General features: G+C 43.3%; 1 long non-coding RNA gene across 1 annotated transcript; it reads left to right on the forward strand.

The window, feature by feature from the left end:
• Positions 1–1,913: 1,913 nt before the first annotated feature.
• LOC137480996 (uncharacterized) lies at positions 1,914–9,269 on the forward strand. The gene is made up of 3 exons (XR_011003242.1): positions 1,914–2,031; positions 3,300–3,431; positions 8,862–9,269. It is a non-coding gene; the product is annotated as an uncharacterized lncRNA (long non-coding RNA).
• Positions 9,270–72,089: the final 62,820 nt, after the last annotated feature.

Consider the following 72,089-nt stretch of genomic DNA (forward strand, 5'->3'; position numbering starts at 1 on the left):
CCCAAAAATCCATTATGCCACTTCTTCATGGTCAGATCTTAAAGCTCTTTCCCAACCTAAGCAATTAGATGATTCCCAGAAAAACATGCTCAGTGCTTCTGTGTCCCCAGGAGTCCCTGCGGCAGAGCTCAGACCTGACCCAGCACACCCCAGACTGCGCTGGTGTCTGCTCCCAGGGGTCACCTGGGGGCTGCAGGGACCTCTGTGAGGAGGGAATGGGGCTGTCCCATGTCCCACCCATTTTTAAGTTAGACATAAGCTCAAAAACACGTCTCTCTTCTGAGGACATATGTGGCAAGCACATTTCTCTCTCTTTCAGGATTTTTCATAGAGGTGAACAGAGAGAAAGAAAGAGAAAACAATTTCTATTTCTGCTCCTTGTTTTCCCCTGTGTTTGGAGAATTGTTTACCTGGGTGATTGCTTGATTGGATTCTGGTGAGGATTGTTTGAGCCTGATGGCCAATCCAAGCCACCTGTGTCTGGACTCTGGCGAACAGGGTCACAAGTTATAAGTTAGATATGGTAGTTAGAAAAGTATGTTTGTAGTTTTAGTATCTTCCTTTACATCATCTATTAATGTATTATAGCATAGTTATAATAAAGAAATCATTCAGCCTTCTGAACTCATCATTTCTTCCCATTGGGTTCACCTGCATTTTACAATAGACATATCCCTGTCCAAGCTCCCCTCGGCCAACCCAAACCCTGAGGGGATGAATGCTCGCCAGCTCCTGCTCCCTTCCCGCAGCACTGCCGGTCCCGCGGGCTGTCCTCACACAGGGCACCACTGCAGGGATTGAGAACACTGACCCTGCTGTGCCAGCAAAGCAAAGCCAGTTTATTACACAGTTTACCAGTATTTATAGGTCACTACGTTTGTACAAAATTTTCCACTCTGACCCTGTGGCATTGGGGTCCCTGGGTGAGCAAGGATAGGTTGGATTCAATCGACACAGGGACTCTCAGCCAATGTCATTCAGTTCTAAAAGCAGATGTATCATTGGCCAGAGAGCTGGATGGGGCCAAGACCTCAACGGATCACATGTGTAATTGCAGCTCCTATAAAAAGAGCTGGAGGAATAAACTCGAGGCTGTTTGTCACAAGAACCCTGGAGTGTGAGTCTCTGTCTCCAACCCACAGCCACATTCACATTACATGACCCCTTTGTCCCAGTCCCCTTTAGAGACACAGTCTTCCGATTATTCTTCTTAGTAATGCTCTTTGTTATGTCTTCCACCAGGGAAGTCCTTGTTGCGTCTTCCTTCATCAAAGTGGTTGGCATTAGAGGGTCAGAGTGACCAGACATGATGTCTTCACTTCTGTTCTTGCCTTGAGTTTATCTCTCCCTCAGCTTTTGCTGTACCAGGGCCGCAAGGTCTGCAATGCTGCCCAGCTCAGCTTCTGTAGATATCTGATCTCTGACAGGACACTGCCAGTGCCACCACAGCCCTGCCACAGCACAGTGACACTGCCCAGCAGCAAGGGAGAGAATGAGACACAACCCTGGAAACACCTAAAAAACAGGGGAGAGCCCAGGTATCCATCAGAGAAGATACATTTTGTACAACCACACAATGGTTTGGGTGGGAAGAGATCTTAAAGCCCATTCAGAGCCACCCCTGCCATGGGCAGGGACACCTTCCACTGTCCCAGGCTGCTCCCAGCCCCAGTGTCCAACCTGGCCTTGGGCACTGCCAGGGATCCAGGGGCAGCCCCAGCTGCTCTGGGCACCCTGTGCCAGGGCCTGCCCACCCTGCCAGGGAACAATTCCTAATTCCCAATATTCCATCCAGCCCTGCCCTCTGGCACTGGGAGCCATTCCCCGTGTCCTGTCTCTCCAGCCCTTGGCAATTGTCTCTCTCCATCTTTGCTGCAGCTCCTTCAGGCCCTGCAAGGCCACACTGAGCTCACCCCAAATCTTCTCCTGCCCAGGTGAGCAATCCCAGCTCTGCCAGCTTTACAGGCTCCAGGAGAGCCACATTATCCTTTTGATAGGAAACAGATTTTATGAGGCAAAGCTGGCACTGAGGTAGTGGCAACACCTCACCTGATCAATGATCGCTGTGTCTTGTCACCCATCACCACCAGAACCAGGGTCTTTATGCCAGCACTGAAAGCTCCACTGCAGTGCACAGTGGGAACAGCTGTATTTTGGCTGCTTTATGGCATTTAGATTTTTTAGCCTTTGTTAAATCTTGTTGCACAGATGTGCCAGTAAGCGATTGGGAGCTTCAAATAACAATCAATAATCCATCCTCCTGATAGCCTGGCTCTACAACTTTGGCCATCTGAAGCTGTCACGTGAGATGTTTTGTGCAAAGATGGAGAGTGATACTGAAAGAAAGTTAAAGACCTGGTGTCATTCTCCAGGCTTGTGCCAGTGGGTGCAGTGGGGGATTTAATCAGCCCACCAAATAAAAATGAAAGTTTCATGTGATCGTGACTGATCCAGACAGATTTCATTCTCAAGAGGCAACAGAGCAGTTTAAAAGTTTGAACTATACAGCTTTTATAGGTACAGTTAATTTGTGACTTTTTACTATGAAAACATTTTAAACACCTGTCACTTTTAACTTATGAAGTTATTATCAGGCTCAGCTAACAACAGAATACTGCATATTACTGCAGTAATTAGTAACCCATTTTCTCAAAAGGCTGAATTTTTTTAGAACATGACAATAAGCCCTTTCATCTTCATAAACTTTCAGGATCCAATATTGACAATTTCATTTCCAAAAGTTGCAGGTGATAACCTGCTGCCCCCTCACCTGTGCCTGACACAGCTGCCACTGCCATGAGGATGCTCAGCCAGGTGCTGAGGTGTTGTTTGTTCAACCACTCCAGTTTCTAACTGGAGTCAATAGCTATTAAATTTTCATGCTTGAGCTCAAGTTAATTATCTATTTCATGATGAAAAGCTGATAAAGAACTCTTAGAACTCTGATTCCACTTAGCAGCAAACCAAGAAACACTTTGCACTGCCAACAATCCCTCCATTGGGCTCAGTTTCCTGTTCACATCCTATGATGACTTTATTTTAACCCCCCTGGTCTCATCAGCTTCAGTAAAACACAGTTTGCCTGTGTTAGAGATATTTGAGCAGGACATTTGCCTAACTCTGCTTTAGGCATCCTGGCTTACATTTGCAGCCATAAATTATAGCCCATATATGAATTACTGTATAACACACCACTGTTGTCTGATTAGACTGACCTGCGTAAATTAGATTTATAAAGTCAGTTTCTGGCTATTATAAAATATTTTAGAGTTATTATCATAACAGTCTTGATTTTTCAGAAAATGCTTAAACCCAGAAACTTTTCTACAAACCCCCACTGGAACTGCCAAACCAGAAGGAACGACACTGACTTTCAGTGAGGGTTGGATGCACCATAGAGCAGACACCTGAAAATCATGGAGAAAGCCCAGGTAACCTTTGGGGACACACATAGAAGTAATGTGATATTCAGTGACATTACAATAGAAGTGATGTGATACCCCATGTCAGTAAAGGGGAAGGAAGCTCTTTTCCTGAGGCTGAAAAGAGAGCTGAAGTCAGCAGCAGGTTGACTTCCTACTCACCAGAAGGTTTCTCTTCCCACTGCTCACTGAGGAGAACAAGCCTTGGAAGAGATCCCAAGCACTTTCTCAGAAACATTTAATTGAATAACTCCTTCTGACACAAGGGGCCCACATAATTGACAAATAAGAGAGATGGGAGCAAGACTGAGAATTGATATTTGTGCCTGCTGTCTATACCTAGCAGCATTACTTTAAAACTCTGGTACAAGCATTAAAATCAAGCAAATGTACATGAAAGTCAACCCATCTTAATTCAGAAACACTTTGAGGCAACCTCTGAGGATCTTCTGATAATAAACCATGTTCTTCCTCTTGGCAAGGGGGGAGACCACGCTTGTAGGAAAACTTTTGTGCATCAGGGAACACCAGGAGGTCACTACAAAGGGAACATCAGGCATTGCACAAATATTTCAGGATCAATGAATTTTCTGAAGCAATCAGGATATATTTAATAAAAAAATTCATCCAGCCCCTTCAGGCAGGCCTTTTGCTTCAAGAGAGAAGGAAATTATCAGTTGTAAAAGAATAATAAATCTAAATAATCCAGTCCTAAACAGGGGGAGCCCATGGGCAGGGACACCTTCCACTGTCCCAGGCTGCTCCAAGCCCCAGTGTCCAGCCTGGCCTTGGGCACTGCCAGGGATCCAGGGGCAGCCCCAGCTGCTCTGGGCACCCTGTGCCAGGGCCTGCCCACCCTGCCAGGGAACAATTCCTAATTCCCAGTATCCAATCTAAATGTACTCCCTGTCAGTTTGAAGCCATTCCCCCTTGTGCTGTTGCTCCAGGCTTATAGAAGGTTTCTCTCCATGTTTCCTTGAGGCTCCTTCAGGCACTGCAGTGACGTTCAGGACAGGTTATCACACACTGGCTCAGTTGAGTCCCCTTGCTCAGGCCTCCCTCAGTTTTTAATTCTCCTGTGGTGTTGTTCTTCAGCTGAGCATCAGGTGACTGCAGGAAGTATCTGCATCTGCTTATTCTTGCTCACAAAAGGGGGTGAAAAATTTAGCACGCTACTCTGAGAAACTGAAATGCTGAAAAAATGCTACATAAATCCAATTTTTCTACCTACTTTTATTTCCCCCCAAAAAAAGTCAATATAATGATTTTTCTTGAAGCAAACATAGCCCAGCCAGTTAGAGGATAAAGACTTTACCCTTTTTAAGTTAACACCATTCAACTACTATCTCCCTAATAACTCCTGGCTATAGCAGTGACTCCTAGATATATTCACTTAATCCTACTTTATCCAGCAGCCTTGGCAGGGAAATGCAGGCCTGTCCTAAAGACACTCGGTGGTAAACAAGATCAATAACTCCTCATTTCTCACAGGAGCCAGTGGCAGGGCACACCACAGTCAGACTTTATTTACATGTGAAGCACTGACTGAAACCATGAGAACTCTGGATGTGCTAATGATCCTGCCAGTGCTGCACAGCCCCAGTGGAACCTAAACACACATCCTGTTAGTCCATCATCTGATTATTGGATCCACCAAGAGTAAAACAAGTATTAGAGAGACTTGGAAATGAAAAATTTCACAGAATAGCAAGAGGCAGCTATTGTTCAGGTCTAAAAACGTAGCCTAAGTGTACCGTAAATTCATTATTTTCTCCTATAAATCTAGAGTTAAAGATTTTAGTAAAGCTTTTCTGTGCTCTAAAGATTAAATTTCACATTTTCAACTTTATTATATGACTGCATATTTGAGATTGCAGTGTCCAGATTGATCTGAGGGCACAAGAAAGTTGTTTCACAATAGGAAGAGGTTCACAAGGGCTCCTCCTCACATATTAATTGCAAAATCCCTTTAAACAAAGGAATCCACAATATTTAATCTGCCCCAAGCAACAGCAAGTGACACAAAAGTTGTTCCTAGAAAAAAGGAAAGATTCTACAGTAAAATTAAGTAAGGATGTAATTATTACAGTATCTTTTGTTTAATTTACTTCGAGATGAAGCCCATAGAGGGAAGAAACTGATGTTTAAAACCTATTCTCCTTAAAGAAAATCCCTTACAGGAACTTGAGAACAGCTTAAAACTGTGCTGACAGTTTTTAGAAGCTGGATTGAATAGATGCAGAGACTTCAAACATCCAGAAGTTGCTGCTACTGATGTAGATTTTAAAATTATTTTATTATTGACTCATTGTTCAATTAAAACATCTTTGCTCTGCATTTTCTGCCTGAAAATAAAAGCCACTAGGGAGCCACAGCATGTTTGGAAGCTAACAATTAGCAACAACAAACTTTTCAAGTGTCTATAACCAAGTCTTGTTTTCAATTAAGAAATCCTTAATGAGGCAGGTTCAGGGTTTTTTGGTTTTGTTTGGTTGGTTTGTTTGTTGTTTCAGTTTGATTATAAGGACTCTCTTCCTCCCACCACTGCTGTCCTGCTCACCACCAGCACATTAGGCTGGACCACACTTCTGCAGAGAAAGTTCAGCTACTCTGAGAACTAATTACAATTTTCAGGCTGAAAAGAAGTTTATGTTACTTTCAGTAAACAGCTTTTCATTCTTTAGGGATCACATATCATTACAGTGCTACATCTAAAGGTTAAAATCCAAGCACGCTGCTGGAAAGTTTAAGTGGTGTCCTGAAAAGCCACTGTCATTATTTATAATGGCTGCCCCAGCTGCAAAGGATGGTGGACGGCACAAATTAAATGTTTGCTGAGAGAAAAACCTTCTGAGATGAAAACAAAGCAAACAACAAACTACAGATGGTTAGCCAAGAATTGAGTGTGCCCAGGACTGAGGCCGGAAGGCTCGTACCCCTCGCTCTACAGATTGCCCACAAGTTGGAGATTTCTGTTTCTGAGGAATGCCCAGGTACAACCCCTTCGTGCCATGTAAGCAAGACACATTCTGCCAGCTCTGCCTCTTGATTTCCTTTGGGGTGCACATTTAATTGCCTCATTAGTGACCATTTGTAGCTGCGTCCTTTGCAATCGCTCTCGTATCCAGCACGCTTCAGAGCCTGCTGCAGGAACAGCAGCAGGCCTGGGCAAGCATAGGGACCTGCTGGGGAGCAGCAGCAAAGGGCTGATCTCCTCCAGGGAAGGCAGCACAGGGATTCCTTTGTGGGCTGGGCGATGATATGGGGTGCAACTAAACAGAAATGGTCAAGGACTGCAGTTACTGTGCTACACAGAGATAGAATCCACCAATCATCTCATCTTTACTTGCAAAATGAAGTAAAACAGACCCATCTTCAACCATAGTTTCACACCAATGGAGACAAAAGAAATCCCAAAGCCCAAAAAAGACCCAAATTTTTCTCTATTGTCGGCTAGTTCTTTATTTCTCCTGGAAATGAAAGAGAAAATGATGGAGTATATTCAGACACTGAAGAGCAATCCTATCCCAGCTGGGTTGAACTTCAGCTTCTATTAGTTCCATAGAGAGAGCAATCAATGTAAATACCTCTCCACCTCTAACAAATGCATTCAAGACATATTTATGTGATAACTGTTCCCCTATCTGAGGGATGTATTCCTAAAAGAGGTATTTAAAACAAACCAAACACCCCCACACCAAACACCACCAAACAGAAGCATGGGGCATATGGGAAAAAACAATTCTAATTAATTCCCTTAACCTTCTGCTCCAATCTCTCTTTTCCTTATTATCTGCTTAACATTTAAGCATCCTTAAAGCACCATAAGACTTCTCTGTTTTAGCAACAGGCTCTTTAGACATTGGGAAATGTTCCGGGGAAACCTCGAGTGTGTTTTGACACACACTGAGCCAGATAAAATGATTCTGCCACTTGTTTACAGCACAAGTGACAATATTATTTCAGAGTCCTAGCAGAAGTGATAGACAACTGGTAGCCTCGGGGGAGCTCACAGACTTGCAGGCAACACAGCATTTTGGCACCACCCTCCAAGCTGTGGACACGACTGTCACCTCCCTGATGGCTCCCAGCCACTGCAGGCTCCATTCAGGCCTCCCATCACTGCTCCAAAGTTATCCATGCTCTACTACTTTGAGCTACTCACCCTTTTTGGTGTATTTTAAACTCTTAAATCAGCCATATTAATTTTTATGCTCTGTTTACTGTTATCCCAGCATGGCAGGAGGTTTGGGCTCATTCATGCAACAGGCAGGGGGTTTGGGATGGTTTACATCAAAAAAACACAGTTACTGGAGCAACTCTCTGCAGGTTACTGCTGCCTCTCCAGAGAAACTTAACTCTTGCATTTCAGACTCACTTTGGGGTTTGTGTGTGGTTTGAAAAGGGAAAATAAACCAAATCACTTTTGAACTTCTGAAGTTCCATTTGCACAGGCCAGCATCTCAGAATTTGAACAATGAAATAAATAATTAAAACATTTATATTTCAAAGCACAAAGGGAAAGCAAAGATCTAGAACCCCATTGGAAGGCCTCCAAGTCAAATATGAGAAAGAGCTATTCATAAAATAAGTATTATTCCTATAGTCTTGCAAAGTATTATAAATTGTTTCTTTCTGGAAATAGCAGTGGGGCATTGGGCAGAGGTAGAACAGCAATGCAATGACTCATGTCATTTTCTGCAGTGTTCATGACATTTCTGAGAATTCAGCTGCAGCTAAGGCCCTCAGTTCCACAAACACAAATTCCACAAATGTCAATCTAACCTGAATCTCCTCGCAGCAGGTGTGTCCCACCTGGAACACACATGAGATGCTGTGCAAAACAAGGACTTCTGAGCTCAGCTGGAAAAACTTGAATTCCTAGAGTTTCTTTACTTTAAAAAGGAAAACCACCTTTTATAATTCCTAGAAACAAGATCCATTTTTGTCTCGCACTAATCATTGTGAAAGGTGGCAATTTAAAATGCAAACATTAGAGCACATTTCCATTCCTCCCCTGAAACGTGACAGAAGATAGCATTTGTTTTTCAGAGAGCTCACAGATGCACTTGACTGTATTTTTCATAATTTTTAATTTCTTTTCTTAAACAAAGAAGAAACACTCTCCCTCAACTTCCTGACACGCAGACCCAGTGACACATTGATAACCAGAGCCATGCCAGTTCTTACTCCTATGAGTGGGACACTTTTTCCCATCTGAAAACCACAGGTGGTTCTTTAGATCCCACAGGCAGGAGTGGATTTTCAAAGGGCTTTATTGGAGCACCTAAACCATGTTGGACAGATTTTGAAAATACTCAGCAATCAACAGCTCTTGTTTACAATACCTGACAGTTAATGAGCCTGGAGACATGATGAAAATATTTTGAAAATCTACCAGGTCCTTACATTTGGACCATTTTCTGTCCTTTGCACCAGGTGCCCTTGCAGCTCCTCAGCAGCTGGGCTGTCTCTTTGTGCTGGTTTCTCCTTGGAAGCTTTTGCCATGAAACTTCTGTCAGCCTGGAGTCATCCACGAGCCAAGGAGGAGGAATCCAGGCTCACATATTGCAGTTCTGTCACATCTTGGTGTTCTTTCACTCGTCAGTACCTCCCTGACACCTCACAGATATTCCCTGGCTTCTCCCCAGGATGATCTCATGGACCTACCATGGAGCTAAAAGCTGATGTATTTCACAGATCATGTTTGGTGCCACTACCCTTGGGCAGGAAACATGGACAGAGGAATTAATTCCTGTTGTGGGTTTGGTTTACAAGGAAGTTTTAGTGAGGCTGAGATATGAGTTGAGTCAAGGCAAAGAAGTACAAGAAGCAGGCCAAGACCAGGTTAAAAGCTGTGGGATAGTTACAGTTCAACCTTGCTGCAATAGTTCTTTATGAGAGACTAAGCCCCAAATTACAACTATATTTGTATTTTCCTTTCCTTCCTGTGCTGCCCACATGTGCTCACTCGTGTACCCAGCACGACGTGAGTTCTGCCAAAGCCTTACAGGGACATGGCCATGGAAGGAAATAGAACTGAAGTTCATAAATTGAAAAGTAACGTAAATCTAAATGAAACCAATTCAGAAATCCAATGAGTAAAAGGAATTTCTGAGCTGGAAGGACCTATCTTTGTTAATACAGAGCATCTGACCTGTGGCAGGAGGTGGGGTGTCAGATAAGGTGGGGAACAGGAAAGCTTATGCTCTGTGGGTTGGAACAAAGATTTCAAACTATTACTACTAATGAGCTACTCACACTCTTGAGACACATTCATCATTTAACCATGACTTAGAAGGTAGATTGTATTTAAATCACCTTTATCTTCACAGTAACTAAGAAAAAATATAGTTGGGGTTTTCTTTAATCACTATTAGGTGCCGCAAACAAAAGCAACACAATCACAACCAAATATATAAAATATTCTGGTTTAAACACACAAATTAAGAAAATATTTGGAGCTGTCAACAAAGAATTTAATCTGAAAATGCTTCAGATATTTTCATCTTCTGCCTACTCCAAAACTATTGCATTCCAAGGAATTCTTTGCTTCAACACTTCTTAATGGTTAAAAAGCACAGTTTAGGAAATAAAAGTTCGTAAAAGAACTTTTAAAATTTTCAGAATGCAATTTTCAAACAGTGGCTAAAATTACATAGAACAGTGATTTTTAAAATATTCTTTTCCCTCACTTGTCTGTCATTCTGTAAGGAACAGGGACAAAAGGGGAAAACCAAAAAATCAAAAGCATTAACCACCACATGCAGCATTCAGCTGATTAAGAACATAAGAAGCCCTCACCATTTTCTGAAACCTTTCCATTTTTTCATCTCTTTCATCCTTCAAAGCCAAATCCAGACTTCTCTGAGGTTAAAGCAATCCTGCCAAAACATCTTGAGCCAACTTTACTGAGGTATGTTTGGGAGCAGGAAGTGCACTGCGGCATTTCCAGTATTCTGAGTGCCTGGAACACATGTCCAGGCTGGAAACCCCATTTCAATGTGTGCAACAGGCAAGGAAGGCTTCAAATCCCACAGGATTCCTTTCCTGATGAGCCTTTTCAATGTATAACACATTCTCCCTGCTATATTTACAGGAATAACACCAGAGACACAACAAGCAACTTAAATGAATTGCTGCTGTTACTGTTAAAAGCAAAGATCATTCCATGTTACCCAACTCCCACCACAGGAAAATCTTCCCTGTTCTGTGAATCAAGTAACGTTGTTTGATATCTTTTCTATCCTTTAGTCATTAAGGATGCACAGATCAAAGCTGGCTTCTAATTATTTTTTAAAACTCACAGCACTCAAGGGAAGAATTGTTAAAGATCCCAAATGTCCCAAGCCAGCATTCCTGCTGCCACGCTGGGACCTCTCAGAGGAGGATTCACACATTTTAACATTCCCTTGTTGTACAAGAGCTCTTCTTCAGGACATTGTGAGCCAAACTTGGTGTGCTATGGTTTGCCCCTGACCTAGGACACTGTGCCACATGGATCCATCACATCCATGTCCAGGATGGAGCTGCAGCCTGGGCACGGCCCCTTCCCTCTCTCCTGGTGGTACTGCAGCTTCCAGAAACATCACACATGCCAAGTTAAACTGTGTTCCACAGCTCCTTTATCAGTCAAAGGCATTGTTTGGGAGCAGATACATGAAATTACAGTGGATAGAACTAGTGAAAACAGATTGTCCTGGGGTTACACCAGTGTTTAGAGGAAAGAGAGAAAATTTCCAGTACAGGATGAAAGGTGTTTGAGCACCTAATACCAACACAACCCGCAGTTCAAATTCTCACCTAAGTGTGTTCCTGCCTATATTCAGAGATCCCTGTCCCATTTCCAATGCCCCAAGTAGGAAATTCATTCCAATAACAGGTCTGGAAAAGTTTAGCACCAGAACTCAGGAGCAGTGCTCAGAGATGGGCAGGGACGTTCAGGTGGAGCTGTGTCCATCCTCTCCTGGGGATCACAGGAGCTGCCCAGGGACACACAGGAGAGCAGCCCTGGTAAGTCCGGGAGATACACACCTTTAGCCCCAGGATGGCTGGGTTTGGAAGAGACAGAGATCATCCTATTCCACCCCTGCCATGGCAGGGACACCTTCCACTGTCCCAGGCTGCTCCCAGCCCCAGTGTCCAACCTGGCCTTGGGCACTGCCAGGGATCCAGGGGCAGCCCCAGCTGCTCTGGGCACCCTGTGCCAGGGCCTGCCCACCCTGCCAGGGAACAATTCCTAATTCCCAATATCCCATCCAGCCCTGCCCTCTGGCACTGGGAGCCATTCCTCCTTGCCCTGTCATTAATGTGGCACCAGCAACAAGTCAACAAGTTGGGTTTTCAGACCTTAGTGGAGAAAATGCGATTTTTTTCAGTTAAAATACTGGAAATTACCTGTACTGATGTGCAGAGAATCAGTGCTTTTGGAATCATTATATTTCACATTTGTAGAAAATCGTGGATCTCTTCAGGTATTTCAATTTATTCTGGGGGATGACTGTAGTATCTGATTTGCCAAATTGTGCTGAAGTGTGTGTAAAATCTGACCTTCTTCAGATTGTATCTGATCTCCATAAAGATTGCACAAGAGACTGCTTCCCCTTGTTAAGGGACTTTAACTCCCTGCTTCGTTATTTATTTCCCTATAGTGGAAAAATCCAGTTAAAAAATACCCAAACAAACAGAAAAAACATTTTACTACTTACACTGTAGAAAAATAATCTAATAATAGAAAATACTCAGAATTTATTAATCTTCATTTTACCTATTTACATGATATTTCATCAAAATGTTTGGTAAAAACTAATGCCAAATATTATAATAGGTGTAAAATGTATTGTGCTCATTTTTCCAGAAATTTTCAAGGTAAAATTAACTTCATTTGAAGAAAAATCTGGAATATCAATAATAGGGACTCAAGATCATGTCTAACAAAAAACCCTGAACACCATAACATTGAATTCAACAGGTAGAAAGGCAGAAGACCAAAACTACAAAACATTCAAAAATCGTCTTTGACCAAAAGTTATTTTTAATTTCTTCTGGTTAAACACAAGGCAAGATTTCGAGTTTCTCTAAGTACACATTTCAATATGACCATATGATAAAAAACAGTACCAAAATTATACTAAAACTTTATCAAAACTTTGTGGCTTTATACAATTTTAAAGTTCTATTTTAAAACTTGCATCAATTCTGAAATATGTCTTCTTTTTGTTCTAGTCAAAATAAAAACAGCCTTCATCCCTCCATAAAAGGATTTTCAGTATCTTTCTCTCAGCTATAATCAACAGGTCCGACAATGAAATTCATTAAAATAATGTGTGTGTTTTGGTCAAATGGATCTTCTTCCAAATAAATTTCCATAGAATTTCTAAACAAGATGAGGTTGCAACGTTGGCACAACCAGCCGTGGATTTGCACCCACCCTGCGTGTCTACAACAGAGATTATGGAAAGATGAAATGAAATTTAAATTTAAAAAGCAACCCAGAAAAGAAGAATATGGGCTTTCCTGATAAAGAAAGGCTACAATGAAAATTTAGAGTGGGCTACTAAATAAAAGGTTCTGCAGGATATTATGAAAAGCACAATGAGGATCACTGCTTTTCATTTTTGTAGCAGCACCTATTTTCTGCACATGAATTTATTTAATGTATTTCAAGTGAATTAGAGGAGGAGATGGGTGGAAGCAAGAAAAAAATTTATCAACTGTTGAAATATTAGAAAAAAGTTGCAGGTCAAAGTAGTCGTGAGGAAAGTAGAAATAAAAAATCTACTGCCCTTTTTTGAAGAATCAAAAGGTGGGCAGTTCTGCAAGGCACCTCTGGAAAGCCACAGGCTGCAGGGCAGGCAGGGTTTTCCACAGTAACTTTTCCACAGGTTACCCACAGGGTAAATGGGTTGGTCTCTGTCACCACTTTTCTGCCACGGGATGCAAAACAGCAAATTTCATTGGCAACATCCTGCTCTCCAAAATTGCTTGTTCCCTTCTAAACTCCTGCTCCCACGCAGTCACCAACAGCTCCAAGCGTGTCTTAGATGCAGGAAAACAGAGCTAACAGTGCCTATAAATAAATAAATCATGGCATGCTAAAGCTGAGAAATTCTCCCTAAAATGCAGCAGAAATCCCTGGTGGGGGGAATCAAACAGTCTTTGGAGCGTGTCTGCTCATTCCCAACCCTGCCACTCGTGCCAGCATCATTCCAAGGCAGACTTTTCTCCAGCTACTCAGCTTAACTTCTCTTAATAAATAAGATGTCCTAGAGCACAGGAATCTGCAATTCCCAAAGGGGGAATAAAACATGGGGTGGAAGGGAAAGAAAAGATCAGTTTCATCCAACACATCTTCAAAGTCTCGTAACCTGGTTTCTATTTGCTAAAAATGGAAAGCTGAAGCTGCCTCTGAGACAGTTATAAAAGTATAATGTATCAGTTTCCCTGAGCTCTCTTGTTCATTAAAGGTTGGGATTTTTTCCCTCCCTCTCCTGTAAGAAAACTGCCCTACTGCAAAGGGCATTAGAAATAAAGATTGTATTTCAGCTGAAGACAGAGTGAGTAAAAAAGCTTTCCTAATTACATTGCTGATTACTTGAGCAGTCCTCCATTTGACAATACAATTATACCAAAAAGAGGAGAATATCTTCATTACACTGAAAAAAAGGAGAAAGTATGGTTTTTCCAGCTTTGAAATTTATGGACTACGAGCCAGATACATAAAACTTGAACACCAAAAGTCCAGATAAACTTTCTGAAAATACCAATTTTTCTCTTACACAAATATCTGTGCTACATAATTCATATTTTATGTTCTTTGTAGGAACTCCTTCACGTACAGGGATGAGCTAACCTCAAACTGGTGCAGTAACACTGGCTCTAGGCTTCAGTACTGGTTCCATTCCAGGGTCTGCTCTAGCAGATTTCTATTTATATCATGCAGAAGTCAGCAAAAAGTCAATGATCCTGCCACATCTGGCTGTGCCAGAGGTGCAACATAGCTCAGCAGCCCAGAAACACTTCAGCAGCTTAAAAGCAAAGGAAAAGAAAACCCCAGATCAAGTCCCAGCTGTAAACTAACTCCATAAAAAGCTGCTGTGCTAACACCAGGCTGGTGATGACTGCCGTCCTGGTGATAAATCATCATCTTCTGACCTCTAACCTTCAAAATAATATTCATTCTTCAAGCACTCCTTGTCACCCTGTTTTGCAGATGGGTGACTCGGGCAGACGGAGTCAGCACCTCCCTTTGCTGCTGGCAGTGGAAAATCCCAGCTGGTTCCAGTTCCATAACTCACTGGTTCATCTGGTAATGCAGCACCAGGCTGGCTACAGCCAGGACACCCCTGATCATCCCACACAATTCCCATTGTCTGGCTAGGTTTGGGAATGTTCCCTGGAACTGAGCACAAGACAAGAACAGGAATCCTTTGAGCATAGAAAATAGGGGAAACAGAGAATTCAACAGTTCAGCCCAAAACAGCAGTTTCCCCCAGCACTGAGGGTGCTGCTGTGCTGCAGGGAACAGCTCGGCTGCCAGTGCTGGGTGTCAAACCCCAGGCAATGCCTCAGTGGCCTTCAGGAGTGGGGATTTTACCTAGTTTCACAGCACATTAATACAGAATCTACGGATGCACTTTCTTTCCAGCTGCCACCACAGCCGAGTTCAGAGCCCTCAGCTCTGGCCCTGCACCCCACAGTCACCCCACCCTTCCTCGTGGAACTCCTCACTTTCAGCCATCTTATCACTCCATGTGATGCAAACAAAAGAGAAAAGAGAGCTCAGATACTCCAAGGCCTCCTCATCAGTGAATTCTAACTTAAAACCCTCATCACAAACCAGCCACCAGATCACACCATTCCCATCTTTAACTGCCATGTCCTTTCCACACCAACTCATTCAATTGTTTTAAGATTAAAAAGCACAACAATTAGCTGCCATTTAATGCTTTCAATTAATGCTATTTTACGAACACAGGTATATGAGTAGTGGGACTGAGGTACAATTAAACTTGCTCATTACAGAGCACTGCAAGCTTGTTTACTGGAACTGTGTTAAGTAATCTTTCCTTTCTGCTTTAAAAATAAAAGACTCATTTTCATCACCCCCAACGGTCCAATTTCAAGCACAGTTTTTAAGGCTAAGGTTTTGAGGAAGAAAGCACACATTGCACTAATAGTCCTATGGCTCTGAGGATGCAAATAACAGGCACATTTTTTGGTACCAGGCAGGCATGTTTCCACCCTAATTGCCTCCAACAGGACAAATAACAATCTTAACTCCAGGAAAATATCATTCTGCTCTTTTTTTTTTTTTTTTTTCTATGTATTGGGTCTATATGAGAGAACAAAAAGCTCAAATTTTAGTATCCAGCCCTCAAAGCAGTAAGTGCAAGTACCTCAAGCTCAACAGCCAAGAAAATTCACTTTGAATTTCTCTCCATTCTCCAGCACCCCTTATCTATCCCTGGGACACTCTCTAAAAGAGGCAAATAAATATGAATATATACACAAATAAAAGATACATATAATACACATCACCATGTCAAAGAGCAAGGACAGACTGTTTTATTTAAGAGATAAAAACTCCTTGACCAACATACCTGAGGGAGCTGCTTTCTTCATGGACAGACCTCCACAAGAGCCCACGTGCTCCTCACTCAGCTTTCTAAAGGGAAAGCTCAGCCATGTCCCACACAGGTGACCCTCCAAACGCCAGCAGCTGCTCCCACTCTGCTTTCCACGGTGAGGTGCAGGGGGTGGGAACAGGGTTATGTATCTCTACTGATCTCACCTGGACTAAACTCAAAACCCAAGGTAACATCTTGTGCCAAAACATTTCTACCTCAAAGTCTTCCAATAGTCAGAAGATTCAAACTACAAGTTCTCTGCAAGGCTGTTACCAGCCCAGATTGTGCAAGGAATTTCTTAGTTCTTGTGCAATACTCACATTTCACAAACCAGCAGAGAACCACATATGGTCTCTCTACATGGAAATTGTGTCTTTCACTATCATCACAATCAATGCTCCATCCTTGCATGGATTAGAAAGAAGAGGCAGACACTCTATCTCTTAAATCTAATTTATTTTCATGAAAAAGAAAGCTACACACATTTGAGAGATTAAAAGAAGTGTGGCTTTGTAGCCTTGTAGTTACTGTGTTCTGTGAAATGTGAAACCTGAGTTTCCAACTATATCATAAAAATTTTCTTGTACTCAGTGACCTCTACTGCAACATCCAGGGTACAACCAGGGTTGTATTGCAATCAGGTATGGTAGAACCCTAGAAATTGCCTCCCAGGAAGACACCCTTGGGTTGCATCAGGACTGTCCTCCTCTTTACACATTTTGCCCTAATTCTGCACAGCAACTAAGCTTGGGGAACTCTTCCCATGGAGAAACCTTCATTGCTGCAGCAGGAAGAAGAATTAAATGCAAATGTCCCATTCCACAGAGTGAAGATTGCAACCAGTAGGATTTGACATAAAATCTGGTTGCAGCAGCATTTTCGAAGATGGCATCACTTGTTGGGTTGTGGGAGGATTTTTTGAAAGACATGGCTCTTCTGAAGAAATACAGATATTTATTTCATCATCCCCTTTCGTGCCTGAATCTCCCTTAGATTCATCTTAAATGTTGCCAGTTCAGCTCTGCATGTTCTGAGCCTGGCAGGAGCTCAGTGACTCCTCGTGGCTAGTTCTAAACAGCCTACTTGGATTAAATATTTGGAGTCCCTACCTAGACATATCCGTTTGGGAAGCAAAAAAAAGTCTCCTAACTTGGAGAGATTTCTACCAGCAAGCCCAAGACTTTGGCCAGAACTGAGGGTGCCAACATCCATTATTCAGCTCAGTGCTTTGTCAGAAATCAATGTTACAGGGCTAGTTGCCACAAAAAACTGAAATCAATAGGATGGAATCTGCTCCTCTTCAGAGGACTGAACTCCAGTTAGTCTGAACTTCAGAACAGGCAGATTCTCAGTGAACAAGTACAAATAAATGCTGAAATCTCAGAAGACTGATAAGGACACATTCTCCATCCCACTGTAATTGAGGAGCTGTGGAATTGTAACTCTGGTCAGGACCCTGTGCAGGACTGAGGTAAATCCAGGACAATACCCTGAGCCTTTAAACCTCGCTGCATGTCCATGGATAAAAATAGCTCCGTGTTCATAAAGAAAACTTTATAAACATGGAAAAAGCTCTTCATGTTTTCCTTTGCATGTGTCAAGGTGATGTGTTGTGATGAACACAAACTGAGAGTGAGCACCCAGATGGAGAGTAAAGGGAGAGGTGTGTTCCTTTTTGTTGTCTGTTTTCCATGGGCTGATCCCACAGGCTCAAAAGAGGGAGGGGAAACATTTGGGATGTTTGCAATGCTGTGCAGCTCCTTCAATACCCACAGGCACAGCCCTGCCCTCGGTGTGCACAGATTAAATCTCATTTACTGTGGCAGGGATGGGCACAAGGGACACCCTGCATGGACCGGCCCGACCCCGAGGAGCTGCCAGAACGATCCCATGGATGCAGCAGCCCCAGTCCTGCTCCCCGGTGCACAGCAGCTCATTTCAGCCTCCTCACTCTAATCCAGGCATTCTGCACAGGTGCTCTTGTCAGCCACTTCCCACGTTTTTACACTGGCATTTTGTTGGTCAGTGCCTTAAGAATTTGTTGCAAGGATTTGGTTGGGGATAAGGATGATCTCACTTGCATTCAGTGGCGTTCCTGTGACCCCAGCCTGCCTTGGCATGAATCCCCCCTTGCTGCCCATCCTTTTGAGCCAGCAAAGCAAGGAAATGGAATTCAATGGAAAACCTGATCAGATTATTCACTGAGCTCTTTCCACCAGTGAGATAATGAGAGTCTGGAAAGGAGCTGGAGTAGCACTTATTTTCTGGGTATTTCAAAGGTGTTCCACAATTTCTCAGGCTTCAGATGTTTTTGATGTATTTTTCCGTACCATTTTGTAGTTTCTCGACTCCAAAACCTATCCAGATATTATATAAAGGCCCTTTTACAATGTAATAAAACAATTGAAATTTTCATTTGCATGAACAAAAGGGTTTTGAAGTTGGTTTAGACAAATCTAAAGTTTATCAGTAAAAAGTTTGCTGCTTCTGTACTTCTCTCTTTAGGGCTCAAGTTTGCAAATGTATTGCATAGACCTGCTCAGCTTTCAGCACTTACCACAAAGATTTAAAACAAATGGCATTGCTTATGAGACAGAACAGAAACAAATATTTGTGAGGTGAGGATTTACAGTGGCCTGTTTTCAAATGAAAAGGTTTTTGCTTTATTATTAAGTCTTTTGAATATTTAGATAGTTTTGTAGTAAAGATACAGAGCATATGAAATGCAAGGTAATGCAGCATGTGATTAAGATGGCACTTGGATTTCATTCCAATGAGCTACACAATTTAGGTATTCCAACAAGAGCCTAGTTTGATATATTTCACACAAACAACAATAAGCTATTTCACTTTGTGAGCAACTTGTTTGTGAGCAGCTTACAGTTGAACTGCATTGATCATTTTCAGTCATTAATTTAGTCTATTCCAAGCATATTTATTCCTACAAACATTTTCTTTCCCCTGGTAAGTTTTTTTATTCATATCAGAAGAAAAGTGATCTGAAGAAACATAGCTCACAGAGCCACATCCTGGTATGATAGTCAGCACCATGAATTTCAAATTACTTTCTGTGAGAGTTTACTGCTGGATAATAGAGCCAGAAACTCCACAAAAATCTCCTGCCAATCCATCGTGTAGGGAATGTATTCAGAAACTCCAGATAGGGAGCAATAAAAAGCCTTAAGATAGGTGAAAAATTCTATCTCCTAACAACATAGTCATGTTAACATAACAAAACCTGTTTTTCCTGGCATGTCCGTGTAAACAAGCACTAAACCCATGTATTTTTCCAGGCAAATGCCCCATGGAGGTGTTGCCACTGTCAGGCTGTGCCAGGAGCCTCCACGTGGAATTCTGGCCTTTCCTTGGTCCTCCCCTTGGCTTTTGGTCTTCCAGCCCCGGGAAAAGAGGTGCTGGCAATCTGTGGTGGCTTTCAGGGAAGGAGTGGGAGGTGAGACAGGCGGGGTGATGGAGAAGGGCCGCTTTGGTGGCTGTTTTCTGGACCCCTGGCCGAGCTCTCTAGGCCTCTCCCCGGGCTCCCTGCAGGCCCGTTCCGGGGATCAGCACTGCCGGAGCCAGCCAGGCTCGGGATTTCTCACCGCCTGCAGCGCTGCTGGACACTGGAGTGCTCCGGGAGGGGAATATTGCAGCTCTTGCCCAGCCCCATCCCCCAGCTGAGGGAAATCTGGTTCCCATTACAGCGGGCTCTAATCCCAGCGCATTCCTGGCTTGCAGAGTCGCCTCCTCCCGTCTGAGTCTGAGGCCAGGACCAGGAAACTCCTCAGATGGCCCTGATCAGCCCAAAGCTCCCCCGTCAGCCCAATATACCCCTGTCAGCCTCAGCCCAAAGTCCCCCTGTCAGCCTCAGCCCAATATACCCCTGTCACCCTCAGCCCAAAGTCCCCCTGTCACCCTCAGCCCAGAGTTCCCCTGTCACCCTCAGCCCAAATTTCCCCCGTCAGCCTCAGCCCAAATTTCCCCCGTCAGCCTCAGCCCAAATTTCCCGTCAGCCTCAGCCCAAAATTCATCCGTCAGGTTCAGCCCAATATATCCCTGTCAGCCCCAGCCCAGAGCTCCCCTGTCATTCTCAGCCCAGAGTTCCCCCATCAGCCTCAGCCCAGAGCTCTCCTGTCATTCTCAGCCCAATATAGCCCTGTCAGCCTCAGCCCAATATACCCCTGTCAGCCTCATCTCGAAGCTCCCCTGTCAGCCCCAGCCCAGAGCTCCCCTGTCAGCCTCAGCCCGAAGCTCCCCTGTCAGCCTCAGCCCTGGCGTGTGAACCAGAGGCAGACTCTTGGACTGCGTGTTTCTCATTGCAGCTCACACCTGGTATTTGTTTAGCCCTGGAAGACACTGACTGGATTCCAGTGGAAGGAAAACACTTCTCCTTTGAAGGCCCTGGTGTAATTTATTTCACTATTTCCGGCTGGTTCCTGAGAAACGTGATCCGTGAGTGAAGGACTGAAATAAGCTTGCTCCAATTTATCTGGTTTTCCATTATGAAGTGTGGCACAGAAGAAGCAGGATTTCCAACTCGTTCTGCTGTCTGTGTGTCAGCCAGAAAGAGCCACGGCCCCATGCAGATGGATCTGAGAAGCCCTGCCTTGGGGAGGCACTCAGGGGCCAGGAGTGTTCCCAAAATAGCCCAGGGAAGTTATTAACATCTGTAAATTATGCTCCTGTTTCCCTGACAGCAGCAGCTTTGCTTGAGGATCTCAACGAAGCTGCCAGCCTGAGAACTTTATGTGCCTGTTGCAGTGATCCCTTCCCAAAAGCACATTAATCACTAAAATAGCAGAGGTCTGAGCTCCCAGGTCAGAGCTTTTGTAAAAATATACATGAAAGAGCCTCCTGAGCCTCTTAATTCTGTGCAGTTGCAGCCTTTTATTAAAAAAAAAAAAATTAGGGCTAAATGCAAATAAAGATGTTTCCAACATCAAAAATGCACATCAGCTATGTTCCTGCAAATTGTTTCAGACTGTGAATATCCTGGTGATAAAATTACCAACATATGATAAACAATAAAAAACTTGCTGCTGATAATTATCAAATACCTCTGAACAGCTCCTTTGAGAACCTTCCCACAAAGCACTTGCTGTTCTCCCTTCAGTGTGTAGAGGAGGAACTTTTTTCCTTTTTTAAAACAAAACCAAAATCAGTGACTCAAATGTGCACACAAGCAGGTGTTACCCCAGGAAAGTTTTTTATAAAAGTAAAAACTACCAAAATGTTTTTTTAAAAAACAGAGCAACAGGCACTATGAGAGACTGATAGGATTTGGGATCCAGAATTCCAGTGTTTCCCCAGGGAAGGGCACAAAGAGCATCCCTGTAGGATGGGCAGGTTGTCCTATGGACAAATGCAGCACCTCATCAGGAGAATCTTGTGTTTCCAGTGCAAAAAAGTCAGACAGACACATTTTCTACAAACTTTCTGCATTTTAATGTGTTCTCCATTAGCATTTTGGGAGGATTTGTCTGCTATGGAAATAATTCATTTTTATGAAATTTGACATCTGTGATCAGAGGAATCTCCTTTATAGGCTTTAGATACTGATACATGGTTACATTGCTGTGAAAGATAAACTGAGGGAAACTAAGGAATTTACTTGTTAAATCTGCTCTCACAAATCTCTCTGCCTGCTGAAACAATTAATCAGCAGTGGCTTTTCTCACATATGAATGAGAAAGGATGCAAAGTCTGGAGCACTCCATCTGGAGCCATAAGCAGGCTGCATATTTGAATTACTTTTATTAATTGCTTTGTTGTGACACTTATCCCAGGAAAATACTTTGTCAGTTGCCTCTGCTATAATTTGGTATCAAATCCACTCGTTATTCTACTTTTTTTTTTCCTTCTTTTTTAAAAAAAAAAACTTTTGTCAGGACCAAGTTGTTTCTAATTTAGTGCTGTATGTCATTTGCAACAGGATCCTTCAAGTTTCCTCTCTCAATTCATGACACCTGGTTTTTGTTATTTTAAAGACAGCCAAAGACACTGGGTCATTCATTCCACACATTGTAAAAACTTTAAAAGGGTGACACACATATGTATATAAACAGAAGAAAGGAGTCTATTCTGTTCCTGAAAAAATATGATTTTAAAAGAGTTGGGAATGTGAGTGTGTGTCACATCGAAAAGGTTGGGGGTTTTTGTGTTTCTTTTTCTCCTTGCTCTGTGGTGTCATGTCACAATTTAACGTGGCTCTCACAAACATAGAAAAAATCATTTCAGCTGAATTCCTGGGGTCAGTGAGGGGTAAGGATCCCGCCAAGAAGCAGCTGGGAACCATTCCTGCCCCTCGCCCTGACACTGCCAGAGTCCTCCTGAGAACTGCACATCTGGAATTCGAAAAGCCATCAAATTTAAAAGAATTTAGTTCTTTTAAATTCATCAGTGATTTTAAGGTGCAGGTTTAAAAGTGTGTCAAGCAAATATTGGGATTAGCCATGTCATTCATTTTACATTTTTTTCATTATTGATGTCGAGGTCCCAGAATGAGCCCAGAAGATTTAGAAGAGCCTGGCAGAGGAAAGCCCCATCCTCCCCACAGAAAGATGCCGGTCACACATTTCCTGTCCAGTTTCACACTGCATGCCCTGTGCCCTTTCTAGGGCATTCTGTAGTTCATTTGAGCTGCTTTTAGAATTAGAACCATTGGCAGGAAAGGCACATGGCACGCAATGCCACCTGCTGTGCCCCACTGTCACACAACGGGATGTAACCCCATTCCCTCAGCATTCCCAGTGTGACCCATGCCAGAGGCCATGTGAGAAAATCAGGGATGTGGGGCTGCCTTGTCTGACAACAATAAACACACATGACTGTCATAGGCAGATAGAATAATTTTGGAGAATTGAAGACATCTAATTGCAGTGTTACAGACTTTCAAGAATGATTAAAAACAATATTCTGTGGCAATAAATCATTTTGCCCTCATCCAGCAAACTCCACCTCACCTCAATAAATCACTTGAAACACACCACTGTACAAAATTCTGAAGTGACTGAGTGGACATTTCCAGGGGTTTTGTTGCAGATGGTCACATCCTGGGTTTCTGTGGCACTCCAAACACTTCCCCAGCTTTCCAGCCTTTTGCTGGCTTCACCATGGGCTGCATCTCCTGCATGGCTGGGTCAGAACAGCAACAAAAGCTTGCTGCATTTAAAGGTCCTTTGTTTTCTTTTATTATTTATTTTCTTTTATTATTCCTAAATAACAGGACTAAACAGAATCCCTAATGCTTGTGGCTTTCCTTATGAAAGGATTGTGGATTTCCTTATGAAAGTCCTTAGGGAAAGCCTTGAAGAAGGAAAATCAATATATATCAATCATTTGAAGGTTTGGCCTGTTTAATTCTTTCTTTGCTTGACCATGGTTTCACCCATCTCCTGCAAAGGGCTGAGCTCCATTATTACAACTTCCTGTCCCGTTCTGAGATTCTTAATCTGATTTTATGAGCACTACAGCATTAATATAACATTGCTTGTGTTAATTTTCCCTGCAGTCACCACCTACAACATATGGCCATTATTTTCACACTGGCAATATTCAACGGAGATAGAATTTGAAGTCCTAATTTAGGTATTTAAAGCTTGAAAGTGTATTTAACTTCAAACTTCATTAGTAGGCCCCTGGCCCTCAGTGAGTGACTGAAAATCAAAGTGGCTGGGTCAGGGATCAAGTTTCAGAAGTCAATTTTCCAAATACTGTTCTTCAGAGAGCGATACATTGGTATTAAAATGACAATTTGGACAATAGCCAAAGCCTCAGCTATTCTGAGTCCCACAAAAATGTTAGTTTATGCAAATCTCCAATAGCTTCAGTGCAGGAATGCAAATTTATAGCAGCAGCTAAGAAATTAGAGAGATGACAAAGATTGTTACGCTATCTGAGATACTTCCTTTCAAATTCTTGAGCAAGGAGTGTAACCACCTTCTTCCCTAATGTGGGCCCAGGCTGCTGAAGGAAAGACTTTGAGAAGCAGAGAATAAAATTAATATTAAAGACATTTTACAGTCTCAAGTGTTTTCCTATATTTCTCCCATTTTCTGCATAAAAAACAATTGTGTATTGTGTAAAACCCCTTTAAATTACGGGAGAGTTGGTTATATAAGACTCCTGTAAGATGCACATAAAAAGCATAAAAGAGAAAAATTCAGGTATAACAATTTTTCCTTTAAATGTCTCAGGACAGTAATTTCTGATGATATTCTGCAAAATCCATGTTGGGATACCCAAAGTAAAATTGATGATCCCTAGAAAAGGCAAAAATCTCTTAAAAATCTATTGTTATTCAAGGAACTGAATTTGTGACTCATCACAAAGCCTGATTTTCTCAAAATATTCATTATCTAGGCACTGAATATCAGGCAGCTGAAAGAATTCTGAAAGTTTTTCTGAAAATCAAAAGCACCCAAACTGTCAGGTGACTTTTGAGAATCTGCAAAACATAAAAATACCCAACAGAAGCTTTTATTTTTTATTATTGCTTTTCCAGTAATTAAACTTGAAAGGGTATGAGGTACAGTCTAAAATGAAAAAAGAAGAACAAAATTCATTATGGAACTAGGAACAGACAAGCCGAACCCAGTGAATTTTGTCCTTTTTCCTTAACTAATTATTGTAAAATATTTAAATTGCTTTAATTATTCACACTGTTCTTTCAGTAATTGAGAAAAACTTACTTCAACCAAGTTTTTTTAATGGAAGGTAAAACAAACTTGGGTACTTTTCACTCCAGGAGTTGACAGCTGCTGGTGGGTGAGATCACATCAACCCCCAGCAGAGGAGCACAGGGCATACATTCCTTCTACAGACACTTATATAAAAATTCTGTTTGCTTTGCAGTTTCATTTCCCAGAACCAAATATTTGAGAGATGTTTGTGTAGGTTTCTAAATAGCTCACAAAGCCCAGGCTTTGAAGGTTTCCAAATGGAACCACAAAGTTTGTCAGTGATATTAATGTGTGGTTTATTTTTCTTGTAAATAGTTATTATTTTTTGTCCTAGAAAAATATTTGGATATAAAGTCTGCAATGTTTTTTTGTTGTGTTGTTTGATACCAGATACTTTCAGCATTAGAATAACAGACCATGCAAAAAAAATCAGCCAGGACTACCAAAATAATTGCAGTCACTGGATGATAAATCTGCCTCTGGTCCAATGTATAAAGGACATATCCAAATGTTTCATATTCAGGGGTATTATTAAACAAAAATCACAGAATTGGATACCTCAAGGTATGTAACACCTGTCCCAACCTTTATCTCCTCAGGAATTCTGAAGTGGGTGAGAGATCACGCAAGATTTGGAGAGAACAGGCCTGGAAATGCTTGAGAACCAATATTTTAGTGATGAAGGTGTCAGCCAGCATCTTGCCACTGTTATTGCAAATTTTCCTAGCCATGATCCAGTAATTAAACAGATTAATGAGAAACCCAAATCAGTTGGTGTTGTGCAGACTTAAACACACTTTTTCCAGCAGAAAGCAGGACAATCAGTTCTGAACTATCAATTACTGTTAATGACTTCCTTCATAGGGCTGCTCATGGAAATAATAGGAAAACATTAACTCATCAAAACCCAAACTTTGCACAGAAACTTTCTGGTTGCCATAAAAACTCCCGAAGAGGAGAATTGCCTAGTGTATAACTCAGTGCCAAGACAGGACTAATTTTGATGTACATGGGCACATCAGTTGTTTGAATGCCAGCTCCATCCCAGTGCTGGAGTCAGACCAAACAACACACAGTAAACAAGAGAGCTTGGTTTATTATTTTCATGATGCCATAAAGAGATATCCTGCCCCCAATTTTTGAAAAATATTCTGGATGATCAGAAGTGCCTCTCTGATGTCATCATGTTCCTTCTGTGGTATTAAAAGGAGGGAAAATATATTCATATTTTCTATATATATTTACTTACACACTTAAGAAATGCTTTCTCACCACAAAGAAAAGCAGCACCAGCACACTGACTGGATCTACAGAAACACCAGGGGCAGGTATACACAGGGAAAAAAACATGTGGGAAAGGTTTTGGAATATAAATTCTCAGCAGAAAAGGTTTTAATTCTCAAATTCCTAAGTCACTCAGTAGTGTAAGAGCTGAACTTGGAAGGGGACGGGATGTAAGGACAGATGCTCAAACCAAGGGATTATCTGCTCCATCATTATCTGATCCTGTCTGTAGCACCAGCAAAAACAAGCACCTAGAGCTGTCTACAACAGACACATGATGGGACATTTTCTCTATTTTCCCAATGGTATTTTCTCAGTATCCAACAATATTTGCATTTTCACCTGCAAGCAGCTGTTTCCTCTGTATTTGGTAAGTCTCTGTACAGCCATGAGCTTCTCTTGAGCCCAAGCTCTCAGCACCCAGAGCATCCTGTGCTGCAGCTCTGCACAGCTCACCCACCCGTGGTGTGAACAAGTTGCTGGTTTGCTCTGATGTGTTTTTAACCACTTTGTTCCTCTTTCCTGCTCATAAAAAGCACTGAACATTCAATCTCCACAGTGATCAATCCATGGGACACGTCCCTATCTCCCTCCCCAGTCCCAGTCATCTCTCCTTAGGCTGAAGTGCCCCAGCCAGCTTAATTGTTGACAGCCCACAAGCCATCTCCTGCTTTTGATCATTCCTGTTTCCTTTTCCTGACCCTTTTCCAGCTGTGTGGGATCATTTTTGATGTGGCAGAGCCACACACAGAATTCAAGATGCTGATGAGTCCCAGATTTATAGAGCTGTGTCATGAGGTTCCTCTGCTCTGTTCCTTATGCCTTCCTCAGTATCTAATATCTGACCTCCTTTTTATCTATTACTCTAAATTAATATGTTTATAGAACTTTTATAGAATACTTTTATAGAAATTATCCTGAATTTCCATAGATTTACCTTGTTACCAAGAGGCATTGGGCAATATTTTCACTTCATGTATGAAGTTTTCACCCCTGTTAACCACAATGGTCTCATCTACATTTAATCTTGTGTGATATCTCAAAGCCAAATCACAGAAGACCTCACAAGATCTTTCTGCATCTCTCTGAAACCAGCCCGCATTAGGCAGGAAAGTCCTACTACTATAGACTGAAGATAGTTTTACCATGAGAAGTTAAGAAGGTAGTTGCTACAGCCATCCTAAAAATTGGAATGAGATAACGGTTTATAAAGATAATTTAAGGATGTTCACCAGGAAGACAGAGCCAGTTTAAAGCACGTGGAAAAATCTAAAGTACATTGAAATAAAAGAAACAAAGTTTCTTCCTTTTGTTCTTCCATTTGCAGGGAAAAAATGTAATTTTCACAATGGACTAAAGCACTGATACTTTTTTCTTTGGTTAGGTTGGAGTTTTCCAGCAGTTATTTTTTCAGTGGCAACCCATTTTCATTTTCCATCCTTATCAGGAGACTGGCAAAGGTCTATGTGGATGCAACAGTCTGGTCGGAGAGAGAAAGCCAGATAAACTTTCCCAGGAATTGTTCTGGAGAGTTTTGAGAAGGCTGAGAGAAAGACTGAAAACAATCTTGCAGCTGGTGTTTTGAGCAGTTGTTTTCTCAGAAGATGTTTACCAGAGATGTTTACTGGCTCTTCTTAATTAGCCAGTGGTGTGAGGGGTGTTGATTAAATGACCAAGCAGGTCCACCTGTATCAGAACAGTGTATATAAGAATGGGTTTCTAATAAACTCAAATTCAGCCTACTGAAGAGACATTATGTGTCACCTCACTCCCATTCCTGACTCAACGCTGACAGGCCTACAGCTCTTTCAAGCAATTTATGACAAAAAAACCGAAACAAGCAAACCACAACACACACAAAAGCCCCTTTAGATGAGGGTAGCTCTGAAAGTGTTTTTAAATTAATGCAGTTTCCAAAGAAGCAGCCTTCCCACTGTTGTCTCCATCCCAGCCCTAGGCCCAGCCGGGGAGGCTGCAGAAAGCCCAGTGCCACAGGCGCAGGAAGCAAAGGTCACTCTGCTGCAGACCCCTGTGCCTTTCCCTCTGCAGGGTGGTAAATCTGAGCTGAGCAAGCAGTGAATGTCGTCTGGCTCTAACAGCTGAGGCAGGAGCTGTCTTGCAGCGCTCAGCTCTGAGAATGTCTAAAGGTGTTTCCATTCTCCTTCAGCACCAGGCTGGGTTTAACCTCCACCAGCACCAAAAGGTCTCTCCTGGGACCACACAGCAGAGTTTTAATAAAGTATTGAGCGTCCTCCTCAAGCACAGCCACACTTTGTACAGCAAACCTGGAAATCTGGTGTGTTATCCACTCCCACATCCCATCAAAATGAAAATCTACCTTTGTGCCTCATCACTGCTGTCCCACAGGTCACAGGCCTTGAGCCAACAAGAGCCAACCAATATTCTGCAACCCCAAATATTAATGTTGGATCATGGATAATTTAATAATTGCTGTCTGCCTCAGCATTGCAAGGGAATGCTGCCATCACTGGCCTGAGCCAAGGGAGGGCATGGGGATAACTCCTCTGAGGTGTGATCAGATATGTTCCAGGTGATTGTAGCTGATAGAGTTTATTTAATAAAATATATCCTATATGGTCAAACAGGTTAAACTATGTCAGGGCAGTTAGAAGAACAGAAAAAGGGGAAATCCTTTTATAGCAAAATTTCTCTAGAAGCAAATATCCCACTGAAATATAACAGAGTTTTATTCTGCCAGTGGGCACAATTCTGGATCATTAAACAGACAGAAATTAAACATCCCTAGCTTAAACTGATCTTATTGTCTCTTCCAGCAAACCTTTTCACTGAAGATTTCAAACAGATGAAAATGTGACCAGCAGCCAGGGATGAGAATGTATTTGTACAAAAGAGATGAGGATATTCTGCAGCCTTAAATAATTTAACTAAATAGATGAAGATGGGAAACAGAGAGTTAGAGCCACTGTGGACAGCCTGCCAACATCTTACCTGTTTGAGAGGATCCTAATGACAGACACAGTCATTAGTTAAATTAGATGAAGGTACCAAGGACATCTCATGCATGATTTTATTGCTTACAACCAAATAGAAGTTTAACTGACAACCTGTCACTAAATTAATTAAGCCGGCAAAGAAAAAAACCCCAGCATGTGATGACACAAAAGATTATTGTCTGATAAAGGGGAGAGAGGAAAGAAAAAAAAAAAACAAAAAACAAAAAAAAAACAAAACAAAAAAAAAAAAAACAAAACTATTAAAAGCAAATTAAGCAGCTCAGAGTGCAGAAGCAGCCTCATGTCCCAAGGCTGCCTTCAGAAATCAAACCAATTTTAAGTTAGGGAAGAGTAATGTGTAAATTCCTCCTGTTCTGGGTTTGTATCTAAAGCAGCAGAGTCTTCTCTGTTTTTGGGATGGAGCTGGAGCTCCCACCACAGACCCTTCCAGTGCCAAGAGCTGCTCATTGTTCCTTTTCTGCAACCCTTTTTTCCTGGGGTCCCTTTGGGCATGAGACGATGCCACTTCCTCCCAAAATGATAGAGAGAGACACTAAAGACAAATCTCTCATTTGATAAATGATTTAAGTGTTACAAAGGAATGATTATATTGATATATAATGGAATGGTTATACCCTTTTCACTACAAGGTTTAGTGGCCTTGGTGGGGCTCAGTCAGAAGTTGGAGTCAGTCTTGGAGCTCTTTTCCAACCTGAACAACTCTGGGATTCTCTAGACTCAGAGTGTATATAATGCACACATCCAGAGCTTTTGGGAGTACAGTCATTAAATCACCAATCCACAGCTCCCAAAGTATGTAAAATAAAATAATAAATAATAAAAACTTACATATTGTTTACCCAGTTTGTTTTTAGTAAATTTCTCACACAAAATTTTTAACTTTTTCTATGAAAAAAAAAACAGAGCTAAGGCTGCTGCAGTGCTTTGACTGCCATCTCTGTATTACAGCACAGGTTTGGAACATTAGGAAGAGTTTAAAAGCTCTTGCAAAGATCACATAAAAGTATAGTGAGAAAGGATTAATTTTGTACTATTTCTATCCTCTTTAAACTGTTTATAATCAGTCACGCTTTCTGTTCTTTCCATGAACCTGAGAAAGAAAAAGCCATCACAATTCTAATCAGTAATATTAGTACTGTGTTTTGTAATGCACGTCCCACATTCTCATGGCCAGAATGCCCCAGAGCTCCTGCTCTCCAAGAAATCACGATTCATTTAATCACTTTGAAATTACAGACCACCACTTCAGCCCACTGAAAAAACATCCCTGGGCTTTGAGAGCAGACACTGAGTAAGAGATCAGGGAAGTCCCAACAGAGCAGTGTGCTCACAGTGGCTGGGACAGGAGCTGACATCAGTTCCACCAACTGTCACCTCAGTTTGAGAAACTAATTAAGAAATCAGAAATTTTCTACAAACGCCTCAGGAATGCTCAAAATTATTCTTCTGCAGTATTGGGATGAATTACTTCAGATATATGCAAGTATACACCAAAAAATTACTTGTTCCAAGCAATAAATTATGCAGAAATATCGATCCATGGTGTCCAATTGTCCCTTGAAAGAAAATCAAGCAAGCAAAGATGCTGAACTCCTAAGTAAAATTTAAAAACCAAGCAGCAGGAGAGTGTGTTCTGCAATATAATAATTTCATGTTTGCTAAGTCCTGTCTCCTCCTGACAAATTAACTCCTTGAAGTGTGGCAAAGGAAGATGATGGCAACTGTGTTTCTTTTCTTTGCTTTGGTATTGAATTCAGTTCAAGTCTCACTGAGCTTATCTTGGTGATTTTTACTGTTTTCTGACATTCCTGGTGCCCAGAACCTGACTTTGGAAAAACCAGTCTGGCCCCTGGCAGACCCATCACTGCAGGTATTCAGGGGAGCTCCCCGTAACATCTTGGTGTTGAGTCAATTCATTAATGCTTCTCGAGGTCCAAGCTGCTTTTGCCAGGTCCCTTGCCAGTCTCCAAAGCCTGGGTTGGTCATGCAGGGGGGGACTCTGGGGGTCATCATCTGCTGCTGAGCTGCTCTGCATGAGCTGCAGGCACAGAGCTGCCTCCTGAGGCCACCCCGTGTGCTCCCAGCACAAAGGTGCCTGGTAAGGGCTGCAGTGAATGCACTGCAGCTCCTCTCTGGTACAGCTGCAGCTGCAGCATCCCTGCCCCAGGGTAGCAGCAGGGCTAAATGAGAGCTGTGTAGGTTCTGTGTGAGCAGCACTCACTGAGCAATCTCAGCTCCTTGTTGTTTCATCATGGACACCACTGAGAACTCTGTCTGATAACCACACCATCCCGTGTCTGCCTTTTCCCACTAGTTCCACCCCATGATGTAGCTCTGCACAACAAAGTGCTGCCTCGTGGCAGCTTCAGTGTAACACCCAGCTGAGGCAGGTGGTCTGTCCTAGCTGGAGGTTTTGTCCTGCCAGAACATCAGGATTTCAGCCATTTGCCCAGGATTTGCCAGTGAAAAATCACTCTTCAGAAAAGTCACAATGACATATCCAGAGCGCACTAGATTATACACAAGGTGTAACCCCAGAATATGTGATCCCAGGCAGTAAACTCCTGGGAGGCTCCCCAGTGCACGGTGGGCACTGTGGAAGCTGCAATTCAGAGCAGGTGGCGTGTCCTGCCCGTGTGACAGCTGCCACAGCGACGTGTCAGCACTGCCACCTCCCCGACAGCCCCGCAGCGACAGCAGATAAAAGGGGTGCTCAAGATAATGCCTGTTCTTTGCAGTGTGTGGAGACACTGGGAATTCTGCTTCTCCAGGCAGCCACCAGTGCTTTGGGCCTTCCATGCACAGAACATTTTTTAATAATCCATATCTGTTCATTTAATGCCACTCTGCCATAAGCTCCACTTAGCTTCCAAAAAATATAGAAGCAGGAAGGAGACTAAAAGAAAATAAAACATGAATCCTTTATATTGCCAATTACCAATTGATGGCAATTTTATTTATTTCAAAGACACTAAGAATAATTAAGTACAATGTAAAAATGTCTGGCTATTTCTATAAGGAGAGTTTAAATTTTGTGTTAAAGCAAAGGAATTTCAGGCCTGGAATGACAGGACAAGGGGGAAAGGGTTCAAAATGCCAGAGGGCAGGGCTGGATGGGATATTGGGAATTAGGAATTGTTCCCTGGCAGGGTGGGCAGGCCCTGGCACAGGGTGCCCAGAGCAGCTGGGGCTGCCCCTGGATCCCTGGCAGTGCCCAAGGCCAGGTTGGACACTGGAGCTTGGAGCAGCCTGGGACAGTGGCATGGGTGGCACTGGGTGGGCTTAGAAGTCCCTTCCAACCCAAAGAATCTTCACAGAGCCACCAAAGGAGGTCCAGGTGAAGAGCAATTAGGGAAAGACCAATAATACAGATTGCAGTAACTGCCATGGATTCAGACAGGAAAATGTCAGGATTTTAAAACCCCACCTCTGCAGTAAGAGCCCCCTGTGTGTTTGCAGATCTGTTCCTGTCCTGACATTAAGAATTTCTCCAACACAATGCAAAGACACAATGCAGGAAATACCATCTTTCATTATACATAAAATATTACCATATTTTATACCAGCTCATATCCAGAGTTACTTGATTTGCTTTGCTTTACTGCAATCAAGTTGAAAGCATTTGAAAACATCAGAAAGTAAAATAGAAAATCTTATTCACTGGACAGTGAGCACCTACATTCAGCAGCTTTAGCACCACTCAGGCTTAACTGAAAAGTGATTAAGGTCTTGTTGCCATCATAAACTCAGTCTTACAGCTTTAAATAAAACGTTTGACTCCAGTAGCCTCTTAAAGAAACCAGCAATTTCCTACAGAATGGAGCCATAAACATGACAACTTTCTCTGCATTTTGAAAAATTATTGAAATAAAGCAGAAAAAATTAGGTTTTGTGGGTATTCAATATGACACTGCTAAATAGAGAGGTTAAGTTTGCAGAGAATACAGTGCTCCTTTCTCAGAAACACTTCAATTTAAGGACTGGAATTCCATGCAGTGTCCTTGTAAATAGCCTGAGTAAGAGGTTTAAGAAGCCAGATACTTTTCTAAATATTTCTAAGATATTTTCCAAACATTTAACTCATTATTCATAATAAAAGGGAAACCACAGAGAATTATAGGGATGAATTTTTGAGGCCTCAGCCTTTCTTTCTGCTTCATATAGGAAGCAATCATTCCATCCGAAGTTGTGAAAAATGGTAATTTCACATAAATATTAATGTACAGATATATGCTATGATATATCTCACTATATGGACTCAGTGAGTAAATGTTATTGGCTGAATTTTTCATTACTTTTACTGACTACTGACAACCCCAGGTTTTAGAGACTAAAAGCAGAGTTTTAAAATGACACCATACCATGGAAGAGTCAGCTCTTTTGTGAGGCACCTTTTAGTGCTCAGTGATTTATCATACTGCAAGAGGCAAATTCCCATAAAATCAAGACCTCTTAGAACTGTTTTGATTCGAGCCACCTATACAAATAAGTCAAATGGCTGCCATTTAAAAATGGGGATCTCTAATTTTGGACAAGATAAATGATGGCACGAGGCACTAATAGAGTCTGTTAAAAACCATTAAAAATCACACACTTTTAATCTCAGGTTGGCACCTGCACAGGTCTGTGATCTCACTGGTACCTTCCTTACCTGCATCCATCACCTGGGTCACTGCAAGGCCTCAAAATCTGTCCAATTTTTGCATTGTTCCAGTACCAAATCATGCCCTGCTGTGACATTGCTCCTCACTCCACATAAATCAAGCAGAGGCTTTGCCTGACAGAGCTCAGATCCCCTTGTCTTGTGCAATCACTTTTATCAGCAGTCCCTGTTCCTGTGGGCAGGGGAAGGAGCCTGCCCGCACTCACATGCCCCAGTTATTGCTTCTTGTGGTCTGCTGCAGAACATCAGCCTGCTTCACTCCTCATTCCCTTTCCTCCGTGGATAAAAAAATGAACTTTCTATATCTGACACACACATGCTCTCCCAGAATAAAAAATCTGCAGTGGCAGGCCAAGTACCCTTGCCAAGGATAAATAAAGGAGCTGGTTATGCTCCTGCCACATCAGAGAGCTGCTGGGAAAGACATCACTGCTCCTCTTTTCACACCCTCAGTTAAATCTCTGCAGCCTCCCCTACCACAGCGAGTGCAGGAGTCATCCTGTGACTTTTCCTGGATGCTTTTGACAGCTCTGGCACTGCACAGTCAGCAGAGCAGCTCTTTGGAAAGCTGCAGCGCTGCCTCACAAGCAACAAAGGTGGACATTCGTCTTGGTTCCAATTTTCTTTGGTGCACAGGTTACAGTTCTGCTTTAAAGCTATAGAAATGTGAAGGGAAAAAATAAAAACAAGACTTTGATCATATTTAAAGCTGGCAGCATTTGCTGTGAGAGCTGAGTTCACCCTTAGGGAAATGGCTGCAATTACCTGGAGCCAAAATCTGTTTATCACTGCTCTGCTGTGGGCACTGTTCTTCAGACAGAGCAGCTCTGTCCATACTCATTTGAGCAAGGCTTTCCCTGTGTTTGAAGCATTGGACTTGTATTTCATGAACCATTTTTAGCAGTTGTGGTAGTGTCTTGGGACTCTCAGACACTTTACAGCCCCATTACAGTTCATAGCCAACAGCTGCATAGGCAAAAGTAGCTCCTGATTTAAAGGGCTTAAGCATTTTCCTCAGCCAAACAGGGATCAACAAGTTGGATGGGGTTTCACTAAAAATACTTGTCTGCCTATAGAGCAGATACAAACATATGTTGTTTGTCTGCAGCTAATTTATCCTCTCACTTCTGTAACGTTCTGAGCTCCCACTGGAGGAGGAACAGCCAGGGAGAAGTTAAATCATAATCACATGAGTAAAATTATCAGTGACACCTCAAAGCAGTTGCAAACTGCCCTATGGTTTCAATGAACTCAGCTGCCTCGTGTCTGCATTAGTCAGGCAGCACCAATCAGTAAATTATTGCAGAGGCAAACACCATAAATCTTCATTGACCAACAGTGATGGGGAATTTCCTGCAATGGCCCCTAACTGATCCTTACCCTGGAATTTTATACCCTCTGGATGGGAAACACAGCACTGGAGCTGTGCTCTGTCCGTGCCCATTTCCTGCTCCTGGAAATCCGTCACCCCCTCGGTATCTCTCGTGGTGTTTGCAGACAGAGCCCAGCTTCTGCACTAAAGATTAGTAGGAGTTCTTTCCAAGAAATGCCAGCACAGTGCTGATCAACACAGAGGTTTACAAAGCTCACACTCAGAGCCCTGGCCCAGCAACAAGGCAGTAAAACACTGCAAAATCCAGGTTTGGCCCCCTGCCATCTGAAAATTCCAAGGGACATGAGGAGCAACTCACCACACTTAGCACAGCTTAACACTTGCTCTTACCACATTTCTGGCACTATTCAGTGGCACAGCCTCTGCTGGGAGTTTGACTTCTCAGAATAATTTTGGGGAGGGTGAAATTATAGCTCATGGTAGAAGATCCAAAGTACTCAGCTATTGCTGGAGCTGAAGATTTATCAGAAAGAAGTGCTGAAGTGCGTGCCTGCCCTTACTCACAGATAATATATTATGTAAAAAAAAAGTTCCTACTACTCCTAGGGCTTGGGTTATTTACCAAGTGAGCACTTTCAAAGGCCCTTCCGAGGGACAAGTAATTCCCAACACTCCCACTATGGCCTGATACATAATGTATAAGGTTATAGGAAATGTGTATTCATGAGACTTGTTTGGCTTTTGTCAAAAAGAACTGTGAAAAATTATGATGGAACAATTTTCATTTCTGACACATTGTTTTTATAGCTTATTCATGCCTGGGAATTGAGGGCTTTAGAATTTTGTCTGCTGCAGATGTTGCAGAGAGGAGAGGAGCTGCAGAGCTCCTTCCTCGCTGCTTTGTTGCTGCCAGTGAGAGGAAACCTAAAGGAAATACTTCTCCTGACATTAAACGTGATGAGTAAATCCCCTGGCTGCTCTCCCACTTTGCTGTGTTAGGAAAGCCATGGCACAAGGCATTGGGGAGCACATGAAAAGAAGTGGGTTTTATCACCAGAACTGGCAGGAAAATTTAAATTTCAATAGAGGGCCCTGGAATTGTTTACAACAGTAATGGTAACAATGACAATAATTATAATGGTTTAAAAATTTAGGTAAACTATCATAGAGCTTAGTAACCCTGGCAAACAAAGGAATATTTTCTTTTTAGACAACTTTTATTTAACTGCCTTCAATATGCACATTTACCCTTTTCACTGTATTTCCTTCATCCAGACATTTTTGTCTCTGGTTGCAACTGGCAGCATGACAAATTCAGTGGCAATTAAGGAACACAAAAATCTTTGAAAAATAACAATGTCTTCTTTAGAAGAAAATAAAAATAACAAGACAACAAAAAGCAGAGAACCCATTTAAATTCAGAGTTAGTTGTCAGATAGCTCAGATAGCTTTGAAACTTTTGTGGGGGTAGAAGTTCTGAAGAAAGGAACAGCACTGGAAACCTTTCAGCTCTGGTCCCTGCCTGATCCAGGCATGACCACAGTGGAATTTGAGAACTTCCCTGCCTATGAGTTTTGCCAAGATTGCTGTAACCAGACACAATTTATTTCCCTGGAAAATGGAAATATCCTTCCTTTCCCTCCAATGCATGTTGTAACTGTAACATTTAGTATTGTTTTATTTGCTCCACTTTTTTATTTTGATTTCAGCAGGTGTGAAGCCTCCACCCCAGGCTCTGGTGTCACAGGCCAGCTCAGCTGGAGTGCCCCCCAGCTCCAGCAGCCCCCTGCCCCTCCTGCAGGTCTCCAGCAGGAACCCAGCCCCACCAGAACCTCCTGGGCCTGACTTCTCTGCAGGAGCCCTTCAGTGAAGTCCCAGCTGGCTCTCCCGTGTGCTGCAGAGCCCAAAGAGCAGGGCTTTGTCTCAGCCAGAGGATTGCTTGGGCCACGTTTCCTCTTCCAGCAGGCATGGCTTTCCCTGGATCAATGCACTGTCTGAATATGAAACAGGATATTTTATGTATCACTCCAAGTGGCTCTCATCCATGCCTTTTCCAACAATACCAGTCCTCTCTCCTGGTCACCCCTACCCCATCCAAGGGAGGATCTGACATTCCTTTCTCCCAGCCACAGCAAGCTGTACCCCACAAACACACCCAGCTGGTTCATCTCCTCACCGCCCCAAGGCCCTCCCACGCAGGGCAGGAATTCTCCTGTCACACCACAAGCCCTGCATTTCATATCATTAATGTGATCCCAGCAGTTCTTCTACTCCCCAGACAACTCACTCCTCCTACACAATTCTCCCATTCTCCTTTCTGCTGCTGATTTCAACTTTAGCATGAGCAAACTTCTCTGCTGTGTTCCCACCTTGGTTCACACCACTGAAGAAAGGACTTTTGTGATCCCAGCCCTTTATTTCAAGAACTCTGTGTCTAATCTCCCTTCATCCAGAGCTCTCCCTGGCTCCCCATCTGTCTCTGAATTCACCATGTGGATTTGATCAGCTGAAGGAACATTTGCCCCCAGTGCAGCCAAATCAGCTTCTCAGATACAGGCATGCCAGAAATTCACATCCAGAAAGTTTCTGCCTCATCTTAGAGATCAGATCAATCTATGCTGAACTGCTTTTCATGGCTTTGTACACCACTGTCTTCCCCTCCAGTTCCTTCAGGGTTTGTTCTTTGACAACACCTGGCCAGTCAATCCCTCCCTCCTTTTTAATATAAAATATTAATTCTCCACTTTCTGCTTTTTCATCATATCTAGTGATAGCAAGATCTTTATACACATTGCTAGCAGCCTTTTCACTCTCCTGTCCAAGTGCTGGATTATGTGTTATCCTCCTTCTCAAACCCCAGGAAAACACTCCGTTTGTTTTCTTTTGCCTTTTTCTTTTTTGTCTTTGTCTCCTGCCAAAGCAAACTCCTGCCCAGTTACAGCCAGGAGAAAATGCATTTCAGGATCCAGTTCCTTGCACTGATAAAAAGCTATCTTGTGAACACCTGTCCAGAACCAAAGGGCCCTCTCCTCTCCTCTCCTCTCCTCTCCTCTCCTCTCCTCTCCTCTCCTCTCCTCTCCTCTCCTCTCCTCTCCTCTCCTCTCCTCTCCTCTCCTCTCCTCTCCTCTCCTCTCCTCTCCTCTCCTCTCCTCTCCTCTCCTCTCCTCTCCTCTCCTCTCCTCTCCTCTCCTCTCCTCTCCTCTCCTCTCCTCTCCTCTCTCTTGTGTTCCCTAGAATTTGTCTCTTAATTCAAGAGGTTAATAAAGAAAGAGAGTTTTTTATTCTCCCGGCTGAGAGGGATCTTTTCATCTCTGAATTTTGAAAATGTGAAAAAGACACAGCAATGAGAGAACTTTGAGGGAGATTACTGTGCCAGCTTTTTCTCATCTGCTGCCTCAGGCACTCAAATGTTTATAAAGAAACAAAAGTGGAAATATTAAGTTTCAAGAGAGCAATGACAAAGCCTAGGAACTGTTTCTGTAATGGGCACAGTTCAGGAGGCACAAAGACATTGAGTCTTAGCTAAACAGAAATCTGGGGAGTCAAAGACATCCTAATTAAAAGTTCAGGGTAAACACTGCAATTATTAACCTTCCCAAGGAAGAGGCAATAAACAAAGGGAGCTGTTCTGGACCTGCCTGTGCAGTGCTTGGATTCATTGCTCTGCACCCAGCCAAGCTGGGCTGCTCACAAAAAACTACACAAAATTAGCTGGCTCTGCCTCACTGCTACTTGCTTTAATCTTCTAGGAATTAATTTTTAAGTGAAAAACTACAGAAGTTTTTTTAAGCTTTGCTTTGTTAGAGACAGAAAGCAAAGGCAATCCCTAGGTCCATTGCCATTTTCCATGCTCTTAGCTCATATATTCACTTTATGGAGATAATTAATGTATGATTATTTAATTCCTTTAAAATTTAATAAAATCATTCTAAATGAGCCTTACTCTATGACTGTTTCACTTTATAACCTGCCACCACTCTGATTCTCTTGCTATTCTTTCTGTATTCAACAGCTTTTAATTTTACAATCAGGTTTCATCAAATTCAAAGGTTGGTCCTTTATTATTATTATTATTATTATTATTATTAGACTAATACATTGGCATACATAATTCTCTTAAAACAATACAAAGCTATAAAGATGTAAAAGTCTTTGTGGAAAACCAGGCTAGAAATAACTACTTCAAAAAAACATCTATTTTATTAATTGTTTCAATTTCCAGTTAAAACCTGAGTAGATTTTAGGAGACTTTTGCCAAATCACAGCAAAGTGTTTGCACTGATAGTCACAAAATTCAAAAACATAAAAGTAAAATTGTTCTTTTTCCACTTGGTGCAAAAATAATCAAGAGCAGGGCAACAATATGGCCAGTGAGATCTACTCTTTGGTTGATTTAAAAATTAAAAATCTATCTGAACTGCTCCTAAAGGCTGATAGTAACACATATACAACTCTAGCAATACATACATTTTTTACACTAAATTCCCACTTGCTGGAGACTAAGCTGCAGCATAACTGCAGAGCTGCAAGGATGAGTTTAAAGCGTGGGCCAATTGTGCTGGAGAAGAGAAAGTGCACGAGGGCCCAGGGAGCTCCATAAAAGCAGCATAAAGACATCAGCAGGCTGAGTGTCATCGCTCTCAGCTGTCCCTGCCAGCCTGTGACATCTGTGACATCTGTGGTGGAGCTGGGAAAAATCCCCTGTCCCCTCTTAACTGGATGCTCTTTTCAGGGAACATTATTAACCAGGAAAAAAACCAACCCAGAAACAAACCTGACACAACATTAATTGAAGCCTAGTGATTTATGTTTGTTTTCTTTTCATCCAGACCAATTCAATACCTTTCTGAATCTTTTATGATGCTTGTTATAGCCTTTACACCTGATTTATTTCCTGTGCTATCCTCTGAATCATCCCAAATGCAGATGTATTTGTTTTTAAAGATTTTGCTGAGACGTGGAAATATTTTTCCCTTTCTGTAAAGGCTCCATAAGCATCCTCTTAAATTATTCTTTGCACAAGCATACAATGACAGCTTCTGCTATTACAGAGTTCAGACAGGTTAATTTTTATCTGCTCCGGTGGTAGTAAAGGGAGAAAGTACAAAACATCATCTCCTCCTTCTCTTCCAAAGACTGGGAGGACAGAGAAACTGCTTCAGCATTTCTGTGGAGCTGGAGAATGATCCCCTGGGAGAGCACCAAGGACAGAGGGGTCTCTGAGGTGATGGGGTGGCATCTTACCCTTCAGCTGAATTGGAAGAAAGCATTTCTGCCAGATCTGTCAGGTCTATAATTTCCCAATCACCTCTCGTAAAGCTTAGTTCAGTAGTGTTTATGAATGGCTGATTGCTCAGTTCCAGTGGCAGTTCTGAAAGAATGGCAAGTATTTTTCCAGTGGAAGATGAGGGGAAAAAGAGCACCAAGCTTAATATTCCATTAATTTCAAAGTTAAACGTTCACCTTTGATGCAGGTTTTGTTGTATTTCTCTGAGGTTGTTTATGTAAGGAAACCAAGAAAATTTTCTAGTAGATAAAATTAAATAGTGGCAAATATTAAAAATATCCTGTGCCTGGCCTTGTCTCATCAGCTTTAAGATGAGTAAGCACTCACTTTTTATGTGAGTTTGATGTTTCAGAGGAGACAGATTGTCTTCTTGAGAGCTTCTTGCTAAAGACATCATGCTTTTCAAATTGTGTACAATTTCTTGATTTTACAGCAGGAATATCATAATGCATAGTTAAGGCATAGCTTATTTTAGTTATACTAACCAGAGATGAGCACGGAAAATAGTCCATTACTTTTCTGGTGTATCCAGTCCCAAAATACTCAGGAAATGCCCCTCAGTGACACAGAGGAGCCACCAACATCAGCTTTGTGATGAGACACAACCTTTCCCTGAGCACTAAAGTGTTCCCTTGGTTCAGAACAAGACTCTCAGAGTATGGAAATCTCTTCAGTTTTGAGTTTTCATGGAAATGCTGTTTGCTGCTGGACAAGCAGCCCTCAGGACAGCTGAGAACAAAACCAATTCAGGTAATAATTGCACACCTGGCCAGGAGAGCAGGTGAGGTGCCTTGCGTGGGCAGGCTCACACAGACATACCCTAAAAAGGGGAGAAACATCCAGAAAAAAGTGTAACACAATTCAGGAGAAGCTCAAAATGCTGCATTCTGGCACCAATTAATGCCTAAACACAGAGTGAGGAACAGCAGGGGAGGATGCAGAGCAGCTCCCAGGGGCACGTGACGAGGAGTGACACCAAGAGCAGGAGCAGCAATCCCAGTGCTGTCCCTGCCCAGCACCTGGCAGATCTCAGCTGTTTTCTCCTTGAAGGAATGCTCAGGCCCTGGGATGAGCTCACGTGGTGCTGACAAAGCCAAGGTTGTGGTTTTGATCCCTGGTTGTGCCATTCACTAGAGATGGACTCGATGATCCTTGTGGGACCCTCTCAACCAAGAATGTTCTGTGAGCTCCATGAGGATAAGCTGCCAGGAAGAGGATGGAGTCACCATCTCTGGGAGTGTCCAGGAGGGGTCTGGATGTGGCCATGGGGACGTGGATTTGGAGTGTTCACGGCTCTGCTGGGCTTATGTTTGGACTGGAGGATCTTGAAGGTCTCTTCCAGCCTCGGTGACTCTGTGCTCAGATCTGGGCACCAATAACCAAACAGAGGGAATGCAGTGAGGCTGACCTAAAGAGATAAATGTATTTTCCACAGTTCTAATCCCAAATTGCTGTTCAGGCTGTTTCCCACAGCAGACTGAGCTGTTATTATAAAGTATATAATAGGATGCCCAGTGCTGCTGTGCTCCAGAACACAGCATTTTTAATAAGCACAGGCTTTGGACAACAGGCTTGGCCTTTCAAATGTTTACCATAGTGGACAGGCAGAAAAGCCAAAGAGTGTAAGAAAAAGCCCAGCATTTTGCAAAACAGCTGAAAATTTCAGTTATTTAATAAAATGTTGTTTCACAATATGTTCTTGGACACTCAGGTAGTGCATCGTGATACAAAGTTTGATTGAAATCCTATGTTCCACACAAAAACCCCACATTCCTCTTCTCCAAAATAAAAGGGTTATAATCAGAAGGTAATCAGAGAAAGAAATTATTTCAGTAGCATTTGCAGATTTCTCTCACATCTATAATGAGGAAATACAGCTGGAGAGGGAAGACAGAGGAAGCAGAAGTTCTGAAACATGCAGAGCACCTTTTGTTCCTTTTTAAAAACTCTTTGGGTTCTTTCAAACCCTCTACATCTGCACTATTTGAAATAAATTAAGTGGATCCACGGGAGTACTTTGTCTCCCAAACGGATGTTTTCAGTACAATATGTTCTACCCTCATGAGTCATCCTGTGCAACCCACAAAGCCCTGTTCTGGTGGTTCAGATGTTGGACATCCCTCTAATTTATCTTTCAATAAATGCTTCAAACTATTTACGGTTTTGTGGTTTTATTTCCAAGCCCACGTTTTGCTCCTGCAATCCCTTCCAGGCAAAAGGAGGAGCACCAGAAAATCTCTGAATTTCCTTGCACTTGGTGGGAGCTGAGGGGAGCAGGAACCTCCCCAGCTGCCAGGGAGGCAGTTGGGAGGAGGGTTCTGCACTCCCAGCTTGCATACTGGATGTAAGCCCTTTCTCACAGCTGATCCTGAATTCACAGAGTAGAAAGGTAGGAGTATATAGCCTTTTAAATTATTTAACATTTTCAAAGCCAATATAACTACCAGGAACAGTCCCCCTTTTGTTTTCACCATCAAAATAATATATTTTCGCATTATTCCTCTAAAGTACACACAGTAAGTATGTAAAATATATAGAATAGAACCGTGGAACATGTAGACTGCAATAAAAAACATCTTAGGCATAAATTAAGTCAATATTTATCTCATCTAATATGCAAATCAAGACAATGTATTCTCATTAACATCGGCTCTGTTCCCTTTAAGCTAAAGCTAAATCTCCAGCCAGAGCAGGGAGGGAAAAATGATCTGTGGCTGTGTGTGAAGCTAATGAAGGGGTGCTGATGGAGGACTCAGCTGGGGACAGCACAGCAGCAATGCCCACAGCCCAGAGAGGGCACACACACCTGGGGCACCCTCAGCACTCATAAAACACCTGCCCAGAAGGGCTGAGTTCCAGATACCTTCTGAAAGTCAAATGGAAAAGCATTTTCTGCAAGCACACATTGAACAGAAGCAGTTTTGACACAGCCCTTGCTGTGAAGCTGGGAAGCAGCAAGAGGGCTTTCCAGGAGACAGGACACTTTATAAGCTCAGAAACATTTCACTTACTGCACCCAGGCCATCTGCCCTGTGGAATAACTCTTAGTACTAACCTGGTTTAAAAGCACGTGGTTTTCTGTTCAGATTTATAAGAAAATCCAACCAAAACAACCCCAAAAATTCAACCAAATAAACCAACAAACAACAAAAACAAAACAAAAAAAAAAAAAAAAAAAAAAAAAAAAAACCAAGAAAACACAAGAATCCCCACCAAAAGTGCATTTCCAATGAACGGTGCTGCCCCCTCCAGCCCCCAAAGATTAATGTGATGACTTGGTCGCTCTGCTAAAGAGGACAACATAATGTTATTTATTGAACCGGTTTTGATCCATCATTGTCCTTACCGATTGCCTTTGATTAGCAATTGGAATTCTCCTACTTGCACGCAGCTGAGGCAATGAGCAGGGTGGCTCCCAGCAGCCTCAGGGAACTCAAAGGTGGGAAATGTTGTGATTCAGGATCGTTCTCCATTTCCACGTGCTGCTGGGAGCCTGAAGTGTCAGCAGCAGTGAGAGCTGCGAGCTCCTGGCTGGGGCTGAGCAGGGACAGCAGAGGTCTCGCTGCAGAACATGGAGAAGAGAGCGCTGGCTGAAGGGAAGGGGAGCAAAACCTCTGCAGCAGCTCCTGCAGAGAGCTCTGCCTCTGTCAGAGCTAATACCAGAGGAGCCCTCTCCCCCTGAAGGGTTTTACACCCAGGCTAGGGATGAGCAGAGCCCAAGGGAGGGCAGGGACACCTGGCAGGGCTGGGGCTCATCCCCTCTGGGAGAAGATGCAGGTCTGGCCAGGGAGGGGCACACTTGAGAAAGGACCCAAATCCAGCTGGTTTAGAAGCCTTCAAACGGCTCCGTCGGCTTCTCCCAGGGTGGGTTGGCCAGAGAACACCGCAGGGCTAGAGCAGCTTGGCCAAGGGCTGGCCAGGGGCTGTGACAGCCAGGGGGATGTGGCACGTCCACGGACAGTGCTGTGTCTCCCACCCTGCAAGCGAGGCTGCCACACCACAGCTAGATGAGTGTCCTAAAGTTTCAGCCCTAAAACCAGAACTGAACCCATTCAACCTGTAATTCAGTGGCAGTGACTGACCTGTGCTGCTCCAAGCCCAGCTTTTTTGTTCTTATCAACCTCCCACCACCTGCTTTACTACTAGTATTATTATTATTGCTATTATTATTAACAACAACAGACATTTGCAGCTCAGGTCCTGGATTTGTTCACTCCTTACACTGTCCAGAGCTGGGAAGCTCAGAAAAGCTGCCCCCAGGAAATGCAATTGGAAATGCAGCTATCTCCATATTGTCCATGCAATAAGAGCACCTTCCACATCCTCAGCTGGGGCTGGGCATTGCTGCTCTCTTTTACAGCCAAGGCAAGCCGAGTTCCTGCACACAAACCTGTGGGAGTCACTCCAGTTTGTCCCCCAGGAGCAGCACAGGGCTCATCAGTGGGGCACATCACCAGCCCCCCCTGTTTACTGGGACACTGTCAGGAGCACAGAGCACCAGGACCAAGAAGAATGAAGAAAAAGCCATGTACAGCTTTAAACCCAGCAGCATTTTAACAACCTGACAATGTTTTTACGGTTTATAAATCCATTTTGGTTTATTTTCCTTTGTCCTATTTGTGGCAGACTCATGCACTGCTACTAAAAATTATTTTCAACTCCAATGTTTTCCCTGTGCAGTATAATCTTGAGGGAAAAAAAAAAATCACTTTTCACATTACTGAAAAGGCATCTAGTGTGTTTTATAGTCTCCAGCACCTGGGAAAAAAACATAACAACTGAGTGATATGACATTTTTGGGAGAACATGAAGGCAATCTCTAAATGAGATTTGAGTTCTTAGGCAGCTTTAGCACACTCTGATACTAATCTGGATCAGATCTTCCAGGAGTGATGTGAATTCAAAGCTAGAGCCACTTTCCAATTAAAACAAGGTAACAGGCTTCTTTTTCCAGGTAACTGGGAGATATGCACAGGTCCTGACCCTCCAACATCAAGCTTTTCAAGCAGTAAGCTCTATTTAGGTCTGTTTTCTAATGTACTCCACGTTTCAGTTTTTGCCCTCGCCCCTGTAACCCCCCAGGCAGTGTCAGAAATTCCCTGTCCCAGCAGATCCCCCTGCACTGTCACTGCCAGAGCTGTGCCTGCTCTCCTGAGGCCTCTCCTGTGTCCTCTGGAGTCACCATGGCCAGGCTCCTGCCCCAGGTTTGGGAGCTCTCTGGCAACTCCTGCAGTATTTCCACCCTCTGACATTCTGAGGGGTCCATCACTGTGCTGTGTCAGGAGGAAATTTCCCCTTTCAGGAGTGTAGTGCCACCACACTTCTCTCCATGGTCGCTGTCCTGCTGCCCACCCCGGTGTCCATGGCCAGGAGCCCAGCCCTGCGCTCCTCACAGCAGGAGAACATCCCAATACCATCTTCAGTCTGGAGGAGCAGAGCACTGTCTCCTGTGAAAACTTCCCCTTTTTACACCTGGTTTTTGCCTCTGGAACCTCATCAAATGTTAAATTCATCCCCTGTCTCTGGAGAGGGAGCCTGGTCTTTGTCCAGGGTTTCACTTTAGAGTTTTGTACTGAAGGACGCGAGACAAGGCACCTGGAAAAGCAGAGGAGATTAATAGAAAAAGCAAACCGGGTTTCTCTTCTGGCAGAGGAAATGCAGCCACACTTACAGTAGCATATAGAACAGATCCAATGCAGTCAGGCATCTAAAAAACGTGTTACAGCAGTTTGGGAGCAATGCAGAAATGCAGGTGTCCTGTGCATTGAAGCCAGAAAGGGAAAAATCTCCAACAAAACAACCCATGAGTTCCTCAGTTCAAAGAAACACTGGATTTCTTGAGGAATCCAAAGCTTTCAATTTGTTGTTTTGGTTTGTTTTGGGTTTTTTTTTGGTGTGTTTTTTTTTGTTTTGTTTTGTTTTGTTTTGTTTTGCTCTTTGTCCTGATGTCCAAGTAAACTCTGGAAATTTGTATTTAACTCCTGAGTTTTCCAGTTTTTCAAAGTCTGTGTTTTCAGCTGCACAATTTCCAATTTGCTTTGGAAGTGAGGTTTATTTGGTTTTTTAAATACTAAAATCAGCCCTACTGAGCAGCAACAATAATGAGGATGTCTTTATATAAACCCAGATTTATTTGTGACAGACATGATGGAAATTAGCAGTTGATATGCATGTAACTTTGTGTATATTGGCATTAAGGAAGCCCAAATCAATGTACAAATAGGGAATATTTGTATACAAACAATCACACTTGTTGGTTTAGGAAAATGACAGGCAAACAACTGAGAGATCCATTTTCCTGACATTATGAAAATCACACAGATTTCAGAAGACATTTCTCTTCTGGATTCTTTTTGTTTAGTGTATGACTAGAATAATAGCTTACAAGAAATGGACTGATCAAACTATTTGCCTTTAAAGAAGATTTCCTGTGTAATTAAGGGAAGTCTTCTATGCTCAGACATCACCCTATTAAATGTGACATGAAATGTAACCAAAAATAATTAAGTCTCTGATTAGTTATAAATAAAAGATCAACAATATGATATTTTAAGAGCCACACTCAATCAATTATCACTATTAACTGGTAATTACTTAGAGATTAACACATTTAAAAATTAAACTAAAAGTTCAAACAGAAAAAAAAATCTATTCGGAAAGGGTATGATGGAGGAATTTCTCCCATCTTGTGCAATCTGTGACTTGTATCCCATATATTTCATTCCTGGATGAGCGTTTGTTGGCTTGGCTGAAGTGATGAGCTCTGCATGTCAGGAATGACAGGATGCAAGTGTCCAGTTCCCCATATCCATAAACCCTGGCACAAGGAATGCCCTTCACAGGAGACAATGTTTCAGTACCTACCAATATTTTTCAGTTATGCAAAATGGTTCATTTCTTATTTATTGGTGCTGTCACAATAACACCAACAGCTCTGAGGTGTCTTCCTGAGCAAACTCTGTTCGACAGACAGAGATGTTTCAAACATCCCCTCCCTCCTGGCACAACGGCACTAAGAGCTGGAAGTCACTGCTGATTTTGTGTTCCTGGGGATCCACACCAGCCAGGTCAGGGTCTGGTGTCTGTTCCAATGAGGGGGAGCACATGGAGAAATCTCCACTGCTGCGGATGAGTTAATTGTTGTATTCCATGGAAAATTTGTGTTCGGTTGCTCTGGAAAACCAAGTTCCAGCATCCATGAACTCCTGCATCTTCAAGTGTTGGGTGAAATATCCAACAAACCAAAATATGCATTTCAGTTTGCAAGAAAACAAATGAAATTATTAATTACTTTCATAATGTGTTTGTTCAATCCACTCATAACATGCAACAAAACCTTAACTTCTATTATTATCCCATACTAAAAAACCTTAACCTAAACAAGTGTGTTTGGATCTATCTGCTTGTGTTACATGAATTAACACAAAATTACACACACACACAGAGAATTGTCACTCTCTTTCCTTCATAGTTCTGCAATCAAGGGAAAAAAGCCCAAAAGAGATGCAAAAACCCAGTACAGGGTGTCAGGCATGGCGATAATCCAGCAGTTGGCCTCCCATGCTCCACATCTAAATTGCACAGCACCAGGAAAAGGCAGCAGCATCAGCCAAAGAACAGGAGAGTTTCAAGTTAGATGACCTGTGGGCTGGAATTATATTGAAATTATTTTTTTTTAAATAAAATTTTATGAATGGCTGTTTTCAGGAAGAAAGGTGCTTTCAGTAGCTGAAATAAATTCAGACATCAACATCTGCAATCATGGATGCAGACAAATGAACACTGTGTACTAACAGCCTCCAACAAACTGATTTCAGCTGCACCTAATGCACAATAATTCTCCACGTAATTATCTGAATCATAGGATCACAACCCAGGGAGAAGAAATAGTAACATTTAGGAAAAATAAATACGCACAACAACATGCACAACGTGGGGCTTAGCACTCTCCCATCTAAGGACATGACCTAATGAATTCCATCCTAATGATAGGTAATACTTCCACTAAGAAAAAACTTCTTTGCATAATGAGATGTTGGAATTTGTACTCCTTTTAGCTGAGACAAAAATGTCCCATGAAGGCAGCTGGAGTTTCAGTGCTGCCATGAGTTGTCAACATCCACACCGTTGACTCTAAATTTGCTCAGCTCTTTTGACTGGATTTTCTGTATTGATCCTGGTGCAGAGAGGCTGTGATGCTATGTGTAGCACACGTGGAATGTGGTCTTCCTCAGTGCTATTTCTGCTCACAGCTGCGGAGCAGAACTAATACATTTAACTGCTAAATACATCAAAGGGAGCGTGTCTAAAGCAATAAGCATCTTCTGTGGTGGTGGTGTTTATGCACTGCAGGAGGTGTTTTGCCGAGCACTGTGGCCCTTTGATGCACTTATCATTATTCTAATGAAAGCATTAGTTGATTCGATTGCTTTTTAAACACCACTGCTGTCCACCATGGCTCCATTACACAGAGCTGTGTTCATTAACAGGGAATGAAGGGCTTTTCGTTTGGGCCTGGGTGGGTTTGTTGGAAGCATGGCTGTCACACCATAAATCCTTCTGTTCTCCTGAAGCTCTTTCTGTTCTCCTGAACTCCTTGTTCTAAGGTTACTACTGGGAATCAACAAATTTGTGTTTCCACACCTTATATCAACAGGCTGACCTTGAGCGTTCCTGTCATTACAAAAGATTAATCAGTGCACAGAAAGAAACTCATTTGTGTATCTCTCTCCCTGAAAGAATTCCATAAAGTTCCCAATAATTTCTGTTTATTAAGGCTCAATATAAATACAAGCATGGTAATATGTTTCTGATTAAACTCTAAATGTTGTAAACCAGCCTCAGCACTCCAATATATGCAGTGAGTGTGTGTCCCCACAAACACATGCTCACGCATAACATTTGGTGATCAAATATTCATGCTCAGACTTCTAAAATTCCAGTGCTCTGCTCATAGTCAGGACTTCAGGAATGACACCTTCAGGTTCTAAGGAAGGAAGTATAGACCTAACAAAGAGCTTTCCTTTCTGAAATTCTGAAATTCCCTAGGTTTTTCTTAGAAGTCCTGAGTGTTGGTCTGAGCAAGTGTCTTGTTCTGGAAATGAGCTGCGTAATGAACACCAGATCATCTCTCCTGAAGGATGTGGATGAACAGCACTGGAACAGGTTGCTCAGAGGCAATTCATGGATGACTGTTTGAGAGCTGCAGGCTGGATGAGGCTGTGCTTGACCTCGTGGAGTGGCTATGACAAGGCCCCTTCAAGCAGGAGGCTGGACCAGAGCACTCCAGAGGTCCCTCCTGTGACAACGCCGAAGTCAGAGCAGCCATCCAGTGCCACTTCAACCAAAACTAGATTTTCACACATGCAGTAGTGCAAACCAGCTTCAGAGGATGCTCCAAATTCTTTTGTTGTTTTCCAACAGGCTCAAGTGAAACATTGCAGGAAGGCAAACAGCAGAGCCAGCACAGCACAGAGCAGGAAGAGACAAAAGCATGGAATTAAGAGAACCCACTTGAGTCAATGCCTTGAGTGTGTTCCTTAAAAAATCTTGTAAAAGCATTTCTTGGGGCAGTCAACTATGCAGGGGTGACTGTGATTTCAATGCATGTCTACAGGCATAAATACACCAGAGATGGCAAAGACATTTTTGGCAGAAGCAACTGAAGTTTGGAAATTATTTTCGATAGGTTAGAAACAAGCTGAGTTAAAATTAATTCTTAATGTTGGAGATTGGTAATTGACAGCAGCATGAATGGAATTTATTGCCACAGAGTTCCAAATACTTAGAATGACAATATTTCAAACTTTTTTTAAAAGATAAATTAAAACACTCTAAAGACAACATAAGTATACATCCTGATGTCCAGGTCAATGTGAATTTAAAAGCATGTTTTTGCTTAGGAGAGACACACAAACAACTTTATATTTACAATCACTGATTTGGAAGAGGTACAAAGAATTCTAAATGTTTCCTGGTTAGACAGTAAGTTTTAAAAGATTGTGAGGAAGGGTTAATGCACGCCAGGCAAATTCTGCCAGTCTGGTTTAGGGATACTCTGGAATTACTCCTTATATATATCCCTGAGAAGTTAATTGAGGGGGTTATTATGGCCAATTAGGAAAGTGATGCTCCACATTGGTAGTTTTCAAGGATAGTTTGCCAGAAATTCTCCAGACAGCTTCTAACTGCTCTGGAAATGTGAAGAGTATTGAAAATGCACCCAGTGCCAATATCACATCTTCCCTGCTGCGTGCTTGGAACAAATGTCATCACCTGATATTTGCCAGGAAGCCTTAGGTCAGTTGTGGTTGTAGCAATCCTGGTGCCCAAAACTCCCTCTTTTCTCCATTAACTATTTCTTGGTGAACATGAAAAATGTCCCATGAAGCATATATGAATTTCAGAAATCAGTTTTATTTAGAAAACTAGACAGATAAGAACTCAGTGACTGTTTTCCTTAAAAGAGGATCCAGCTCTTTGCAATTGCCTGTGATTTGTGTCCTGCAAATGATGAAACAACAGAGGAAACAACACTAATTCATGGATCCAATGGAATGCTGCCAGAAGGTAGTGACTGTTCATGAAAAAAATTATCTGCTGGAAAAGGAAGATGTCAAAGGCAAATTAAAATGTAAATCAGAGCAAAAACAAGGCGAAGTCAACCATGCTGAAAGAAGCAGTTTTTCAGCCTGGATTGCTATATCACTTAAAGAAGTCCAAGTTTGCCTCACTTTGGTTGGGGTCCAGGCTTGGCCAGGTTTGCAGGGGGGTCCCCGCCTGCCACCAGGTCTATTGAAACAGGAGTTGGATGAGGAGGAGAAGGGGGAGCACAAGGTCCCAATGCTCTCCTCAAGGAAACATTGCAGTGCCATCCATCCATCCATCATCCATTCATCCATTATCCATTCCTCCATACGTCCATCCATCCATCCATCCATCATCCATCCATCCATACATCCATACATCCATCCATTATCCATCCATCCATCCATCCATCATCCATCCATACATACATCCATCCATCCATCCATCCATCCATTATCCATCCATCCATCCAGCCATCCCTCCATCATCCATCCATCATCCATCCATCCATCCATCCATCCATCATCATCCATCCATCCATCCATCATCCATCCATCCATCATCCATCCATCCATCCATCCATCCATCCATCATCCATCCATCCATCCATCCATCATCCATCCATCATCCATCCATTCATCCATCCATCCATCCATCCATCCATCATCCATCCATCCATCCATCCATCCATCATCCATCCATTATCCATCCATCCATCCATCCATCATCCATCCATACATACATCCATCCATCCATCCATCCATTATCCATCCATCCATCCAGCCATCCCTCCATCATCCATCCATCATCCATCCATCCATCCATCCATCCATCCATCCATCCATCATCATCCATCCATCCATCCATCATCCATCCATCCATCATCCATCCATCCATCCATCCATCCATCCATCATCCATCCATCCATCCATCCATCATCCATCCATCATCCATCCATCATCCATCCATCCATCATCCATCCATCATCCATCCATCCATCATCCATCCATCATCCATCCATCCATCCATCCATCCATCCATCATCCATCCATCCATCCATCCATCCATCCATCATCCATCCATCCATCCATCCATCCATCCATCATCCATCCATCCATCCATCCATCCATCCATCATCCATCCATCCATCCATCCATCCATCCATCCATCCATCATCCATCCATCCATCATCCATCCATCATCCATCCATCATCCATCCATCCATCCATCCATCCATCATCCATCCATCCATCCATCCATCATCCCTCCTTCCCCTCAGACTGCTGAACCCACCTCAGCAGCCGTGGCCCAGAGGAGCCCCTGGCAGGGCCTGGGCACGGGGTTAGTCCCAGGAGCACAGGGGGACAGAACCTGGGGGTGTCCCAAGCCGTGATCCTGTTGCCCGAGCTCTTAGCTGGGAACCCATCCAGGCCATTCTACAGTGACAGAATGGCAGGACAGCTCAGCTTGTGTGTGATGGGATGTGCCACAGACCTCCCTGCATTGCTCAGCACCAGGAAGGGAAAAAAATCCTCTAAAACAACCTATAAAACTTCTGTGTGAGGAGGAATGTGGATTTTCTTCTTTAATATTGCAGCTGCTTGGTGGGGATTACACATGACCCAAAGCAGCATGTCCAAGGTGAGGCTGGTTGAGCATTCCCCAGAAAAGGAATTCTGTTGGGTAGCTCCAGTCAAAATGTTTCAGAAGAACATAATGGTTTGAGTTCCTTTTCTATCAAAAGTGCTTTTCTGCTGCACACTGGATTTTCCAGGAAGACACGTCCCAGACACGCAGCTCCATCCCAGGCGCAGGACGAGTCTTGCTGTCCCTGCAGCCAGGCCAGCTCCAGGCATGTCCCTGTGCCCACACCCCAGTTCCTGCTGAGCCTGAGGCTCGGTGCCACGTGTAACCACATGGCAGGATGTGGTTGCAGGTCCCTTGCTGGGCCCTTTGTTGTGGTTGCTGCTTCACTGCATTAATCTTCTCCAGCCAACTGTGTCTTGCATTATCAATTTCTCATTAACATATCCCCTTTTTCCTGAATGTTGGGGTTGTTTTTTTAATGCAAGGATTAGTGCAGCTGTGTCTCATCAGACCTCTTGTGTCTTTTTCTGGGACTTTGTAAGGGACCCTGATTAAAGACTCTCTCAGCTGTTGTTCTCTTCTTCATTTTTCCTTCTATGTTGCCACTGAATAGTAAGAATTTCATTGTTTCCTTTTATAATTATGTTAGTGCTCGGGCACTTTAAAGGAAAATAAAGTATTTTTTTCTGAATCCTTCCTTCCCTCCTCACCATCCCCCTTCACATTTTGGAAATGCACAGCATGGTTTTAGAAGCCTCAGCAGATGAAGTGGCTCTGGGTTCTCCTCCATGAACATCTGCTGATCTCATTGTTTTCACAGACTAATCCTCCCTAATTGAGCTGTAACTTTGAACAGAGCCTCCATTCACAAGGAACGAGCTGCCCACCTCTCGCTGTGGTGCCTTTTCTGTCTCTAGGTGCAAGAAAAGACAAACTTGCAAAAAGATCATAAAGCCATTTGAGTGTCCACTGCTGAATAAACCTACTGGCCAGGTCGATGAAATGCAACCTGAAGAAAAGCCATCTAGAAAAGTCTGAAAATTCTCCTATTCTTAGCAAAAACTATCCTTAGTTTTATTTTTAACTGACTTACTGACTTATAGCCTTCACCAGCTGAATAAAGTTATCTAACAAGCAGAAGGTAGTGGCTATACAATAGACTCTTAAAGCTATACATTTATGGATGTATAAATTTTTCTTAAATGGTATTTTCATATTGAAGCAGCCCTCCAAATTCAGGAATTTTGTGCAGTGGTGTTTTTAAAACCTCAGAAGCAGTTTAGGGATCTTTGTCCTTTATATCCACAGACTATCTGGATTGCTCCTGAGAACCACATACCAAAACTTCCCTTTTTCTGTAAGTGACTACTCATAAAATGCAGATATTTTAATTCAATGTCATCGCAGAATGCTTTATAACTACAGGGAAGAAAATTAGGAGATATATTTGTAATACAAACTGCTAACTACTTTCAGCTGGCAACACTGTGTCCTTGCATGAAAATCATCCTATAACATTCCATGACTGTGCATGAAATGTAAAGCTCATGGCTCCTATAAGAGACAAAAGGTGGGAAAAAAATAAATACCAAAATGATTTGTGTTGCCACAAGAAATAAGGCTAACATTTGCTTTCCTTGATCCTTCTGCTCCCCTCTCTATTACAAGGTAGAATTCAAAACTTTATTTAGTCTTTGCAGATATTTCTATTTGCCCAACCTCTCGGAAATACCAGATGATTCCTAGAAAAGCATTTTAATTTGATAAACCTAAGAACAGGAGATTGAAAGAGATCATGTGAAGAGGGCTAAAAACAGGGTTCATTTTTATTTCAGGAATGAGAACGTGTTAATGTCAATGAGCAGTTAACAGTGCATCTGGCCCTATACAGAAATAACAGTTCCACAGAACTCTAGCCAGGAATTTTATCAATTATGTGGGATCTGAACGTGAATGGAAGGCAAGAACAGATTTTCAGTGCTCTGAAGTGCTCACAGTGTAACATCTCTCTTGCTACTTTCTTCCACCCGTGTGGCCAAATTTCATCCTCAGGGCTGTGGGAAATACCTGAATGAACTTGGGCACCACCTGAAGAGGTCAGCTTACCGACACTGACATTATTTGCTCTTATGATGCACACAAAAAATGTTCCCAGAAGAATTTGGCAGCTGTTTTGAGCAAGATAATGATTTATGTACTTATCCTTAACCGGTTAAAAAATCCCTTTAACACACAAAATTTTCTTTGGAAATTTCTTCTTTGCATGTACCAAACAAGAAATTCTCCTTGCAAATGGACAGTGATGCACCAGTGTTCTGAAACACATAAAAGAAACCACCACCAAAACAAGAGATGGTTTATCCGGGAGAGAAGTTGGGAGCTGTGATTTGCTGTGTTCCTGGAAACAGTGAGCCAAGAACAAAATGCCAATGGAAAATAATTTTATTCATGCCTTCCAGCATTCAGCCTCTCTTAGTACACTTGGATTCATATTTTCGTTCATTTTGCACTAAATAATTACCCTATGGGCCACCTATTGCCCTTGATGTTGGAGGGAGTGGTGTGCCCAAACAGAGGACAATCCACCGCTCCTCAGATCTACAGCTGGTTGTTTTCCAGCTAGTTTTGAGGCTTGGCCATAAATTCATGGGAAAAAAAAACCTTGAAATTTACTATCTTGTCCCGAGATACCTGTGAAATGCATGATAGTTTTTACAAATCATAAAGTAAAATAAGGATGATTTACAGCGCTCTGCAATGGCTAGTGACAGGACACCCACGGCACACTGCTCCTGCACCACTGCCCGTAAAAAATGCTGCAGGTCCTCCCAGAAAGGGAATCCAGCCCATCCAGAAAGGGAATCCAGCCCATCCAGAAAGAGAATCCAGCCCTCCCAGAAAGAGAATCCAGCCCTCCCAGAAAGGGAATCCAGCCCTTCCAGAAAGGGAATCCAGCCCTCCCAGAAAGAGAATCCAGCCCTCCCAGAAAGGGACCCCAGCCCTCCCAGAAAGGGAATCCAGCCCTTCCAGAAAGGGAACACAGCCCATCCAGAAAGGGAACCCAGCCCTCCCAGAAAGAGAATCCAGCCCATCCAGAAAGAGAATCCAGCCCTCCCAGAAAGGGAATCCAGCCCTTCCAGAAAGGGAATCCAGCCCTCCCAGAAAGAGAATCCAGCCCTCCCAGAAAGGGACCCCAGCCCTCCCAGAAAGGGAATCCAGCCCTTCCAGAAAGGGAACACAGCCCATCCAGAAAGGGAATCCAGCCCTCCCAGAAAGAGAATCCAGCCCATCCAGAAAGAGAATCCAGCCCTCCCAGAAAGGGAATCCAGCCCTTCCAGAAAGGGAGCCCAGCCCCTCCAGAAAGGGAATCTAGCCTGTCCAGAAAGGGAATCCAGCCCTTCCAGAAAGGGATCCCAGCCCTCCCAGCGCCCTGTAAAATCCCTTCACCACTGCCTCCTGCGAGCTGGATTTCTTTCCTGACCTGAGAATGAAGTGCCTGCTCTTTCCCTGCAGAAACAGTTTTTGTGAGGGACCAGTGGACAGCTATAACTCAGATTTTATTAGATCCAGACTGTCACAACCGAGCACCTTCACCTTATTTATGGGACCAGGGGAATAAACTCTTTTTCCATCCTCCCATGATGTTGCCTCCAGGGCTGTGCAGACATTAACCATACTTTCCAGGCATTTTTCCCAGCTCCCAGGAGCAAGGGAGGCTGATCCAACCAGACAATGAGTGTGGTCCTCTTTCCACACTGCGTAGCCAGGAAAGAGGAACAAAGCAGGGCCATTTTTCCAAAGTTTTTGAGAATCTGGCTACTCATAATGGCAAAGGAAGGAGCTGCAGGGAGTTCCTCCTGCTTCCTGAGTGATCCCAGCGGAACAGGGCTCCTTGGCAGGGTTACATCTGGAAGAATGACCAGTTCTACCTTAGGCAAACTGTTTTCACCCACTATTCATTGTACACACTTCTTGCCATTTATATATATTATATTATATTATATTATATTATATTATATTATATTAATTATATTATATTATATTATATTAATTATTTTCTATTAATATGTTATGTTATGTTATATTAATTATATTATATTATTGGCTGTGAATACCCCAATATCTTCAGGACCCCTCTCTTTCCTCTAAGCTATTTCCAACCTGGTGAAGAAATGCTGCATTAAAATTCCTTAAGGGGAACTTATTAAAAGGATTTCATTTCAGACACACACCACAAAATTGTTACAAATAACTTCATGTAGTTTATAAAGCCAGTGGCAAGCCTGTGCTTTGAGAATTCAATTCATCACAGGACCTAAATAAGGTTGAGTTTTCAGCAAACAAATTTGGCAGCGGCAGTCACAGCTGCCCCAGGAGCTACAGGTCACCCCCTCAACCTCACCAGGTGAGCAACAATTCTTTCTGTTCACTGCCTTCCTTGGCCCGAGGAAGGAAGGATGAAGGATTTTGAATGATCATCTAAAATTTATTTTATCCAAGATTATCACAGCAGCACATTACCTCTATGTGCAAAAGGAATTTCCAGTCACAAGACCAGAACTGCCACATCCCAGCGTTACCTTACTCCAGGCAAAGTGAGCTGCCCTCTGTGATTCTCCATTTGTAAAAAAATAAAATAAAACAAAACAGTGAAACAAACAGCTCTCACTTAAAGCCCTCCCTCCAACTGAGCAATGCAAGGGTTAACAGATAATAATTTAGTCAGCTTTGAAAACAATGTCTGAGGATCTAATGCTCTCTTTCCTCGACAGATGGCTCAGAAGAAATCTGGGAAGCCTTACCCATGGAAAAAATTACTAGCCTTAAGAACAATTCATACAACATATCTGAACACATGGCTGCCTTTCAACACTTATGCTCAGACTGGGAATAGGATTCAAAAGCCACCATCCCCGAGGAGCTTTTCTCTTTGCAAAGATCCCATGTCGTGGCTCTCTTCTCCCGCACCTCAACGCAGGCTTGCCACACCGTTTACTGAGCTGGGGGACTGAAATAAAACCAGCATCTCTATTACCTTGTAAAATCTTGAAATACTGCTTGGTAATTTTACAGATAAGAACTTACTACCATAAATGAATTGCCCCTGAGTATTATGAGTGTTGGCAGAGTAGATGAAGTTTTTTCAGCAAAACCAGCTTGGGGGATAAAATGGACATAAGAAAATGTCTCAGTTCACTAGACAAAAAAAATTTGCAGTTCCCTGAAACTAATATTTAATCAAAATTAAATTCAGGCTTACATTTAAACAAAATTATTTTAATATAAACACCATAAAAATATTTCCATTTAATCTCTTGTTCATTGCTAAATAAAATTCTCTTACAAATTCTCACAACTATGAAGCACCAGTAAGAATGACAATCTGCCCAAGGGTGAAGCATTTGGGTATTTTCAGTAATCCAAGCCTTATCTTCTAATTGCCCTCACCCTTAAACTTTTCCACTCACTGTCCCGTGCCCAGGTGTGGTGCAACGTTCCCCATCCCACCTCGTGTCCCAAACCCCTATTGATCCTTCAACCCCTATGCTATGGAGCAATCCATTTGCTGTTCACGAGCTGACTGCTGTCTGTCCCCCGCTGCTGATCTTTGGTGGCCCTGTGAGTGTGGAGTGACCAGCACAGGCTGCCCCTGGCTGCAGATCACCCCCGTGTGCCCCACAAAGGCGTGCCTGTGCTGGCAGGAGCATCCCGGGGCAGCAAACCCTGCAGGGACAGTCCCTGCTGAACCACGGCTCCTCCAGCTCCTGTGAGCACACTGTCCTGCTGGGGACATTGTCCTGCTGGGGACATTGTCCTGCTGGGGACATTGTCCTGCACATTGTCTTGCTGGGCACATTGTCCTGCTGGGGACATTGTCCTGTTGGGGACATTGTCCTGTTGGGGACATTGTCCTGCTGGGCACATTGTCCTGCTGGCACATTGTCCTGTTGGGGACATTGTCCTGTTGGGGACATTGTCCTGCTGGGGACATTGTCCTGCTGGGGACACTGTCCCGCAGGCACATTGTCCTGTTGGGGACATTGTCCTGCTGGGCACATTGTCCTGCTGGCACATTATCCTCATATTGTCCTGCACTGTCCTGCTGGGAGGGCTCCATGCTGCTCGCCAGCCTTGGGGAATCCCTGGAGCCCCCCAGGCTCTCCACAGCCCCTGCAGGAGCCTGAACCCCCCGTGTCTGTGAACCCCCAGCAGCGAGGTGACACCTGGGGTGACCCCGCTGAGCCCCCAGCCCCAGTGCCACCATAACAACAGCAGGAACCCCCTGGGACCCTGCTGAGTGCCCCACACCTTGGGGTCATCCCAGAGCCCCGTCACAGCCACTGCCACCCCCTAGGGACACCCAGCACGTGCTGCAGCTGGGCTCTGCTTCCAGAATCTTCACCTGCACAGCCCTACACATCCCTGCGTGTTGCCACACCCCCCATCCCTGTCCCCTGTCACCCCCCATCCCTGTCCCCTGTTACACCCCATCCCTGTCCCCTGTCACCCCCATCCCTGTCCCCTCACCCCCCATCCCTGTCCCCTCATCCCCCATCCCTGTCCCCTCACACCCCATCCCTGTCCCCTCACACCCCATCCCTGTCCCCTGTCATCCCCCATCCCTGTCCCCTGTCACACACCCCACTCCTGTCCCATCACACCCCATCCCTGTCCCCTGTCACCCCTCATCTCTGTCCCCTCCCCCCCCCATCCCTGTCCCCTGTCACCCCCCCATCCCTGTCCCCTGTCACACATCCCATCCCTGTCCCCTCACACCCCCCATCCCTGTCCCCTCACACCCCATCCCTGTCCCCTGTTACACCCCATCCCTGTCCCCTGTTACACCCCATCCCTGTCCCCTCACACCCCATCCCTGTCCCCTGTCACCCCCCATCCCTGTCCCCTCACACCCCATCCCTGTCCCCTGTTACACCCCATCCCTGTCCCCTGTCACCCCCCATCCCTGTCCCCTGTCACCCCTCATCCCTGTCCCCTGTCACCCCCATCCCTGTCCCCTGTCACCCCCCATCCCTGTCCCCTGTCACCCCCCATCCCTGTCCCCTCACACCCCATCCCTGTCCCCTGTTACACCCCATCCCTGTCCCCTGTCACCCCCCATCCCTGTCCCCTGTCACCCCCCATCCCTGTCCCCTCACACCCCATCCCTGTCCCCTGTTACACCCCATCCCTGTCCCCCGTCACCCCTCATCCCTGTCCCCCGTCACCCCTCATCCCTGTCCCCTGTCACCCCCCATCCCTGTCCCCTGTCACCCCTCATCCCTGTCCCCTCACCCCCCATCCCTGTCCCCTGTCACCCTCATCCCTGTCCCCTGTCACACCCCCCATCCCTGTCCCCTGTCACACACCCCACTCCTGTCCTGCACAGCTCAGTGCTCCGGCTTTGATTTCCTTTATTTCCACCCCTGCAAGGCCGCCCAGAGGAACGGAGCTCTTGCAGCTCCAGCCTCCCCGTCCTGCTGGTTACTCAGGAATGCTGCTGGGGGGCTGGAGATGAGGGAAGCTAAAGGGACTCTGGTTGCTCTTTCACTCCCCCACAGCGTGTGCTTTAGACAAGTGGGTGCACTGCCACTGGAAAGGATTTTCTTCCAGGCACAAGAACACAAGGATGTTTGTAGTGATAGCACAGTCAATAAAACAGGGAGATCTGGGATCAGGAAACTCACAACCTGTGCTTTAATAACACTGTGTTCTGGACCCAAAGTGCAAGAGCAGCTGATATAATATCAGATTTATCCACTTATTATTACTATAACTGCACTGAGTGACATCCATGTGTTCAGTTTAATGGAGAACTTCCCATTCCTTCCCTCATTCTGGCCCACTCACCACATTCTGCCAGTCTTTGGCCTAATTAGGATGAACCTAGAGTGCTTGATTTATATTTATTTCCCTCTCTTATCTCTTTTATTCATGGTTTTACCTTTATCAAAGTGTTGCTATCATTTGGAGACTCTCATCAAATCTTGATTTCCTAAGGACCACCTAAAGTGGTTTTCAGCTCTTCTCATCACAATGACATGAAAAGCAGAGTCTTTTTGGGGTGATATCATTTTCTCTGTCTATTGTCTTGTCAGCGAAGTTCTTACAGGACAGATTAAAATCTTCAGCTTCCTTTAGGAAAAGGGACAGTATATAAGACTTCCTTAAGTTCTTCTGTGTGTGTCTGCCTGCCAATAAGTGAAATAATGACAAAACACCTTCAGCAGTGCTTCACCCCCCTCCTAGAGCCAGAACAGCAGGAGCTTCCATCCCAGCTCTTGGTTGATCCCTAGCATGGTTGATAACAGGCCTTGTAGCAGGTGATGATTATGACAATAAATGACACAAATGATGGGTATAAAACAGAGTGGACCCTCAGTGCCCCTGCTCTTGGGAACAGAGCTCCTTCTTTCCATGTCCTGAGCAGAAGCAGTTCCCATTCCCTGGGAGTGAGATCCATCCCCCAGCATCAGCTTTCCTCTGGCTGTGCACATTCCCTCCTTTCCCCTCCCTTCCTCCCATGGTCTCCAGCAGCTCAGCATGCACTGCCATGTCCTTCTTTTCCATATCCTGACTTCCTGAATGTTTGGGCTGAGGTAACTGGTCTCAGTTCCCAGGCACTCTGGGGCAGCACGAAACAAGCCAGGGGAGCTGCTCTCAGAGGCTGAAGGACAGAGCAGCCCTCCATCCCCCGTGCTTGTACACAGAGCTAAATATGCATTGTAAATAGATTTTCTCCCTTCTGCTACCCCTGCACAGCATGAGAAAACCCTCCAAGGAACCCATTTACCTCTACTTTGGGACATCCCTTTCACCAAAACCTCTCCAGGCAATATTTTTCCATGACTTACACCAGTCTGGCCACCATACATCCCATTTCTCTTATCCAAGGTCCCCCTTTTCTTCTTTTTAGTCCTTCAGTATTGGACTTCTGGCATTTCTGAGTAGCTTGAGGACACAAAGTCACTTCTCACACAGCAATATTGTAATGGCTGTAGGGCTGAACTGTGTTGCACCTGGTTTGTCAGCTGGTGCCAGGAAACAGTGACCTGAAAAAACCTCCTCTGTAAACCTCCTACAGGACCAGGGAGGATGGATAACTCTTCTCTTTTCACAAATTTTCTAACAAAAATAACCAATGGCAAGCATTTAATGCCACAACTCAACCTGCCACATCATGAGCTGTTTGCTCCTCATTCTTCTGAGGTTATCAGAAAATCATTCATTTTTTCTTGTGGCATTTCCAAGTCAATAAGAATAAAAGGACCATCACAAAAGAACACTGACAACGTGGACGGGAGTAGCCAGCACCAAAATTGAATCCCTGGTTTAATTTTGTGAGACTCATCAAAGGGAATCATCTCTTGTTCCCAGTATTGCTGTTTCTTCAGACAAAACCAAGGGAAAAGGTAAGGTATGTCTGCAGACACAGAAACCAGACTCTGCTGTGGGCACTCCAAACAATAAACACCTAAAAGCAAAGGGAAAAATGAAGGCACATAAATCCAGAGAATAAACAATCCCTGGCCTTCAGTTACTCCTCTGACTCTCCCATATTCAGAAAAATACCTCCACCCTCTCCGCAGGGATTAAGTTGGTAGGAATCCCCCGAGTGTAGAACAGGGTATTCTGCACTAATCTGGCTGGGAGGGACAGGCAACTCACATCACTATATCTGGGGCAAACAATCAGCTCTGCACAAAGCAGCGGAGGGGCGCAGGGTTGCTGGTTTAGCAGACATGGCCTTCTAATAAACACAAAGCCAATCTGTACTTAATGAGTTTAGGGCGACCTCTGAAGTACAAAGTTGCCTCTCAGTGGTCTAGTGCAGATTTCAGTGCAATTAAAAATCTGCAAGTCACAGGAAACACAGAAAAACACAAATTGCTATGCACAGTCAAAGAACCAGATCCTCTTGTACTAGAAACCACATTGTATTTTACATTTATGTGATTTATTTCATTCCTTAGCCATATCATGAGCCTATAAAAACCTTTTCATTAAATTCATGCTCTATGTCTCCTTTACCATGATGTGCCTGATTAAAATGCCACTATATACTTTCCCCCCCCCCCCTTTCTTAAAGGCCTAATCCCATAATACTTTATAAAGATCTTATGTGGAGATTGAGCTCTTTTTTCCCCCAAACCTTTCATCTTATTCAGTTTGATTAGGGTCATGGGACCAGGCTCATCCCAAGCATAATTCCACTGGAGTCAGAAGAGTCACTGCACTGATCAGAGCAGACCACAGAATCAAACATTTGGTGCCCTACATTTGGCAACACAAAAGGGATAATGTTGTATTTATTTCCTTTTCAGTCTGAACCACACTTTGATAGATCATTCGAGATGCTAATGAGTCAGACAGCCTTTTATAAGAGTAAATACCCCAGATATAACACGCTCCTCAAATTATCTATCTCCCTGTTCTTCATCCTTTCTCCAAACCTTCCAAACGATGCAGTGAACGCTTTGGATGTTTGCTGCTTCAGCTCTCAGGATGGAAATGATCTCCTGCAAGTCATTTGAACCAATCCATCTGAGACTAAGCAGCTGGAATCTCCCTTTGTACTTAAAAGGCAGAATTCACCAGTATCATCTTAAAGATCTTTGTTATCCTACCAACCATGCAGCAGCTTCACAGTAACTTACAACTGGTTAAAGATGTCCAGTTCTACATGTACCAACTCTGCTAGATGTAATTTGAAATAAAGTTACCTAAGGACAAGAGTCACTAACTATTAAAGATCAACAATATATATTTTTTTTTTCATTTTCCCACCCAGAAACATTTGCAGAGTGCCGTAAATTCTGTCTTGTTTATCCAGGAGGCCTCGTACACAGGGGCTTCACTGAAAATCCACGGCTCTTCCTCATTTGGGATGAAAATGAAAAAAAATGGACGCTTAAAGGAAGAAGGGATAAGAAAACTGTGAAAGTCCTTGGAGCTGCACTGTGTCTGAACTGCAAATATTTATAATTTTTATGTCATCCTATAAAACCTGGATGTTGCAATCCATTCTATTTAACGTCCTCTTTTAGGAGGTTGATAGCCCCCATTCACTTCACAAACTCCAGGTTTACTGCTTTCCCATTCTGTTAATAATAAAAAGGTGCCACAGATAATTAAAAACAAACTCAGTCCCAGCACTCATTAAAGAAGAAAATATGAACTTCTGAAAAGCTGTCATATACAATAAAGCAGTGTTATCTGCCTGGAATTACTACATTGATTCCAAATAGATAAGTCTTGAGAACAAAATCCACCACAATGCAGTTAAATTAATTGCTGTTTTACAAGGGGGAGCTTAAAAATGGAGTAATTAATTGACCTACTGCTTGTGACAATTTCCCTGTAGTTAACGATCACTCCTGCAGAAGATGAAAAAACAGCCCTGTTTCATTTGCAGAGGTGAATCAAATCAGTGCAAACTAACACTGCCAGTGCTTCTGTGACAGGGGAATTGTAAAGGAGAAAATAACGAATATCCATGAAATGGGATAAATTCCAAACTCACTTTTATCTTTGCAACTTCACTGCACCCAGCAGCATTATTTCAAATTAGCACTGGGGTTCTCCCAGTGCCCTGACATTGGGAATATTTAGCCCTGGGCTCCCAGTTACTAGGTGGAGAACAGTATAATTTGAAATTAATGGGAAAAGTCATCTTAGTAGTGGAGATTCAGAAATATATATGAGTTTATTCACTATAGGGACATTTTATTTACTTGTTCATTACTCTGAAACAGATTGTGCAAAATACCTTGAAACAGGGTTTATTAACGTAGCTGCAATTGCCTGATTTGTCATGCACAGAATTCCTAATAATTTAAACTAATTCTAAAAAAAGACCCAGACAAACAAACCAGAGATTGCACTCATATTCTAAAGACCACTAGAGCCTGCAAAAATATCCAGGCACATTGTGTAAGTGCTGCTTGGAATGTACAAAAGGCACAGGGGGAATATTTGGATCCATTAGGATTTGGGAGGAGGAACACGTGGGTGGCAGTGCCCCACAGAAGGAATCAAATAGTGACAAATTATGACCAGGGACCACCCACAGAAAGGGCACTGCAAGCCTAAATGTCAGGATTTCCATGGGAATGCCGGGTCAGGAAAAGGGGAAACACCCCATACACAGGATGTGGGCACACAAAGCTCCATGGAAGAACGGAGAGCTCTGTCCTGTCCCTCCCCTTCCTGGGGATCCCTAACACTCAGCTGGGATTTTGGCTGCCCCTCAGGACTGACTGATTTTGGAAAACGGGCAGTGACTGCAGTCTAGCTCTTCCTAAGGTGTAATTATTCCAAATAAGCATAAGCTGGACTATTCCCTCCCCTCTGTGTTACCCAAACTCCTGCTCACTGCAGTTCATCTGCTCCCACACTGCTGCTCACTGCCCTCAGCTCTTCTGGGTTTTCTTGTCACTCATAAGGTATTTGATGGCTCAGAGGAGTTCTGTGCCACCTACAAAGTTGGACATTTCAGTGTCCACTTCAGTCTCCAGATCATCAGGGAAAAAAACAAACCTATTTTCTTCCACATGCCAGAAGGCAGGGCTGGATGGGATATTGGGAATTAGGAATTGTTCCCTGGCAGGGTGGGCAGGCCCTGGCACAGGGTGCCCAGAGCAGCTGTGGCTGCCCCTGGATCCCTGGCAGTGCCCAAGGCCAGGCTGGACACTGGGGCTGGGAGCAGCCTGGGACAGTGGAAGGTGTCCCTGCCAGGGCAGGGGTGGCACTGGATGGGCTTTAAGGTCCCTCCCAACCCAAACCCTTCTGTGATCATCATCTTGCATTAGACAGCCTCTGGCAGCAGGACATGGACTCCTCCCAAACCAAGCACTGACCACTGCAGTCCTTGTTTCATCTACATTGAGGGCAACTGACTTTTTTACTTCTATTCAACCTTTGGTGCATTAACTCACAACCTTTTAAAAATGCAACTATATTACATGCCCACTGAATCCTTTTCATTCTTAACCCTTACGGAGATCTTCATGCAACTCCAGCAGCCAGAGAAGAGAATTTCCCTGAACACAAGCAAACCTTATCCTAAAAGTCCACATTTATTCCTGTGCTCAGTGATTTTATCCTTTAGGTGAACACCTCCACCTCCCCAGGGACTGAAACTGTGCTTATCAGTCCTTTGTCCCTCTCTGGGACCCCACCTTGAGCCTGCCTTGAAGCTTCAATGTGCCTTCCAAAAATATTAGGACTGGAGTCAGCATGGGTGGAAATTCTGGTTTGGAGCCAGCTTTGAGAGAAAATTTCAGAAATACAGCCTTTGTAAAATGCCTCCTCATATGTGTAAAAGAAAGTAGGAGCAGACTAATCTTTGTTTATTGTAATTTTTCTTGCATTTTATAAGCACCGAAAGATTCCAGATCAAAAGTGGACCCTAATGAAGAGTGCAAATTTCACAGGTGTGAGAAAAATACAAGGTGTGAACACCTTATAAATGTGGGGGAAATTCTCTAGGTGCTGTGGGTTTATCCCTTCAAAATAGTTTTATTTCTGTGAACAAGGCCACTGGAAATTCTCCCAGTTTCTATGAGCCTTTTTAGTGCTGTGTCAAGGATTTTGATGACATCCTGATTCAGTGTTGAAGAGATATCAATGTGTGGTTTTTTGTAATGTAATTCAATATATTTGGCTAGTAGTGACTCGTTAATAAAAAATATCATAAAATTCTCTTAAAACAAGTATAATTTGGGGGTCATGGTCGATGTTTGGGGGCTTATTGTTTTTGACTTTTTAAAAAAATTTGAAGTCCACAAATATGCGTAAAAATGTATGAAAACATCCCAAAGTACACTCGGACTTATATTTTCATGTTTGAATATTCTATTATTCCTTCCTCCCTTCCACACTCATTTATGAAATTATGCCAGTGCATTTTACTTGAAGAGAGTTATTCCAATACCTGGATACAATGCGATGCTTTTTGGTGGGCAGTGGTTGTGGAATATGCACCCCCAGATCAGATCATTCAATCAAACACAAACCTCAGAGATTGCTCCAGCTCAGGATTAATTGCACCCACTCAAGGCAGACAAAATATATTCTGGCATTTCTTCTGACAGATGAAAATAAAGCAAACAATAAGGATCAGCTTGCAGCTAACAATATGCAAAATTAAAGAATACAACAATTTTAAACTTTTATGGGAGTGCTGATTAGCTTTTGTTCTAAAAGCTGCAAAGAGAATTTGCTGTTAATCTCGTTACTCATCCACCGCAAAGAGAAGCAGGGAGCCTCAGAAGCCTCCCCTCACACAGGATCACAGACACTGCATCAAGGCTGCTTGGCAAAAATGCCTTTTTGTTTTAAGTGGCCAGAAGTAGAACAGTAAGAAACTCAAATTATCTCTAAAGGCATCAATGACTGTGTAAGCGGATTATAATAAAGTGTGTCCTATGCATTTTCCATTTGAAGGTTAAATTCTCAATTAATTTTTCAGCTTGTTGCCATCTCAGCTGAGTGTGGTTGCTAATTGCAGTGAAACAATAGTTTCCAAAAGCTTTGAATTCATGTGCTGAATTTCAGACACAGCCAGAGATCCCTGAGAGTGCTGCAGCACAAACCAGAACCACTGCAAAAACCCCAAATTCAAACACTAATACAACTCCCCAGATTTTTTTTTTTTTTTAATTCTGGAAATGTAAAAATTTGTTATTCTTGGTTATGTTTATCCCATATTTTTCAGACTCATTTATTTTTTCTCTTGAAAGTGAAAGACTTCAATAGCCAACATCTTAAATACTCTTAAACTCAACATATAAAATACTCTTAAACCCAACATCTTAAATACTCTTCCATAAAGTGTATAGAGAATAAAGGGAATGCACAAAGTATTATTTCAAAGTTGAGTACCTGAATGAATTTTATCTACAAATAATAGACTTAAAAATCTAATCTACTGTAAACCCAGAATTAATGAGCATCCTACTGATGACGAATATTCCAGAACATACTTTTCTTTGTTAAAAGCCTTTTAATAGCTGCCTACTGCACCTTTCACAGTTTTGTGCCAGTGAGCATCACAAATGGATAGTAAAAATTTTCTTTTTCTCTTGGTATTAAAAAATTCCAAGTACTCACAAAAATATCTATATTCTCTACAGGTTCAAACTCCTTCTCAGCCTACATTTCATCCAGGGCAGAAGCAGCTCTGGGCCATGAGAACTCCAGGGTTGTTCTGTTCCTCTCTGAGGTTTTGCTGAGCCTGTCTAAATACATCCTTTGGTTCATAAATGTCAATAGGGAATAGTGACAAAACAGCTTCAAACCTGATGTCATCCTAGGAAGAAAGATTATTTCTGAGAAAGCACAAATTCTTATGGAACCCTCCCTGCTCAAGGCTGGAGCCCAGAAGAAAAGCAGCCAACTTAATTCAAATATCTTACAAAAGCCAAAAAAATAACATTTCCATGGCAGCACAACAAAATTATTTCATAAGTTACAGGTACAAGGGAGGCAGCTTGGAATGTTGTCTTTTATCAGTCATGGAAAACAGTGACAAAGTTGAGGCCTAAAAATCTTACATCTGACATGGCCTGGGTCTATCCAGCTGCCCGGAGCTTCCAGCTCTGCCTGCTTGGAACACTCCTCACAATTCTCACCTTCAGAGAGCTGCAGTCCCTGAAATGGACTCTCGTCACTACAGGGCACGAGAAAGCACGACGCCAGCCGCTGCTATTGTCAAGGTAAAAAGGCTAGTTTATTATTTCTGACTCCAGCATTTATCGTTTTCCAAAGGTGCCAGTGGATTGGAGGGTGAACCTGCCACTTCTCCAATGACACTGGACAAACTACCAGTCCATCAAATTTCTCTGCCTGTATGAAGGAATGCAAAAACAATAGGTTGTTTACAGAAAGTGTGTGAGAAAGTTTGCTACAAGAATGTAAACTCAGAAGGCTTTAGAAAATCTTCAGGGTGACATCTCACCCTTCTCAGTTTAAAAGAAAAGAAAAAAAAAGAAAAGAAAAAATGAATGATGTTCAGTGTCCATTCATGGAGGAATCATCAGAGCGATCACTGCGTCATCTGCGTCCGAGTCATTCTTCAACGATTCACCCACTCGATGCCTTTCAGGTTGGTCACGGTTTCCATGTTGCCCGTCGGCCGGATTCTGTCTCTGCGGTCGCAAGTCAGGACAAACACACTTCGAAGGTACCCAGCGTGCCCCAGTATCTGTGGACACACAAGCATACCCGCGCCCCGAAGCGATAAGGTCATAAGGACCTTCCTACTCTTTGGTGGCTAAATTCCGCACTCGAACCTTTGCTCAAGGCTAATGTGCCTCGTCTGCAGCCTGCAACGAGAAATGATGGTTCAAAATGACAGGGTTATTTGAGTTCTGTTGCACCGTAAGATGATTGATGGTGTACAAAGCCTTTTCCAACCGACTGTGTGGGGCTTCACCCTGCATTCCCTGTTTTTGTTTTTGAAGAACCCGCTTCAGGGTACCATGAGCGCGTTCTACAATAGCTTGACCAGTCGGAGAATGAGGGATACCAAACCTGTGTGACACACCCCACAACTGCAGGAACTGCCGCACCTTTTCCGATGAGTAAGCAGGACCATTGTCGGTTTTCACAGCAGAAGGTACCCCCAGGACGGCAAAAGCCTGCCGCCAGTGGGCAATGACATCGCAGGCCTTCTCTCCAGTGTGAGCAGAAGCCCACATTGCAGAAGAGAACGTGTCCACCATGACATGCACATACTTAAGCCGGCCAAACTCGGCAATCTGGGTGACATCAGTCTGCCAAAGCTCCAAGGCCCTAAGGCCTCTGGGGTTTACCCCTGCTGGAAAAGGCGGAGCAAGTGCATGACAGTCGTCACAGGACACGACAATGCCACGAACCCCAGCTGGCATCAGCTGAAACTGCTTCTGCAAGGTAAAAAGGCTGGTTTATTATTTCTGACTCCAGCATTTATCATTTTCCAAAGGTGCCAGCGGGTTGGAGGGTGAACGTGCCACCTCTCCAACAACACTGGACAAACTACCAGTGCATCAAATTTCTCTGCCTGTATGAAGGAATGCAAAAACAATAGGTTGTTTACAGAAAGTGTGTGAGAAAGTTTGCCACAAGAATGTAAACTCAGAAGGCTTTAGAAAATCTTAAAAAATCAGGGCAACAGACTGTCCATTTTTAAACCAAATGACAGGTGAACAGACTGCAAACTACAAAACAAATAGCATTTTAATATACTTAAGATATCTAAATTTCTCCCCAGCTTACCAGAGCACAGGTGCAGAACTCTTAAATCTTCTCACAAAGATATCCTGCGAGTCAGTAAAAATGGGTAAACTGAGGCACAGAATGCCTGCAGGGATTGGGGGTGGACCAAGATGGGAAGCTCTGCCTGAGGGTGGGGTCTCCCAAATTCCAAAGGGTCATTCCAGCCCAAAATTTGTCCCCTCTGTCCCCTGGGCACCAAACCTCCACACACACTGAGCCCAACTACCACTTCCAGTGGACATAAAGAAATTACAGCTAAAAAATATCCAATAAATGAGTGTGTTAATGAGGCTGTTAATTAACCCAGGGACCCTTCAGCTATGCTGGGTTTTTGGAGAGGAGTTGGGGGCTTTTTAGGTTCTAAACTACATATTTTCTTTACATTTAGACAATCTGTACCAAATTCTGTTGCTAACTCACCAGCGTTAATAAGGGAAGACATTCACACTTTTTTAAAGCTGACATCTTTATTATTCCTTTATTTACTCAAATACAGTGAGGAGGCAAACAAAAAACCCCAGAGTCATAAGTAAAGAGTACAAAAGAAGGACGAAAAAATCTAGGAGTTAAAAAAAAAAATTTAAAAGATTGCAAGGCAGGGAGAGTAGGAAAAATTACCTAAAAATAGTATATCACATGAGGTAAATTTTATATCCAAGGGTGGATTATAATTTTGGATTTCACATCACCTAAGGATTGAGTCTGCTCTTACAACCCACCTGCTCTCCTGTGTAGCTGTGGAAAGGCTCCTCAGTGTCAGGCCATTAATCTTGTGACCCTTAAAACATATCTTGGTTTAAAACTGTGAAGAAAGACCTTCGCTCAAGCACAGCTGCAATCAATGGAGAAAGCATTAATCACCTAAGAAGTGGTGTTTTGAGGCTCGTGAAATTGAAATTAATCACATTATGAAAAAAATACAATTCTTTTTGAGGGCTTTGTTTTGTTAACATTCAGTCACTCAATCGCTCTCTCTGCTTGTGTGTTTTGGGGAGAGGGAGGGGTTCCAGGGCTGGTTTGGGTCTGGTGCCTGCTCCCTCCATCCTGCCCTGCACAATTCCCTTTCCCACCCTTATCTTCCCACCCAGCACCTCAGCTCCATCCCACACACAAACAAGCCTGAGTTTCCCTATCCATGGCACACCAAGATGATTATCTGTCCTTCTGTGAGTGATTTTTTTTGTTTGTTTGTTTGAAGAGGCTCTGCTTTCCTCAGAGACCCACTAAGACAAGCATTCAACCTTGGAACAAATAAAGAATTCACTTGCTGACTATTTATTGACCTATTAGCTTTGAAAGGCTTATTTATCTAATAGGTCTGGATCCTGCAAAGAACTCCATAAATTGATGTTCAGAGGGATGTACCAGTGAACCAGTTTGCAAGTACAGTTTGGGACAAGAGTAAAAGCCAACTGATGATTTCTGCAACTCCCTGTCTCCGGGGGAAGCAAAGCAGCTCAGGCAGGGCAGAAAATCAACATTGACTTCCCAGCAGCCAGACCAGAGCATCACATGGGACATCAGTGAAGTATATTATTGAGCCCGGCGAGCTGGATAAATACAGGCTACCAGAGCTACCCAAATGTGATGGCCCTGACAGACATATTTGAAAACCACTTGCAGAAAATGTTCAAATTTTTACCAGTTGTACTGATGGTAAATAACACAAAAGCTTTATGGAAAGGGAGAGGTCAATTATTTTGAATAAAGTATTTCTTTACATCCTATAAGGTCACAAACTTGTTGGCAAAGTGGCAAAGGAAGGTGTTGGGTTTTGTCTGGAGCAGAACCATCAGGCTGTAGTCAGACAGGAGAATTTTTGATTCCTGTTGTGGTGGTGGTTTTGTTGGGAAAATGTGAAGCGTTCCTGGCTCCCTTCCCTCCATGATCCCTGATTCCTGACAGACAGGGCTTTCCTTCCAGGCTGCCAGGTTTCCCTGGGATTCCCAGCCCCAGAGGGGATTTCAGCCTGTCCCTACCAAATTTCCAGGAGTTCTGCCCATGAGTATCTGCCTGCAGCTCCCAGGGCACAGGAGCAGCTCAGCAGCTCTGGCAGGAGCAGCCCAGGAACTTCTCCAGGACACACTGTGTGAACAGCAAACCCTGCCTGTACCTGAGCACCACAGGAGAATTTCCTTTCCCAGGAAATAAATACCTCTGAAGAAATGCATAGATTGCAAATACAGGTTGAACAAATGATGCCCTCACCTGGAAGCTCTAAAGGCTGCTGGCCAGCCCAGTAGCACCAAATTTCCAGGTAGGGATGTACAGGAATCTCTTATCAGAATCCTGAGCTCTCAAAGGATGCAAAGGCATCAGAGAGCTGTGGCTGTGGCCACCTGCACCAGCCCTCCAACCCCAAAGCAG

The sequence above is a fragment of the Anomalospiza imberbis genome, chromosome 12 (genome assembly GCF_031753505.1).
Source record: "Anomalospiza imberbis isolate Cuckoo-Finch-1a 21T00152 chromosome 12, ASM3175350v1, whole genome shotgun sequence".
Taxonomy (NCBI): domain Eukaryota; kingdom Metazoa; phylum Chordata; class Aves; order Passeriformes; family Viduidae; genus Anomalospiza; species Anomalospiza imberbis.